The following is a 72,089-nucleotide window of genomic DNA, read 5'->3' on the forward strand; positions in this document are numbered from 1 at the left end:
CCATTACAGGTTTAAACCTGTTTCTGATCACTTAAACCAGTTTATGTGTAACTTCTGTCCCTAGCCTTTAGCATAATGAGGTGTTAATTTTTTTTTGCAACGAAGAATCCTCAGTACTTGAGGAATCCTCGGCATCCTCTATTTGAATACATATCATGGGCGACTGGTGCCTCCAGGGCTGGGGGGGGACATGTGCCCCCTCCCCAGTGGCCAGTCAATGACCAGGGTGGGGAGTCCCCCCTGTGGCCAATCACGCTGACCGGAAAATGCCAACAGCATGACTAGAAGTGCCGGGGCGCTCCTGGAAGTGCCAGTGGCACATCTCCTGGTGCCCCCACTCCCCAGCTGGTGCTTTCAGGAGGGGCAACAGCACTCCCACCTGCCCCCCCTGCCCTTCATCTAAACGAGGAATACTGTCTGTTAGGGGGTGCACCAGCACTCTTGGGGGTGCAAGTACACCTCCGGGCACCCTTTACGCATCACCACTGGTCCATATTAATCTTTCTACACTTCTGGGTTCCCATATGAGTTGTTTAAAAGATTCTCACTACACTGAAGTTGTACTGCAAGAGAACAAAGTGAGGTACTGCATCTAGTTTAGTAGCTTGATTGCACTGTTTCTGCTTTACACCTAGTTTCAGTATGGCATTGTCGGCCACCATAGCTGCCCCAGATGTGAATTATTAAGTATCTGAGTAGTTACAACCAGTTAGGTGTCTGTGCTGTTAACCATGCCATTACCTGGGATTTGTAATCCAACCATACCCAAGGAGCACATGAGAATTTAGTGTTTTTCAGCCTTTCAGAAACAGCACCCAAAAATCTCACCCCTCTTCTTCTTTTTGATTTACATATTGACTTACCTATTGATTTACCCTTGTGGCTCATTCATATCTCATCCAAAAGCTCCAGGAATACTTGAGCCTTGTATATGGTTCAGGCATGAAGACTCTGCCATCCTGTTTAGTGCTATATTCTGCCATTTTTCTTCTTGCCCCAGCTATGTGGTGCTGCCATCACAAGGCAGCTTCATGGCCTGCTTATTGCACAAGCAGGCACAATTCTCAGAATCATGATCTGGAAGGAAAAAATAACCACATGGGTTTATTACCACCAGAGGGTAAAGAAGTGGCTTACCAACTTCTGCTGGCATCACCATTACAACACTGTTACAACCACTTTACTCATTTACTTCCTGAACTCTGTTCTTCTTTGGGCATTGTTCACTAAGCTGTCCAGCACCATTCAAATTCCTGCCATCCACAGGCACTAAAGAAAACCATAAGTGAGGCCTCAACCATTAAGAAAGCTGTTTTAAAAGATAATATATATGAGATTGTTTTCTTGGCTATCTGGTTTCATAGTTTCATAGTAGCTAGGGTCAGGACGGACCTGAACAGATCATCTAGCCTGACCCCCTGCCACAGGCAGGAATAAATGCTGGGTTCACAAGACCGCAGACAGGTGATCATCCTCTTGAATTTGCCCAAGGTAGGGGTGAAGACTACTGCCCTGGGAAGCTGGTTCCAGTTTTTGGCCACCCTAACTGTAAACAATTGCCTTCTGATCTCTAATCTAAATCTATTCTCCATCAGCTTATTACCATTGTTCCTCCTCACCCCAGGTGGTGCTGGGGAGAAAAGGGCTCTACCTACTTGCTGATGATCTCCTCTGATGAGTTTGTAGGCAGCCACCAGGTCCCCCCTCAGCCTCTTCTTGCTAAGGCTGAACAGGTTCAGGTCCCTCAGTCTCTCCTCATAGGGCCGTCCTGCTGCCCTCTCACCAAGCAGGTGGCCCTCCTCTGAACCCTCTCCAGGCTGGCCACATCCCTCTTGAAGTGCGGTGCCCGGTACTGGACGCAGTACTCCAACTGCAGCCTGAGCAAAGTCACATAGAGGGGAAGGATCACCTCTCTGGACCGGATTGAGATGCACCTTTGGATGCAAGACAAGGTATGGTTGGCTTTGCTGACTGTGGTCTGGCATTGGCGGTTCATGTTCATGTTGGAGTCAATAATGACTCCCAAGATCCCTTTCCACCTCTGTGCTTTCAAAAGGGGAACTCCCCAGCCTGTACGTATGCTGCGGATTCCTTCTCCCAAGGTGCAGCACCCTGCATTTGTCTACTTTAAACCACATCCTATTCTCGTCTGCCCACTTTTGTAGTTTGTCTAAATCTATTTGCAGCCTCTCTATCCCTTCAAGTGTGTCCACCTCTCCCCACATCTTAGTGTCATCAGCAAACTTGGACAGAGTGCTTTCCACCCCCTTGTTCAAGTCTCTGATGAAGATGTTAAACAGTGCAGGCCCAAGGACCAAGCCCTGGGGGACCCCACTGCCCACATCTCGCCAGGTTGAGTACAACCCATCCACCACTACTCTCTGGGTGCGCCCCATCAGCCAATTTTTTACCCATCCAACTGTGTAGGCATCAATGCCACAGTCGCTTAATTTATTGATGAGGATGGGGTGAGAGACAGTGTCAAAGGCCTTCGTAAAGTCTAGAAAGACTACGTGCACAGTGACACGATCATCCAAGGATTTAGTAAGTTGGTCATAAAAGGCAATCAGGTTAGTCAGGCAGAACCTGCCTTTGATGAACCCATGCTGGTTGCCCCTGAGCATGATCTCCCCTGCTGGCCCCCCGCAGCTGTGCTCCTTGATGATTCTCTCCAAGATCTTCCCGAGCACCGAGGTGAGGCTTACAGGCCTATAGTTACCTGGGTCCTCCCTCCTCCCTTTCTTGAAAATTGGGACCACGTTAGCCAGTTTCCAATCCCGTGGCACCTGGCCAGATGACCATGAATGATCATATAGCCAGGCCAAGGGCTGCACGATGACCCCTGCCAGCTCCTTCAACACCCTTGGGTGAAGGGCATCTGGACCTGCAGATTTAAAAATGTCTAGCCCTTCCAGAAGATCCCTAACTTCATCTGTGCTGACTGAAGGCCTGACAGACCTATCCCCGAAATTGTCCCTACTTCTGGTAGGTGGGATGTCCCGGTCCCTGTTCAAGAAAGCAGAGGCAAAGAAACTGTTAAAAATATCAGCTTTCTTGTCTGGCGTAGCCACAAGATTACTGTTTGCATCTTGCAGGGGCCCTACATTGTCTGGTGCCTTCTTCTTGCTCCCAATGTACTTGAAAAAGGACTTTTTGTTGTCCTTAATCCTGGACACTAGCCTGAGCTCCATCTCTGCTTTGGCCTTCCTAATAGCCCTCCTACACTTGCGGGCCGAGGAGGAGTACTCCTCCTTGGTGATAGCTCCTCCCTTTCACCGGTTGTACGCCCCCCCTTTTATTCCTCAGGCCATTTCTGAGGCCTGAGGGTGCACGCTGCAGTCCAAAGGAGTAGAAGCTGCTACTACTACTATTATGATTATTTTTAAGTGGAAGCTGAGATTTTAATATAATCACCTGACTCCAGGAGAAAGAAACTCGTGAAACTGGGATAAAACATTTGTGATAAAATTTGTGATAGAACTGCAAGACACTCCAACTTGTTTATGTGACTGCTGTAGCGTAAGGATGGGCAGACAAACTGAGGGGTGAGGGATGCCAGGATGGGATGTGCCTCACTCTCTCATCCCCTGTTCCCTCTATACTTTCTGCCTCCAGCCCCAGCAGCAAGCAAAAGCAGGTGGACATGTGTCAGTGAACGAAGGGCACCCTGGGAAAAGTCATGTGGAGTGGCAATGGCTGGTGTTTGCTGCTGCCATGGGACGTTACCCTATTTTTTTGCTGTCAAATATAAGAGTTTTTTGGGGTGCTTGACACGGGCATCTGCAGCAAAAAAAATAATATGTGAGCTATAGTTCAGCCCAACAATAGCCTTTGGATATATTATGGTAGAGATGCCTTTTCAGGCAGAATTACTTTCCTCCTTGCTTCTTGGCAATAGCAATTCACACCACGATCTTGTACCAGGGTTCCACCCATTCCTTGTCCTTCCTCATCCTCTTGCTCTACCTGGATTAAAAGTAGGTGGACACATGGTGCCTAGAGACCCTTATGCGTGCAAGCTGAAGGAGAATCACCTAGTTTTGCTTACCTCGCGTAGGCTTGTATGCTAGGTCACAAGCTAGCCACAAATAGCTATCACTCAGTGACTAATTCCAGTGCAAAGTAATGAAGAAACACCCCGCTGCTGCTCCAGCTGTCTGAATGTCCATCTCAATCTTTTTATTTAGGATTTTGTTTTTGTGAAAGGTGTTGGACTGATCTGTCTTTTTTTTCTGTCTTTGTGTGAGTTTACTCCACATTCCTTCACTGGTATCTTTCAATGAACACCTTGAAATATCACATCTAGGTGACAGAGAATATCTGTCTCAATATCCTCCTTTCCTGAGACAGCAGATACAGATGCCAAGGTACAGTACATTAATTATATTAATATGCAATTTAGCCAATCTAAATGAATGTATTTACCAGTGATGACTCTTTGCAGGACTTGCTACCTCTGAAGACATTTTAAAATAGAAATTGAATGTATGCTTAGCAGTTTTTCAGTGCTGAGTTACACTGCTCTTACTTTAAAAATGGCATTGTACTGCTGTAAGTGTTTTAACATCCTGTAAATCAAGTTAGTGTTTCTCAAACTGCGGTCTGTGTAGCACTCATGACTTGTGTGGCTAACTATCCTCATTTCCAAAGATAAAATCAAATTAAAGGACAATTAACATGCCATAAATACCTTGCTAAAGTCAAGACAGTTGTTCAGTTAAGATGCAGTCTGTCCTTTGAAATCTACTGTTCTCTACTTTGTATTATAAAGGACAAGTGAAAAAAAATAAGTAGATGACGTGGGGGTTCGCTGAGGGTGCCATGGGCAGGGAGATGCCACCCTGGCTGATCTCTACCCCCATGCCCTGCCCCCAGCTGCTGCTCAGAAGGAGCTTGGCATGGGCTAGTGGTTGGAAAGGAACCAGCCATGAAGCTGGAAGCCCCTGCACCGACCAAATCCTTACAGCAGTGCTATGGGTGGGGGCAGCAATGTTGCTCATTTGCTCAGCCCAGACAGAGAAATGAGCCATGCTCTAGGCTCCAGGCCAGCCACCCCACTTGTTAGTGCAGCACCCCCATCTCCTTTACCTGGCCACCCACCTAGGCTGAGGAGTGGGGCTCTGGGTACAGCTGTCAAGTCCACCCTACCTTGCCTGGCTTCAGCTCCCGCTCACCATGAGGCAGTGGCCAGGAGGCTGGTGCTGGTGCTGGTGCTGGTAGGTGTAGCAGGTTAGGGCTGGGGTGTGTTGCCAGCAGCTCCTGCCTTGCCCACCTTGGGCTACCTGTGCCATTGCTACCCAGAGCTGCAGCAACAGGGGGCAACAGTGGCAACCACACATGCCCTGCAGCCCTGGGACCCCCCCACATTGTTTCCTTTTCAGGCGCATCTATCTGCAGCTCAGGCTACAGGTCACCTGTCTCCATCTCTGGGTCATGGGGGCAGGAAGCAGCAGGGGGAGCATGGCATCGCCACTGCCCAACTGGGCTGTGAGAAGTGGTAGGGGGAGGATAGGGGACATAATGACCCAGGCAAAGCTGGAGTGATCCTTGGGGTGGGGTGGGGTGGGGCAGAGGCCAAAACACAAGTTTGCCCAGGACACCATTTTCCCTAAATCCTGCTCTGCTGGCATAAAAGAAGGTTTATGTAGCAAAGTTTGAAATCTTTTTCTCTTTCCCAACCATGCCTCTATCTAATTAATGTTTTCCCCTCCCTTGTATTTACACCAGCTGTGTAAGTAGTGTACCATGAGGGGCTGTCAATTCCCTTGGAAAGAGAATTGTTTGCTCTGCTGGATAGTTCATCTTTGAAGTTTTCTACTAATTCTCCATCAGGCATACCATTCTAATATCTTTTAGGGAGAAAATAAATTAACAAAGCAAAATTCTAAAGTTGATTCGGAATCAAGTTGCTATGAATATTAAAATATTTTTTAAAAAAGGATTGGTACAAATTAGACCTTCAGGCTCAATTCTGACTTCATGTTACCAGTGAACTGAGAGTGCTTTCTACTCACAGATCTTGATTAGCATAACTAAGGTTAGAATCTGGCTCTCCACATCCTATGAAAAGTCATCTGTTTTATGCATTTGAGGGAGACATGGTTAGTCCTGGACTTTGCTAGCTAACAGTATTTGAGAGAGGGAAAACCTATATTAATTTCTAAAGGCTTGAATGCCAGAATGAGCACAGTATAAATACACAATAATGTTTGTATATACAACTATATCTTTTTTTATCTTTTCTTCCCAGGTTCTAAATATTTTTTGGTAAAAATCTAAATATTTTAATAAGGCAATATTGCAGCCATGAAACTGTGGCACATGGGCTCAACACATTCTTATTCTTTCAGTGTACTTACTAATGCTTAGTAAATCCCCAGAAGAGATCAGAGATGCAGCCTTTTCATTGCATCCACTGAGGTTCAATTGGAAGCTGTCAGTCTCACCTGCAGGAGGTCCTTTGGGCCCATTCCCCGGCTGTTGAACTGGTGTTTCTCCAAGTCTTTGTTGGAAGGGGATCCAGCTAAGTATACTTTACCTATGCAGAAGAGGCTCACAATTGCATCTTATATTTCAGAGTTGTTTCAAAACCTTATATTGCATGGCAAAACCTTATATCTCATGGACGTTTATAAAACAGTGAAGGGAGATAACTAGAAAATTCAGATAACTTCTTGAAGACAGCTTGTGGAAATTTATTTAGCCTAATTTGTAGTAAAGACATATGTTGGTTCTGCAACATTTAGAAAAATTAAAGATTAAGGCTGTGGACAGATGAATTTATAGTGCTGCAAGTGCTACAGCACCTTGTAAATCTACTAAAACATAGCACTATGAGGGACGTCCATAAGTTCACAGGCCCCTAGCTGGAATGTCACAAAGGCATGCTCTCCAGGAAGGGGGTGATAAGGGTCTGTTTCTTTGCTCCCCCTGTTCCCAGGGGAGTCCGTCACAGAGCTCAATCACTGGGCAAGCTGTCAGACTCAAGTAGACCATGGTGAGCTATCAAAGAGTCCCTGGGGATGGGAGATAGGGAAAGCAGCACCCTGGTATGATGGGGGAGGGAATAGATCTCTGTAATGCTACGTGTTATGCACATTGCATTACATAACATAGAGCTACAGAGAAGTCTTGTTTCAAACAGGAACTTTTCTGTATCACTTTGCCCTTTTAGTAGCATTACAAGCCTGGTGCAAGTCTTTATGCCCACTTATGTTAGTGCTACTAACATAACATCTGTCTACAAGCCTTATTTTATCTGAGTTGTCCAAACCTGTAATCTCCACCTCTCCTAGCTAACCGCTTCACTTAATTAGTAAGTAGCAGAACCTGTTTTTCCATTTTTGTAATCAGCTCTCTTGCTATCAGATTTTCCTGCTTGACCAGAGCAGTCTTCTGCAGCGTTTCTGGGCAGTCACCAACACTGCAAGTGATTAGGCCCATGGGCCATATCGCAGAATGGAGTAGTCACATTTAAAATATGGGTCACAGTGCATCTATACCCAAGGTACGTACAGATCACAATTTGAAATGCTGAGGCTGTTTGCATGTAGCATACAATGAAACAAAAATAAATAGGGGCTAAGAAAGAGGCAGACTGAAATGCCATTTGGGAAAAGAAAAGAAAAAAGAGTCTTGATGTTAAAATATGTTAATGCTGGAGGTAGATGTATAGATTTACAGTATCAACAGCAGCCAGGAACACACACAACCTTTTGTTTTCTAAATTATGCATCACAGCTTAAGATTGTTCACCAAGGCTAGTATGCTTTTAAGTTGGAGGTGGTGTATTCAACGTACACAACTTTCCTCTGAAGGATCTGTACATTAAATCTTTTCTTCTGTCTCAGTAAGCAAGTCTGTCCGAGTATATGATATTTTATGTAGTTCCAGGTAGTACTTTAACCCTTTCTTATATAATTCAGCTTCCCAACTGAACTGTTGTATTCCTTTTGCATAAGCTTGGTCACTTTCCTTATTTCAGTAACAAAAGGATAGCTGGAAAAGCTAATATTTCTTTGCTCTTACTAATTATTCCAGTATTTACCATTACATTCCTTCTGTTGCTGTCATTGCTGATGTCAGTTATTAATGATTAGTTATTGCTCTCAACATGACTTATGGCTGCATATTTTTCAAGGGGTAACAGTATTCAGAATTAACAAACTAGGCTTACATTCAAATTTACCTATTGCTGATTTCTTATTGGCTGAATGCCAAAAAAAATCATAGCAGAAAAACAACTGACTTTGTATAATCTTAAAAAAAGAATGGTCAAATTATTTACTTACTAATATTAATTATCCAGGTGACAACCAGTAGCTGGGTCCAAAGCCTTATAGGTATTTGGGTACCTAGCTTGCATTGAAGAAAATTTCAGTGTGACATAGGTGCCTAAATAAAAGGTAGGCACCTGAACATCCTAGTGAATCTGGGCCCAGGTTATTTTTAGAAATTGAAAGGCCAAACATTGAAGTCCTGCTTCCATTGGCTCAAGATTTGCTGCTGTGAGTGTTTAGGAATATAGGGTCTGAATGGAAATGCAGTGCAGCTTTAGCTCTCAGTTGTGTGCCTATTGAAATTAGTAAAAATCTCTACATTTACTTATACCTACTAACAGGGGTTGGATTGGATGTCTGGTCAAATAAGAATGTTAATATTATAGCATAGTGGCCTGTGTGGTACATACAGACACAAAATACTGCTATTCAAAAATCATAAATTTGATGGAAATGGGCAGATATTTTTGTGGGGGGAAAATTGTGAAGAAGGCATTGTTTGATCAGCCATAACTCGGCACAGTGTGGGGCTTTTGCTCTTTGAGGTAGCTGGAGGCAGAAATGATAAAGCATAAAGAAAGAGGAGTTGTCACTTTTATTATTTGATGAGGAAGGACGATCCAGTAATTACGGTGTTGCCCTCAGACTTGCGGGACCTGAGTTCATTTCCCTGCTTTGCCGCAGGCTTCCTGTGTGACCTTGGGCCATGCCATGTCATGTGTTGTGCCTTGCTTCCGTATCTGTACAATACAAAGTGCTGAGACACTAAGGTGATGGACTACATAAATGTGTAAAATGGGCAGTACCTAGATTTCGGTGACATCCAGAGTATAGCTACACAGTGCCACGCAGGGCTTTTCTTACCTACCTGTGAATATTTTGGCTTGTGTGTTAGACTCTACACAGAGCAAGAGGGAGTTGTCCAGAGAGAGCCAAGCTAGTTCTGCACGTACTAGTTCTGGAACCAGAAGCAGAAGCAGAAGTGCCATGTTAGTTTAGCTCTGCAGAGAAGCGAGGCTTATTAGCTCAGCCACAGTGCTGTCCTAATGCAACTATACTGCTTCTGATTCTGAGCTTGCACATACAGGTGTAGCTCAGGTATCACTGCACCTTTAGTGGCTCCCAATGAGATTGTTACACGCACACAGGGTAAGACAGTCTTGATACTAAAAGAACTGATGATCCAAATAGATAAGACCAGCCAAGAATGTGAGGAAGCAGGGACTGTTATCCTCCTTTGCAGACAGGGAACTCAGCATGGAGGGATTAAGTCTTCCCATAGGAAGTCTGTGCCAAAGCCAGAAGAAGCATAGTTGGGCTTCATATTCCTCAACCCCTGCACAAGTGAGTCAGCTGCGGTTTTGGAGAATGCTGTTTGCCCTCAGACACCCTGAGTCTAGGCCTGTAGACTCAAAACAGTAGCAGCTGTTATATATACGTGTGTTGCTCAACTGCCTTGTTCACAGGTTGTGGATTTCATCATCCACATTCTCCCAGCTGAATTACTGAATTCTAAATTCATGATTGCTAAATTTCTATGTAGCTGCAGTAGCTTTTACCCAGACTGAATCCTTGGGGTTGCTTCTGTGTTCAGTCACTTCTGGGCAACTTTCATGGACTTCAGAATAATGCAGGGATGTGATTGTAGTGGAATGAGATATATACCAATGAATAATGCCATATGCAGTGGGGCTTGTCTCTAATGGTCTTTTGTATACAGCCCAATGGTGTCCTGTTGGTGCCGATAGGTGCTGCTGTAATACTGTTTGTTGTTTGTTGCCTCTGGAATTCTTTCCTTTGTTGATTGTTTTGATGCCTGTGTATTTTTCTTTTTAAACAATGGAAGTTTACTTTGCTGTTTCTTTTAACTCTCCATAAGAATGTTGTGTATGTGTAGGGAATGTTGTCTTTTGGAGAAGATAATGTTTTATTTAATATTTTCATCCCAAGTATTGCATGAGGACATACTCATTCCAAGACAGCACAGTTCCATTGACGTGGATAACGTTATGTAAGCTTACACCATCTGAAACACTAGTCCTGCTGGAGTTGCTCCATGTCGCAAAATGACACGTCCCTTTTTCTATTTAAATGCTTGTTTAAACAACTTTTTTGATCACTCAACTTCTGAGCTACACGCTAAAAAACTGAAATGCTTTACGTATCTCATTTAGGGTTTAGTTTAACATTAGTGATTAACTCCCTCAGGTTCAGATCAAATTTCTAGAGTATCATTATACTACTAAAATGTCTCAGCATGCCAGGCTGTATTTGATTGCTAGCAAACCACCTTAATATGGGTTATAGTGGGCACATCTACAGTTGCCATTTATGCACAGCAATAAGCTGCAAAGTTTATTGCTCTGCAATTTATTGCTCCTAGGAGGCTCCCAGATGTGTGGTTTACACATGCACCTGGACCACAGCACATTGAACAAGGTCACAGCAGCCCTGGCTGGCAGCGGCCCTTGGGGATCAGCCTGCAAATCTGGGGCTGCTCCAACCAGGCTGAATGTGCTGCAGAAGGGTTGGCTGGGGTATGAGGGTGCATGGGACTAGCTAACAGGCAGCCCCGGCACTGAAGCAACATCTACACGGGCGCTGTTGCACATGAAAAAACTCTGCAGCAATTTAATAAACTAATAAACCCTGCTATGAGGTTTATTCATTTTGGGTACCCTAATAGGGGTGCATATGTGGACCCTGGCATTTACTGTGCAGTTAATTAGTCAACTGCACAGTAAACATCTTGTGTAGTCACGCCCAGTGAGTTATAATCACATTCCCATCAACAGCTAAAAAAATTAATAGAAAACTAATCTTAAGGACATGTTAAACAAGCAGTTTTGTAGGACACAAAGATGGGAGTGGAACTCACAAGAATGTAGTGGGTTCATTGTCTTCCACTGAAAGTTTTTCTTTTAGAGTGCATTCATTGCGGTGAAAGGAGCCAGACTGATAGCCATGGAAGCTAAAATCCTGTACTTAATCACAGAACAGATACAAGTCAGGGAGCAGCAAATCAAGTTTCCTTGTGTTACTTGACCTAGCCCATAAAGTGTAGTTCTCATACCCGTGCTGTCCTTTGTCCCTTTGTTGAAATTTTTGCAGTCGTTACAGTAGTATTTCTTTTGATTTGGTGTAGGGGTATGATGTGCAGAAGCCTCTATACTAGGAAGTGGACTGACACCATTGATTTCATTCCGGCCATTTTAAAAAGTTTTTGGGGATTTAAAAAACACTTAGTAATTTCTATTCCTTTGTGCCCTGATGATAATCCAGCCTTAAATATCCACAGTCTTTGGACCTGGGGAATCCTTGGAAGGTCGAAGAACCTGACTCCATAGCATGCTGCTCTTTTCTGAGGAAAGGTCAGCCTGCCACACACAGACCTGCCAAATCTACTGTTTGTCCAAGTAGACTAATGCTTTTTGGCCTTCCCTACTGATCTATGAAGAAGCTTAACCAATCTGTTCCTTTTGTGGTTCCAGGCACAATGTGTGTGTGTAGAAGAAAAATTTCATACTAAATCAGAGTGATCTTTTTGTGCTGGATATAGCTTTGACATTGAAAATGCTTAAAATGCGTCCTCTAACTTTTGGAATTTCCTCATAATTTCATTTATAATTCTTCAGACTCCTTCAAAAGGCTCTTCTGTCTCAGCCTCTCTTACAGTTTCATCTCTATAATCTTGTTCCATCCGCTTAGAGCCTGAAATTTAAAACAGCCTTATAATCATTTAAATTAATCTGGAATCAGAAGGTGAACTTTCTGGCAAGGGAGAAATTATTTTGCAAGGGTTTTCCTATTTTTTATGGCACCTAGACTTTCCAATGCAAAATCTAAACCAGTCACAACCAGTATAAATGTACTGAAAATGGTGTGACATTTTCTGGTGTTAATTGGTCATTCATTTGGAAGATAGTCCTTACAGGTATATTTTCTTGTCATCTTTCAAATTCTTGGAACTTGTCAACATGAAATAATAAAAATAAAACTCAGAATATCCAGAACCTGAATAACAACATGATCCTGTTTTTATAAACCTTTTCCTTTCTTACCACACTATACTGATATTTCATTGAGTTTAATTTTGCTCCAAAGAGTTTGCAGTCTAAAGACAATATCTGTATTGTGCTTTGGATACACTCATATAATAATGTTACATAGTAATGTAGTAACTAACATAATATTACTACTATCCTAGTATGCATGCACTATTAACATACTGATATCTATAAGGACATTGTTGCTTGTTATCCTCAGTTGCTGTAAGTTATTATAGCTGCACTGAAGTCAGCATCTCCACTGGCTCACACCAGCTGAAAACCTGTGTTTTTGTTAGCATGTCACTTTGAAGTAGGAAGGTTCATACTGCAAATACTTTACACTTTAATTTATATCATGAAAATGTGTGCAATTTTTCAAACCACTCCTTTTTTGTTATCTGGTGTTGTGCCACCATGGAAGCCCCCCAAAACAACAGTAATTTTAAAAAGTCCTGTGGTAGCACATTATGGATTTTCTCACCAAATTTTCAGATGACATCTACTACATTTCACAGTGGGGGTCCTTCTTTTTCCCCCAGAGGTAAATGGAGCCATGGTCACTCCATCATTCTGCTATAGGACATATAAGAAAGCCATATTCAGTTGTCAGAGGGCTGGGAGTGGTATATTCCTGCTGGTTGCCTATTTCATTTTATTTTCATAAAATTGTGGTAGCCTAATAATTTGGGATTTCTTTTTAATTTCTTCCTCGGTTCTTTCCTACTGACCTTTTAAAGCATGTAGGGGGAAGATATTAAACAATAACATTAAACTTTAAAACTATTGTAGCATTTCTGTTGAGAAACCACTCAACTCTTAGGAAACTCCTTAAGTTAAGGTTCCCTGTATGATTTCCACTAGGCACTGTTGCATGTATGTAATTTCTCCATTGTAAGTTATGATTCTTATGGGCTTGTATGTGTACCTATAAAAATAAATTGTAGGTAACAGTATGGAGGTGATCACAATGCATCTATCCCAACTTGTATTAATCAAACCATTGCACAACCCTAGCACTGTACTTTTCTTTCCTACTTCTCCCTTAGTGTATTGTGCCCATAGACATGATCTTCAACTGTGGCTTCAATTTAGGCTTGAAGGTTCAAGGCAAAATTAGGAATAAAAAGGATCATCAAGGTGTATCCACACATGCAGCAGTTGGAGTATGTTTTCATTATCACTGTCATTGAGTATTGAGAACAAGAAATCCAAGACCATTTTAAAACTAATATTCGTATTTTCAGTTTCCCCTAGCACAATGCATTATTAGTAAGTACTGGAAGGGGCTTCACTATCTAAACATGAACTACAAGTATGTGTAGTTCATCTTCTTTGATGACTGAGGACACATTTTGTTGCCCAAAACATATTAGAAATAGTTGCATGAGGAAAAGTAATCCTACCCTTTTCCAGCCCATTCTTTGGGCAACACATAAGGTTGTAAGACACTACATCTAACCAGGAAGTAAATAAACCATGGTCTGACATATCTGTGATCTCTTTCAGTGTTTCTTTTGTGGTGACTAAGGGGTCACTGGAGTTGGGTGCAGGGGGTTGTAAGCTTTGGAAATTTTCCTCCCCAACAGTCTTCCCTACATTATCAAATAGTCCTTGTCAACGTCTCAAAACACATGGGTCTACATGCTATTCACTTATCACTGTTGATAGGTATTTGCACTTTCACTGTGAGGGGTACTCCCATTAAAGGGTCACCTATGTGAAAATGGTAAGACACACCTACCTATACCAGGGCTTTTATTATATCTCTATTGCTCACTCCCTTGTGAGTCTGTGCCTTCTTACACTGCATTATTTATGTCCTGTGGCACTGTGTTCCAGTCAGAACTATTCTGTAATTTAGAAAAACAAATGGGCAAAACAAGGAGTCAGCATGTGGATGTAGACTGTAAATTCTTTATGGAGAAGTCTGTCTGTATCCCATGCATTATATAGGGATGATCACATTGTCAGTGATTAACTAGCAATAGCAAATTGCCAATTCATTTGTTAGCTTTCTTGTTTAAAAATGTATGATCTCAGTGTGCTTTGATTCTTGAGCCGAGTCATGCAATACATTCAGAAAGAGAGCAATCACAAAGCAATTTATGTGACCACATAATCATTTAACAAACAAGGCTCACCATATTAATATAGTAAATACAGTTAAATGAAGAAGCTAAGCAAAACATGGACAGTAAGGATTTTACTACATTTCTAGAAGTCCTTTGATTCCTGAAGGTAATGGCTTCATGTTTGCATACAAGTAGAAGTTATTTGTATGAAGTATGCCTTGCAAATTTGTTTCCTCCTTTCCAGTTTATCTCATTTGGAAGATGGACAGTAGTCCAGCAGCTGCAAGAGAACTGTGACAAGCTGGTGACTCTTTGGTTTAGGCATTAAGAGATGCTGCTAGAGAGAGAAATGAGCTCCTGACATATCTACTGAAGGTACAATATTTTCCACTGCCGTTTCATTTGGCCGTGTCCATGTCTTGTTTACTCTTTTTTTTTTTTTTGGATGTCTTCACATACAGTGTCGTCATTTTCCTTTAAATCCCTAATTATTTCAGACTGTGTTTCTAATAACACATAAGGCATAAGGAGCTGTGTAGTATTCTGTTGAGCTTTCTGATGGTCTTCCTAAACAGTGCAGTATCTTGAGTGTCCAAGAGATAACTATTGTTGCAGATAACTATGGACTCTTGTAGTTACATTCTGACTCAGATTAGCACAAATGTATCCACATTTACATCTTTCCTAGGTGATATAACAACCTCTTTATGATCAAGGCTGCATATTTGTAATATATGTTAATCTGGTAGACACACAGATAAATTATTCCTGTCAAGGTTAGTGGGGAAAAAGCAGGGGGACAGATTTAAATCAGATCTTTCACTGTCTGATTTATGATATTAATTCAATTTCCTTTTAAGTTCCATCTGTTTCAGAAGGGTGACAGATCTGAGTTTGTGGGAGTCCTGTCCTTTGGCACTGTTAGAAGGACAGAGGGGCATATTTGACTCTGGCAGTGCTGTTGGTTATCTGGACAAGTATCATAAGGGATAAACTGTGATTAGCCAGTACCCACGCTGTGTGTGTGTTTAGTAGCAAACATTTGGTTGTCTCCATGGGTGGTATCCCTAGACAAAACATCTTTGGTAAGTCACAAGCCCAAAAAAGGTGAGGGCTTTGAGGGCAAAAATACACAACGCCATATTTAAATTAATGTTATTGTAGTGTTGCAATATTTCAAGGTAAGTTGGCTTTTCATTATGCTTTTCCAGTTTCAGGGTTTTGAAAGTCTGAGATACAGAATAAGCAGATATTAAAACTTTCTCGCAACCTTGCGGCCTATAAGTGAACTGAAATAATCATCTCTGCCAAAATAACTAGTTTCTGGCGACTTCCTGCTTGATTTTTTTTTTTTACCAACAAAAGAAAATACTTTATTAAAGAATGAGTCCCTAATATTGTTTGACACTATACAGTAATGTTCATAACAAAATTAACCCTTAAAATAGTAACATTTTTCAAATTACCAATCATACTACTTATTTTTGTTTGCACTGCCCTTAAGATGGCGGACATAGCATAGTTAATTTTGAAACCTCAAAAATCTATTCCACTAGTCAGATAACGTTGTTTCATGTTACAATGCCCTGTAGGAGTTACCTGGTGATTTCATCCCCTACATTTCAGAGTTTCTTTATTTATCCATACACAAACATATTCATTTAATAGTGAATGAGAGATCACACTGAAACTGTTGTGTATATACTGTATAATATGGGATTTGATTATATGCATAGAATAAAGCTCTATATTAAACTCTCAATATTGTTAAAGGTAATAGGAATTATTGTGCATGGAAAAGATGTTTTATATACATAATGGAACACATAACACTTATAAATTAATCGATGTGAGATTATTAAATCCATATATACAACAAATATACACATATTGTTGTATTAATATATATACCTAAGTAAAACAATGCATTTGTATATTTTAAGGGTAGGTTTCATATAGTTTTATAGCTTATATTTTTATATTTTTTGATGCACAGGATTCTTGTGAAAAAGGGATAATTTAACATTTTATTATAGACTCTTTAAAAAAAAATCAGCCAGCTCTATTAAATACTGTTCCATATACATATCTTTCAAACTGATAATTATTATTCTGAAACTTAACAAAATAATGATGTTGCTTAACAATAAATTCCCAATCTACAGGATAGTTGTGTTTTTTTACTGAAAATCTGTGCAACCTATTTTTAGCTGATAGTTCTTAAGTTAAAAGACAAACACTGGCTGTATTAAATAAAATAAAGCAGAGCTTCAGAAAGGCAGTCCAGCTTTTAGTAAGGTGGATGAGGCTAAAAATAAGAATCTCCATTAACTACAAGTGCTGCATTGGATTAAGAACGTTTAAAGCTTCTCAGTGTTTATCCAATAGACTGAAGTCTGGTCCAGTAAAATCCAGTACCCAAAGGGAGAGCTCTGTTTCTGTTATAAGGGGACACACAAATACCCTATGTTCCCAAATATGAATTTTGTCCTGTTCCTGTTATTTCAATTGGTGTGCCCCTGGATAACCAAAATGACTCCGGGTAGCTGCACTGACTATGTTGAACACACAGTCACGCTCCCATTTCTCACTGTCAAAGATATCTGGTGATCTAATGTGGAAAGTTCAGAGTGCTGTGTCACAGTGAACGTATTTGGTTTCTTTGGAACTAGGCCATCCCTAGCTTAGTCTTTTCCAAATAACAACATTTCTTATTAATAGGGTTCTTCACATGGCCATGGATTATTGATAGTTCTTGAGAGTTATGTAGAAAGCTGCATGCTATCCTACACTATGTGGCAGCTGAACTATTTATTTAGCAATACAGTTTAACTCTGCTACAGGCCCTCGAGCTAAAGCCCAAACACCAACTTTTCTCAGATTGTTGTCAGAGAAGAATTTTGGAGTAAAGCTGGGTCTTGAAAACCTGATCTGGGGAACGACATGTGGATTCTGGTATTTAGCTCAAGGGATGATCACATGCATTGCAAAAACCCCAGTGTTGCTTGTGATGTTGTAATTAGCCACCCTGCCTTCATCTGCACTAAGCAGAATTGGAAAACACATTGATCAACATGTTAGCTGGCACATCCAAATAGCACACTTAGTCTAAACTGGGCCTTAAGACCTGATACAAAGCCCAGGGAAAGTAATGGGAGACTTTCCATTGATTTCACTGGCTCTGGGTCAGGTCATTAAAATCTGTGGTAGGTCTCTACAGTACTTAAGTGATCTTGAAAAAGTGAGAATTTATTACTCTCTCCTGATCTCTCCCTGCCTTCTGCCCAAAAATTAAGCCTCACTCACAATCCCCCCTGCCCCCCATCAATTCTACATTCACTTCTGTGCTGAGATCATAGCACTTTGACCCCACAGTTTCATCTTTGCTTCTGCTTGTGATTTTCATTTCCCTTTCCCAGGGCTAGAGGTGCAAGTACAACAGGGTGCACTTTCTTGGCAGGAGGGGGAAACTCTAGAGATCCTTTAGACCCTCCCCAGGCCCAGTGTTGCAGAGAGGGAAAGCAAAGGGGTGGGTAGGAAAGGATCTATCTTGTCCCTCATACCAGGGACAAGAGAAAAGACAGGAATGCGGGGACACTTCCTGGTCCCTCTTCTTATCTCCCCTCCTGTGAGAATGAGAGGTGGGGTGAGTTCTACCCTGCCTCTGAATGAGGGTGGGGGATGAGGGGGGTAGATTGTATGAAAACACATGCCACTCAGTGGCCTGGCTTGCTCTTTAGAAAATGATTTTCTGAGTCTGTGACCCATTGCACTTTAAGCACTGGGCAATGGATCTCCTTGCTCACGTAACGTGAACAGCACTGTTCCTGGGGGAGATCAGTCATCCAGTACTCTCTAGCTGGCGTGGGGGGGATCAAGGTGGTCCAAATTTATCCAGGATAAAATAGTTGTGTTAGAATGAAATAGTGCAGTTATAGAGAGCGAGGCAAAAATTCAATCTTTACAATCTTTCAGGGATGCTTTATCCACACTGCATTTTTCCCAGGGACTTTTTTTTAGAGGCCTAGCTAAATTTTCATGCCTCTCCTGCACAGCCCCAAATTCATAAATATTGCTAGAGGTCTCCAGCCAAAATTGTGGAAGATGGTCATAGTAAATTTTGTAGAACTGGCATTGGAAATATACTTCTGCTGTTAATATAAAGAGTAATTCAAGAAACAAATGTTTTCTGTAATCACAAAGATTTGGGGTAAAAATGTAAAAAGTATCTAGGTTCTACTGGGTTTTGAACATTTTACTTGTTTCTTAAAATACAAAAGAATGTATGAGGACTACCAGTAAATCTGTGCATAGAATACAACTGCATAAGGGAGGATCCTTATTTAGTTGAATCTGCATTTGCATGGATGGATTCTTTCCTGGCCAAGGAAGTTGAGGGCTCTGTACCCAAAATAACAATTTAAGAAGTAGGATCTTGGTGTGTCAGTCACAGTGATTGCATTGGACATATAAGAGAAGACTCATGAACTTGATTGCCTACTAGAATTGTAATATGGAATTTCTTTCCACATTGTGGTATTTACATACCCTAAAAACAAGATTCTAGATAGTACATTGTGAAACAGAGAAATGATATATGAGGTCCATCAGGAGTTAAGATACAATCATTCTAATGCAAAGAGAAAGGCTGTGTAGTCATGCCTTTGAAAATTTAGCACCATGAGCTTGCTTGTTCTCACTCAGCTCCCCAGCTTTGTTTCTAAGCTATAAGACCTCAGAGGCTGATTTGTGACAACTCTAAAGAGGCTTGGGTGAAACGCCAATTAGTAGATTTTTATATGGCAAGAAAATTTTCAGATTTTGGAAAACTGTCATCATTAAAAATTAACCCACAATAACATTTTAAAATGTCATATTCTGCAAGAAAAAAAATGAAAAATGTGTGGCAGGTCAAATGTGACAGCTGAAAGAGATAAAAAAAATATATGCAGATGGAGTAGGCAAGAAATGCTATGAGGGGTAAGAGAGGCAGCTGGGAGATTTAAAAGAGATCGCCAAAGAGCAGCTGAAAGACGCCAGGAGTCTGTTGGAGAGCGTGTCTGGGAGTTAAGTGGCTCTGTGTGTGATGAGAAATGTGCCAAAATGATAAAAAAAAAAAACAGCTGTAGAAAAACAAAAGACTCCCCCAAAAAACAGAATTTCAAAGCTTTTAAAGTACTAGTGGATGGTCACATTTTATTAACAATATGAAATGAGTCAGTAGGTTAATTATCCCTCTGTCCGTGCTCTCCTTTCTTGTCTTGAAATCAATCTAACCTTCTCTCTTTGTTTTCACAAAGAAACCCCCCTCTTCTAAGAACATGTCTAGACCAGATTGGCAGTGGGTCTTGTGGCGGAGAGGGCTGAGCATACCCTGTCCTCCAAAGTTTGCTGATCCACTCCAGAGCTGGAAGTTTGCCTAGGAGGCTGCTCCTGATTCATTCCCCATGGCTTCTCTCAAACCAGAGACAGGGCAAGTGGGGCACCAGCCTCAGGCACTTACTAAGTGGGGTCTCCAGAATCACCCCTGGGAGTCTTTGCCACAGCATGGGCAGTGCCACAGCAGGTAGTGCATCTCGGGGGGTAGGGGAAGGGGAAATTAATGGAATGGTACTCCTGCCACCCTTCCCAGGGAGCTTTGGTCAGAGCAGGCACAGCCCTGCTCCCAAGATGTATGCATCAGGAAGGAGTGGGGGGGGGGGGAAGGGAGTGAATGGGACACCACGGTCAGCTCCCAGGGAGCCAAGCCACAGAGCTGCTGCCACCTGAGTGGAGGTGATGCTGCTATGGCAGCAGTGGTGGCACCCCTCTCCCACAAGTCTACAGTGGTCAGCATACCTCCACACACATTCCCTCTCCCTGCTCTGGGCACTCAAGCTGCTTGCTACACCTTTGGCCCGAGGGCTTGAAAGCATACACTAGGGTTGAAGCTGGAGTAGGCTTGTGGGCAAAATTCTGGCTCAAGGCAGCTGACTCAGGTAAGTAGGAGGTACTCAGTCCTACTTTCTCCAGGACTGATCACTGCCACAGTACAGAAAAGCCCTGAGACACCTCTTTTTCTCTGCTGGTCCATCCTCTGGTTACCCAATGTGCTTCTTCACACTTCTAGTGGTGATGTCATGTTCCTAGATACCTTCTCCAAAGGCCAATTGAGTCCTTGGAGACCAATATTCAGTTTTATACCCAGCCCTTTTACAGCTTCCTGGGGTTCATCTCTCATTTCCTGACCAGCTCCCATCTGTCATTTTCAGCACATCAGTTGTTATAGTAAAGCATCTTTCTTTTAGAATAGCATGATAGCTACTTTTTGTAGCTCCTATCCATAGTAAGTTTTTATGATTTTGTGTAGAAGGCTTACAGGCTTACACTCCAACAAGCTAATTGGAAGAGGAGAAGAAATTAACACACAGACCACAGTTTGAGATCCTCTGATATCGAGTATTGCTGGTGACTCTTAGACTGATTCAGGCTTCCAAGGGGAGAGAATCTGGGCAACAGCAAAGCCAAGTGAGTAACCCTTTGTCCATTCCAGATCATTTTCTGCAACTCTTTCTTGTAATGTTTCATCCAGCTTGTTTACAAAAATCCTGCCTGATGGGGCTTCTGCCACATCTCATGAGGCTTGGTTTTATAACCTTATATATTTCACCACTGGCAAATTTTTGTATACTGAGAATACACCAGGTGTATGTGCAGCAAACCACACGCCACAGGTCATCAGTAGTAGCAGAAGTGGAAGCTTCAGTATTAAAACTACAAGTCTCTACCACTCTTTTCCTTTGCTTCACATTGCAATGAGCAGCAGAGCAGAACAATAAAAATCACAAACAAAACCCATAGACAATTAACACAATGCAATTCCACATTGTAACTGATGCAATGCAAGCTCAAAAAAATCCCAACAGCAGCAAAGCCTCTCAGGGTCAGTCTGTGCTGAGCATGACAGAAGTGCTGATCAGCTGCTGGTTTGCCCACTGTTGAGCTCACTTTTGGACCTTCCTGATCTACTACACAGTGCAGCAACTAGACACTATTGCAGCTGTCTTGTAGAGAATGGATCAAATGAATAATGGGGTTGATGAGCCAAGCACTAGGGTTTTTGTATGAGATGATGTCTGTTTTATGAAAATCAAACTTATTTTGTAATTTGAAATCTCCCACCTGTACCTGTGACAGAGGTTTATGGAGTGATTTGACTCAGTCTGGGTCCCATATCTCATTACTATCTCCTGCATTCCCCTTTACACTAGTCTATTATTTTGTCTGTGAGAGTTATCAAGCTGGAATAAGTCAATTGATTTTTAATTGATAAACAACTGGAAATTCTGTTTGAGGTCATTGACAGGTGTTAAAAAGAAGGCACGAAGGGATCTAATGCACAATCGCAAAAATCATGCTTCCTACCACATCACAGCTGACGAAGCTCCCAGCTGCAAGAGCACCTGATGCTGCTCCGTGGCTGGAAGCTCCAAGCACTGATAGGCCTGCAGCGGGTACCATGCACTGTCCCGGCTGGGAGTCCTGATCAGCTGATCAGTGTTCCCAGCTTCTGGAGCATGGAGCACAGGGGAGTGTGCTCTGGGACTGGGAGCACTGGCCACATGGTTCAGTTAAGATGTAAGAACCAACCACAGGGGAAGAGCTCGACCAGGAATTCTTAGGTCAGCTCATGGAGGTAGTGAAGTCAAAGGATGTGGTTGTCGTGGGGGACCTGAACTTTCCTGACATCTGTTGGGAAGAGCAGTCAGCCAGGTCTGACCTCTTACGTAGGTTCCTAGCCAGAATGCAGGACCTCCAACTAACCCAGGAGGTGCACAGCCCCGCCAGGGGAGACGCCTTGTTGGACCTGGTGCTGGCCATGGGAGATGACTCGGTGAGGGGGCTGCTGGTGCTCGACCACCTGGGTGACAGCGATCATTGCCTGCTGGAATTCACCATCCAGTGCAAGGTGGCAAAGGCCTGCAGCAAGGCAACAGCCCTAGATTTCAATGAGCTAAGGAGAATAGTCGGGGAAGCACTGAGCTCCAAGAGCGGGGGGAGCCAGGTGTCCAGGACAGTGGTCGCTACTTAAGGAGACAATCCTCCAAGCCCAAAGGGAGGTAATCCCAACACGGATCAAAGGGAGCAGGAGAGCACATAAGCCCCCATGGCTCACCAAAAGCATCCGGGAATGTCTCCTACCTAAAAGGAGGCGTACACCCAGTGGAAGGGAGGGGCCATCACCAGGGAGGACTATACTGCAGTTGCTTGGGGCTGCAGGGGGGCAGTCAGGAAGGCCAAGGCGGAGATGGAACTGGGACTAGCTACCCGGATCAAGGACAACAAGAAGTCCTTTTTTAAATACATAGGGGGTAAAAAGGTTCCGGGTAATGTGGGGCCTCTGCAGGACACGTTAGGAAATTTGGTCGTCACACCAGACAACAAAGCCAACATATCTAACAATTCTTTGCCTCCATTTTCCTAAGCACGGACCGGAACAGTCACCCCCTCTGCTGAGCCTCCCTCAGGGCCCAGGGGAGGTGCACCTAGGCCAAGGGTTAGTGAGGAACTAGTTAGGGAACTTCTGGAGGGACTGGATGTATTCAAGTTGGCTGGTCTGGACGATCTCCACCCTAGAGTACTGAGGTAATTAGCTGAGATCATTGCAGGACCCCTGGCACGGCTTTACAAGCACTCATGGTGCTCTGTTGTGGTGCCAGAGGACTGGAAGAGGGCCAATATGCTTCCCATCTTCAAAAAGGGGAGGAAGGAGGACCCAGGAAACTATAGGCCAGTTAGTCTTACCTCAATCCTGGGCAAGCTTTTTGAGAAAATTATTCTGGCGCATATCCACAAGGGACAAGCAGGGGAGATTATGCTTCAGGGCAAACGACACGGGTTCATTAGCGGCGGGTCCTGTCAGACCAACCTGGTGGCCTTTTATGATCAGATCACCAAATCCTTAGATGCAGGGGTAGCAGTGGACGTAGTCTTCTTGGACTTTCAGAAGGCCTTTGACATTGTCTCTCACCCCGTTCTCATTAAGAAACTGGGGGACTGTGGTGTCGACACCCACACAGTCAATTGGGTCGCCAACTGGCTGGAGGGCCGCACCCAGAGAGTGGTAGCGGATGGGTCATTTTTGACTTGGAGGGATGTGGGCAGTGGGGTTCCCCAGGGCTCGGTCCTTGGGCCCGCACTGTTCAACATCTTCATCAGTGACTTGGACGAGGGGGTAAAAAGCACCCTGTTCAAATTTGCTGATGACACTAAGATGTGGGGGGATGTGGGCACACTAGAAGGGAGGAATAGGTTGCAATCGGACCTAGACAAGTTACAGGGATGGGATTCAACACAGACAAGTGCAAAGTGATGCACGTGGGGAGGAAGAACCGGCAGCATACCTACAGGCTGGGGAACTCCCTTCTCATCAGTACAGAGGCGGAAAAGGATCTTGGAGTCATCACTGATGCCAAGATGAACATGGATCGGCAGTGTGGGGATGCAGTCAGGAAGGCCAACCACACCTTGTCATGCATCCATAGATGCATCGCAAGCAGGTCCAAGGAGGTGATCCTCCCCCTCTATGCGGCACTGGTCAGGCCACAGATGGAGTACTGTGTCCAGTTCTGGGCGCCGCACTTCAAGAGGGATGTGGACAGCATGGAGAGCGTCCAGAGGAGGGCCACTCACATGATCGGGGGCAGCAGGGCAGGCCCTATGAGGAGAGGCTAAGGGACCTGAACCTATTCAGCCTCCACAAGACAAGGCTGAGGGGGGATCTAGTGGCCATTTACAAACTAGTTAGAGGGGACCAGCAGGCCCTGGGGAAGTCCCTGTTCCCCCGAGCACTACCAAGAGTGACCAGGAATAACGGTCACAAGCTGGCAGAGGGTAGATTTAAGCTAGACATCAGGAGGCGCTACTTCACAGTCAGGGCAGCTAGGATCTGGAACCAACTTCCAAGAGAAGTGGTGCAGGCTCCTACCCTGGGGGTCTTTAAGAGGAGGTTGGATGAACACCTTGCTGGGGTTGTTTGACTCCAGTACTATTTCCTGCCATGGCAGGGGGTCGGACTAGATGATCTACTCAGGTCCCTTCCGACCCTAGAAACTATGAAACTATTACATGTATTTTGTGGAATAACTTTGTCACTTATTCCTAGTTTTATCATGGCATTAATTTAATGAATGTGTGGCCAGGTCACTACTTGATCAACCACTACTTAAGATACGATTAACCAGTTAATCACATCTGAAGTATAACATGTGTCAGGGACCTTATGTAGCACTCTGTTACAGATCCCTAAGTTTCGGTTCAGATTTTAATTTTTCCTGGCAAGTTCTCCAGTGTTGTTATACTAGAAAGGAAAATTGCTGTTCTTGCTAAGGTCACAGGAAAGCCAGCTCTAAGATGCAGTAGTTTAAGCGGATCTGGTGACATTTAAAGGGCAGCAAAGGCTAGAGATCCTTGTAAATTACCTATATTTTTACAGCTGAACCTTTTTGCATTTCTAGCAGTTTATAGCATTATTGCAGTCATATTACTTAACGTGAATTTCATCAAATATATCTATTTTTCATTCATTATGAAGTAATCCAACAATGGGAAAAGCCCCAACAGATAAAAAATAGACAGAACAATACATAGATTTGCAAACTACAGTGTACAAATACATACATTTTTACAAGGATTTTATTTTTCCTTGACTAGTGGTTCAAATGGTGGCTCACCCTTCATTGTTCCTTCCATAATTGTTTTTGCTGCTATGAGCATTTTGTGTAGGGCAGGATTCAAATCTGACAGAGAGAGAGTGAGAGACCATGAGCATGAAAACATACCTACTGCTACAAATTGTCACTTCACTGTTTTATTGTATGAAGAAAGAAGTATGGGCATCACCTGTGGCATTAGCACACTAAATACTCTCAGAATCTTCTAGGATTAATTTATTAGGCTGAGAGTGTGCCACATAGGTTATGTGATCAACAGATGCATTTGGTTATGTTTAGGGCAATATTCACTAAATTATGACCATCATTGCAAGCCATTTCTGAAAATTCATGGTGATCAGGAGAGGTCCTGGATGACTGGAAAAGGGCAAACATGGTGCCCATATTTGAAAAAGGGAAAAAGGAGGATCCAGGGAACTACAGACCAGTCAGCCTCACCTCAGTCCCTGGAAAAATCATGGAGCAGATCCTCAAGGAATCCATTTCTAAGCACTTGGAGGAGAAAAAGGTGATTAGAATCCATCGGCATGGATTCACCAGGGGCAAGTCATGCCTGACCAACCTGATGGCCTTCTGTGATGAGGTGACTGTGGATGCAGGGAGACCAGTGGACATGATATACTTTGACTTTTGCAAGGCTTCTGATACGGTCTCTCACTGTATTCTCTCAGGCAAGCTAAGGAAGTATGGGCTGAATGAATGGACTGTAAGGTGGATAGAAAACTGGCTGAAGCATCAGGCTCGGAGAGTAGTAATCAATGTCTCCATGTCTAGTTGGCAGCCAGTATCAAGTGGAGTGCCTCAGGGGTTTGTCCTGGGGTCGGTTTTGTTCAATGTTTTAATCAATTGCCTGGACGATGGCATAGAGGGCACCCTCAGCAAGTTTGCAGATGACACCAAACTGGAGGTAGCAGTAGATATGCTAGAGAAAGGGCTAGCACTGACGACATGTAGGGGGTGCACACGCACCCCCTGAGCTTGGTGGTGCACCCCCTGCAAAAGGGTGCTGTTGACATTGCTGGCAGCGCCTGCAGGTAGTTGCCGCTCACCACCCTCTCGCTGCTGACACTGCCAGTGGCACCTGTGGGTGGTTGCTGACCACTGGTTGGTGTTTGCCACCCCTCATCTCCCGCCACTGACGGCGCCACAGCCACCTCCGGGAGTTCATCACTTGCTACTGCCACGCTCCCACCGCCGACAGCACTACCACCACGTGTGGGAGCTCACTGTGCCCCACCCTGCCTCTGGGGTCACATGGTGTTCATGATTCCAAGTTACCTAGACAAATTGTAGGATTGGGCCAAAAGAAATCTCATGAGGTTCAACAAGGACAAGTGCAAAGTCCTGCACTTAGGACAGAACAATCCCATGCACCCCATACTGGTGAACAAGTTAAGGGGCTGTGACTTGGATGACTGCACAGTCTGGTGGGTGGAGAATTGGCTGGAGGGTCGCACCCAGAGAGTCGTGGTGGATGGGGCGGTTTCGACCTGGAAGGGTGTGGGCAGTGGGGTCCCGCAGGGCTCGGTCCTTGGACCGATACTCTTTAATGTCTTCATCAGCGACTTGGATGAGGGAGTGAAATGTACTCTGTCCAAGTTTGCAGATGACACTAAGCTATGGGGCGAAGTGGACACGCCGGAGGGCAGGGAGCAGCTGCAAGCAGACCTGGGCAGATTAGACAAGTGGGCAGAAAACAACAGAATGCAGTTCAACAAGGAGAAATGCAAAGTGCTGCATCTAGGGAGGAAAAATGTCCAGCACACCTACAGCCTAGGAAATGACCTGCTGGGTGGCACGGAAGTGGAAAGTGATCTTGGAGTCCTAGTGGACTCCAAGATGAACATGAGTCGGCAGTGTGACGAAACCATCAGAAAAGCCAATGGCACTTTATCGTGCATCAGCAGATGCATGACAAATAGGTCCAAGGAGGTGATACTTCCCCTCTATCGGGCGCTGGTCAGACCACAGCTGGAGTACTGCGTGCAATTCTGGGCGCCGCACTTCACGAAGGATGCGGATAATCTGGAGAGGGTCCAGAGAAGGGCCACTCGTATGGTTAAGGGCCTGCAGGCCAAGCCCTACGAGGAGAGACTAGAGAAACTGGACCTTTTCAGCCTCCGCAAGAGAAGGTTGAGAGGCGACCTGGTGGCTGCCTATAAGTTCATCAGGGGGGCACAGAAGGGAATTGGTGAGTATTTATTCACCAAGGCCCCCCCGGGGGTTACAAGAAATAATGGCCACAAGCTAGAAGAGAGCAGATTTAGATTGGATATTAGGAGGAACTTCTTCACAGTTCGAGTGGCCAAGGTCTGGAACGGGCTCCCAAGGGAGGTGGTGCTCTCCCCTACCCTGGGGGTCTTCAAGCGAAGGCTGGATGAGTATCTAGCTGGGGTAACGTAGGCCCAGCACTCTTTCCTGCTTATGCAGGGGGTCGGACTCGATGATCTGTTGAGGTCCCTTCCGACCCTAGCATCTATGAATCTATGAAACCTGCACAGGCTGAAGGCTAACTGGCTGGGCAGCAGCTCTGCTGAAAAGGACCTGGAGGTTACAGTGGACAATAAGCTGAATATGAGCCAGCAGTGTGCTGTTGTTGCTAAGAAGGTTAAAGGCATACTGAACTGTGTCAATAGATGTGTTGCCATTAGGTCAAGGGAAGTGATTACTCCCCTCTATTCAGCACTGTTGAGGCCACATCTGGAGTAGTGTGTCCAGGTTTAGGTCCCCCACTACAGAAAGGATGGACAAATTGGAGAGAGTCCAGCAGCAACAAAAATGGTGAGGGGGCTGGGGGACATGACTTCTGAGGGAAGACTAAGGGAACTGGGCTTATTTAGTGTAGACAGGACTTAATAGCAGGATTCAACTACCTGAAATGGGGTTCAACAGCAGATGGAGCTAGACTGTTCTCAGTGGTGGCAGATGACAGAACAAGGAGCAAGGGAAGTTTAGGTTAGATATTAGGAAGAATGTTCTCACCAGGGGGGTAGTAAAACACTGGAACAGGTTACCCAGAGGGGTGGTGGAAGCTTCATCCTTGGGGGTTTTCAAAACCTGACTAGACAAAGCCTTGGCTGGGATGATTTAGTTGGGGCTGGTCCTGCTTTGAGCAGGGGTTGGACTAGATGTGACCTCCTGAGGTCCCTTCCAACCCTCATTTTCTATGATTCTAAACTTTTGAAAGGGCCAGAGTTTCAGTTCAGTTAAGCTTGTCCTGTGTCCCCTGTAATTTCATCCTTATTTGAATTTTATTCAAATTATCCAAACATCCTGAGTTTTCATAACTGGGTTTGAAAACATGTTAGAACAAACTTTGGCTCCAAACTTTCAGCACTTTCTATATCTATTTGGAAATGTTACTAATCACCATTTCAAGAGAAGTATATTCTAACAGTTTGAGCAAGTGACCAGGGAGTTGTGAATCTTCATTTAGGTCCCTGTGTCTTTTACCTGTTCCCTCAATACCATGCCTATGGTGGGGCAAGCAGGGCAGCAGTCCTGGGTGCTGACATCGGGGTGGGGAGGAAGGGGAAAGAGGAGGGAAAAAAAAAAAGGTGGGGGGGCTGCCAGAACCACCCCAGGTGCCCAGCTGCCATCATGCCTCTATGTTGCCTCAAGCAAGTCACTGAATTTCCCTGCTTTTAGAGCTGGTCACAACATTTGCTAAAAAATGCTTCTTTACAAAATGCCTCTTTTTACAGTTTTGAGTGGCAAATTTCAGTTTCACAAATCTTGGGAAACAGGCTTTTCAAAAAAGTCCAAACTTCCTATTTTGTCCTTTTTCTGAATGACAACTTCTTGTTCTGAAACATTGGCTATGAAATTCTACAGATTTAAAAAAACCCAGGTGAAATAGAAACAAAACCTTTCAAAACAACCTAGAACACATTTTTTTGAAAAAAATTTGAAATGTCAGCTTTCCATCCTGATTAGGGATAAAAATTTAAGTCTTGATTTTTCATGGGAGGAGAAAAAAACTATCTATCACTGACCAGTTCTGTCTGGCTCAGCTCCTTTTCTGCAAAACAGAGATGAAACTTTTCTACCCGTTTTACAGACATGTTATGAAGACTAATCAATGCCCTCTTGATTCTGCAGTTATAAGGACTATGAACAAAAATAGTGTTAATAAAATCGCTTTAAAGTTAAACACCTACCTCAGTGTAAAGTTTTATTGCAAATTTGTCTTGTCTGGCACCAGCTCTGCATGGAACATAGGAAAGGGAGGATGGGGAAGGCATTGTTATGAAGGTTTTCCAGACTTCACAAGGTTGTGTTTAGCTTCGGAGAAAAGGATCAGGATTTTTCTTATTTTGAAAAACTGTTTCGTTCATTCTGAAGGGGAACGAAATGACCAGCTGCAGGGCTCATTTCGCACTGTGCTGCAAAGAAAAGCAACATATCTTATGGGTACCCACATTTACAAAGAGAAATGGGGGGAAAAATCCTTACAGTTCTAAGGTAAAACCACAGAGGGCTGAACTAGTTGGGTAACATTGAACATAGCCATCATCTTGGCAATTTATTCAGATTTCTTTACCTTTCACTTTGATATTCTGCAGGGGGAATTCAGCTTTGTTCTTCACTCCACAGGAAAAAAGAAAGAAAAACAGAGGATCGGATTCAACTCTGTCATAATCTGGCCTAGCTCCATCCATTTTCCTGGAGAACATGATCTAGAGAACAAAGGAAAAAAGAAAAAAAATTCCAGAATTGAGTTCCTACTGCAGAAAAAAGGTGATATTCAAACAGAATAGGAATAAGGCTCCATTCATTTTTGTTTTTCTTACCATTTGACACTAGCTCCTCTCGGCTTCAGACTGAGCCTTGAAAAAAAGAAACATAATATGTAAGCATTTCAGTTTACCTCACATTTATCTAAAAACACAAACAGACACCTTTAAAAAAAAATCAGGCTAGCTGCTTACTACCAGATTCCTAGTTCTACTTAAAGTGGTTTGTACCAATAAAGCACCTTGGATTCCTTATTCCCAACTGAGATATTGATTTAAAAGCGAGCCTCCTACTAGTACTTGCAGAAGATCATGGTAGTTTCACTGCCATGACTGAAAACCAAATTCCCACCTATATATAGTCCTCCTCATGTTTTCAGTGATACAGCTGAATGCAAACTTTTCAAGCTCCTATTTCGTAATATAACCGTGTTGCTATTCAAACTATCAAATTATTATATATTGCACAATATTCATTCTAATTTAATGTACATGAACAACAATTATTTCCTCCCATTTTTACTATCCCATCTTCCCCATTATTTCCCATCCACAGTAACACTATTTAAAATGGCAACTCAGTTTGCATCAAAATGACCAGCATTCACTTTCTTATTGCTTTATTTTTTTTAAAAATCCCCTGCAAGCTACAGCTGCATCTTCCTTAGACTTTGCCCAGAGGTTGAAATTTCCCTAAACTTGCAATAAAACACAAACCTGTTCCTCTCTTACTAAACTCTAAAACAAAACTATGTTCTTTCTGCTTAGAAAGCCTTTATACCTGTATACAAAACTGAAAGAAAAAGTTGAACTTCAACATTTCAGAGACCATTCAAAATTATCAGGAAACTATTTCCATAAACTATGATACGTGTTTTATGCAGGAGAAAATGCATCTCTTCTAATTGTAGAGTTTTATAATCAAGTTGTTCTGAATTGTATGCAACTCCTGGGAAGAGAAGTGTAAGCTTCCATTCCTAGCAATGTTTAGACATTGATATAGTACATCAAAGCTTTGCAATTTTTAAATTTTGTCTGCTCTCAAGGAAAGATCTTTCAGTGTAAAAATCACTGACAGGATTGGTGGAAAAGTAAGGCTCCAGATTTGTGCTGCACACAACTTCTTGTTACCCATACTTATACACTGAAAAACCCTTAATTAAAATACATGTTTATGCACTGTTTAGATGCACAGTTAGAAAAAATCCTTTATATACCAATGCGTGTGCCTTAACAACATTAATTAGTCATATTGAATAGATATTAAGGGTTATCAAATATCTATTTAAAATTATAACTATATATTAAACTATGTATTTAAGAAGGAGAGGTACTTTGAATGGTTTAACTTTGCTATTGACATGCTAATGTTTGCATTTTTGATGAGGTGATTTAAGCTGTGTAGGGCCAGTATGCAGTTTACTTTTACAAGCATATGGAGCAATGATATTTAAACTCCACCCTCACATAACCTAAGCAATCACCTAATGCCCAGAAGTCCCTGGAGTGGTGAGTGTTGTCTCATTGTACTTCCAAGGGCTCACATCACTTCAAGAGCAGTGGAAGGAAAGAGAAGGACAGAGGTGGGGCTCTGACTATGCAACCCTGCCTTACAGATACACTTATTTCATAATAGCCCAAGGAATAGACCCAGTAAAGCACAGGATTATTGTTCTGTCCTGCTCAAGAAAGTTATCTAGTATCTTCATTTTCCTTTCTGGGAGGAACTGATGGTTCTAATCCTAACTGATGCCACATGTCAACTTAGGCTCTCAGTAAGGCTCTCCCCCCACCCCATAGGCTTAACTCACGTAAGGGAGAGAAAACAGAGGTTAAATGAGAAGTTTCCTACTCATTCTTCTGCTGGCAGGATATACATCCCACAGAAAAAGCAAAGGACATTTTTTTCTTCCCCTGTGCCCATGAACCTCAAATGAAACCACAGTTAATAATTCAGCAACACTTTCCTGCCACGAATGGGTGATGAGCATTTCATTATTCTGTTCTGTTTTTTTAAATAATGGAATGCAATGCTTGCAATAATTGTATCTGTCCTGGTAAACAGCTCTAAATTCACTGGAGCTGGGAGCCAGTACAAGAACTGTGCATCACTTAAATGCCACTTGTCCTGACAAAACAAGGCTCTAAAAAGTGCATGTTGTTCTGCACCAGAACGAGTTGTACACAAACAGAATGAATGTGCCAGATGCTGCCAGGGAGCTTCCCCATGCCACCTGACCCAACTCAAAGATCAAAAGAGACCACTTCTAGAAGGAAGAGATGGTCAGCCTCAGTGTTCAAGTTGCTATGCTAGTACCATCTGTAGCAGAAACAATTTTCAGGACATGGATAGTAGGCCTGTGCGAAGTGGCAAGTATTCGATTCAGATTCAGCTTCGGCCAATTCGGAGGGGCAGCAGTTTGATTTGGTGATTCGAATCACTGTCCCAATTTAATCTGGCCAATTCAGATTTGAAGATACAGCATTGATTCAGAGATTCGGCCATAGTCTAAACAGGGCACTGCCTGCAAGGACGTTGGACACAGCTGTCTCCAGCTGGTAAGTCAGTTGTGGTGGGCAGAGGCAGGGAGGGAAAGGACACAGGGGGCAGATCAACACCCCCATAGTGAGGGAAGGATTAGAGCTGGGGCAAGCTGCTGAATCGGGGGAGGGGGACTTCCATCACTGCGCACCACTGGTCTGGGAGGGCAGGGGAGCAGGTGTGTCTCCAGCTCTGCAGAGGGCAGGTTGGGCCAGGCTGTGCTCTAGATAGGTGGCAGAAGGCACTGGGAATGGGGGCAATGCCCTCCCACCAATCGCTCAGGCTCCCTATGCCTCCCAGACAAGCCACAGGTTTGCCCCGACTGGGTGAGCAGCTGCAGGTCCTGGGGGGCGGGCACATGCACCTGGACTAGAGTGGCTCTGTAGCAGGGCCTATGGGGAATTTTAGGGTGGCTGCAGCCCCACCACAGCCCCTGCTCCACTACACTTCATGGGGCGGGCAGCCTGGAGCACAGCCCTGGCTCTATGGCTGGGGCCAGCCACATGGAGCGCAGCCCTAGCTCTACCTACCCTGTGGACTGCTGCCTGGCAGCAGAGGCTAGCTTCCCAGAGCACAGCCTGGCCCAGCCTGCCCAGTGCAGATCCCACTGTATGGGAGCAGGCATGGTGGTGGGAGCCCCTGCTCCCCGCATCCCATGCCTCCCCACCCCAGCTGGGCAACTTGTCCCAGCCCTGATCCCTCCCTCACTGTGGGGCATTGATCTGCCCCCCACCTCCCCTAACATTTACCAGCTAGAGGCAGCTGTGCCCAGCGTCCTCAAGGACTGCTGCCTGTTTAGTCCATGGCTGAAGCTCTGAATTGGTGCCTAATTGATTCAGAGGCTTGAGTCAATTCACAGCTTTTAATGCATCTCCCGATTCAATTCAGATTTGGAGATTTGGCCGCCGAATCAAATCAGCTACCAAAGCATCACACAGCCCTAAGAGCTGGTCTACCAAGAATAGGCAGCAACTACCAGTCATTTAACACAAGGGCCTTTTACTTGTCAGATAGCCAAAACCAACTCTGGCTGGTAGCAACTTCAGCTGATCTTGAGCTGATAAGAGTCCAAGGACACCCACTCTCATCACTGAACTCCTATTTAAATAAGTCTGTTTTGTTTCATCATTTCTCAGCAATTTCCCTCCAAAAGCCGCATACAAAAGGGTCCCCTCCTCACACTAAAGTGCTTAATAACAACTTTACAGGCTAAGAGTTCTCTGTATTGCACGACTTGCTCTATTTAACACACTACTCAGTCCTTAGCTTTGAAATTATAGCATGCATCATGGCTTTCCCCACAATTCAAGCATTTTGCAAATGAGCTACGGTGTCTGATTAGTTATAAGAAATCCATCACTGTTTGAGCAAAAATAAGTAGACTTGATGAAACAATATTTTTATTATATTTAATACAAGTGAATAGATTAGGAGATCTGAAATGTTATAAAGCAATATACATACTGAATAAATAATATGCACAGGAGAGTCTTGTCTACATTATATAACACTGGCTAGTATTCAGAATACTTAAAATAAATCCAGTGACATTGGATCAAGTCCATAAAAATGCTATCCTGTCTTCCCTTGTATGAAATTGTTCAAGTATAAAAAAATCCAATACAGTGTAAAATATTAAATTCCATTTAGATCAAGAATAAAAATTGCAAGTATTGCAGTTTCACAGGACAATGTAAAGCAGCATTTTCTAGCAAAGAATAAAATATAGTCAGTCTATGTAAAGATGAGTGAAAAGAACTGTACTAATGTATTTGAGAGGTCTAAGAAAAAAAAAACTACTTAAGAGGGAAAAGGATGAATTCGCAATATTTTAATGTAAAAATCTAAAAGGTGTTAATTTAAGAGTACCCTCATACAGTGCACATACTGAATTTAAATAAATCTGAGTCAATGTCCTTAGTTGATTAGGTTAATATTTAATATGCTACATCTAAACTACTAAATAATTTATGCCATGAGATGAATACATAATTTTACAGTGTCACATCTAAAGTTGCTTTCTTTAGAGTGCAGCATAGTAAAACTTTCAAAATAAATATTTTCTTAAATAGCATTACAATTAAGGCACAGTATAAATCACATACCATTTACCCTTGAAGAACTGTATCTCAGTAACGAAAGTTGTGTCATGTACTGTAGGTTTGCTAATAAATATTTTAAATATTATTCTGAAATATACTAAAATTGTACAAATTTTCAAAAAAAGAGAAATTCCCTTAAAACAGTTCTTAAAGGTTTAAATTCATCAAGCTTCTTCCTGCCTTTATTCACAAGTCATGAATAGATGCAATAAATAGAAAGAGAAGGCTGTTGCAGTAAATGGCTGATCCTATTTCAGAATCAGAATAGCTGACACCAGCAATTAAAGTTTCCCAAAAGTGAAACAGGATGGGGAGAGGGATTAGAATGTGACAAGCTCATCAAACGAGCACAAGTGATGTGTTCTTTCCAGAACTGTCTGTGTTATTGATTGTCTCTACAGCTGTTGCACCCATTAATTTCACATCACTTGCTCCACAGTTCCACTCATCCAGAGGACAAATAAGAAAATAACTTTGGTGCCTGTCCGCCATTTTACCAGCAGGCCATGTTCCTCAGATTGTTCGATGCCCATTCATGAAATGGTAAGAAAATACTCTCTCACTAAAACTGGCTCTGTAGGCCACAAAAGCAAGAAAGGACAATCAGTGCTTTAAACTTTCTTTTTTAAGTTAAACTTCATATAAAGGCTACATTTTGCTCGCTATTTTTTCCTCTTGTTCTACTTTTTCTAAATACCATTTTCTCACTTGTAAAAGGCAGTTTGCTTCCCTGATACTGTAAAAAATACACATTTCCTTTTATTTTATTCCCCCTTCCCCCAACCCCTCCCCCCCACGAAGTCCCATTGCTACTCTTGCCATCTTTTCAGAACAGTACAGTACGTTTTCAGTTTTTTCTGGACTGATACTGAAACTGATACACCCTACCCTACTCCCTTCCTATAACAACATGAATTGGATGCATACTGTATGGAGACAGTGGAATAATAATAATAAACTCTTTAACATTGCAGTAACATTGCTTTTCTTAAAGCTTCTTATTGTTAATAGTCTCTTATTAACTATGTGTATTGGAAGGCTGGAAAAGAAAGAAAGAAAACTTTCTTCAAAAGTCCATCTGCTATTGCATGCGGTCTGTTTGCAGCTGTTGTGGCTGGTACTGGCCAAAGGCTGCAGCTGCTGCAGCAGCTGTCCCAGGTGCTGCAGCAGTGATTGGTTGCTGGACTGCATAGCCATAACCCCCAGCGGTGACATATCCTGCAGCAGCCGGGGATGCTGCATATGGGTACTGGTCATAGGCGGCAGCAGCTGCTGCTGCTGCTGAATACTGGGCATATGCAGCTCCAGTGTAATCAATATAAGGTGTGGTGGAGGCAGCAGCGGCTGTGGGTTGGACATGTGGAATTACAACTCCTGGCTGCACAAAAGCCTGTGGATAGACATAATGAGCAGGTATCCTGTTGAAAGATGGAAGACAAAGTTAGAATTCATATATCAGGTCACCTCCAAATGCTCCTTCCGTATTCAGAACTAAAACAAACTCAATTTTAGTTGTTGTTATGTGCATAGGGTTGCCACAATAACTAGCTCAAATAGACCCATGTATCATCTCAGTAGCCCAAAAGAGATGCATTGCTCCAAAGCACAGTGCTTCAGCTGGCTTTAATTAAAACACCACAGCATCAAGCAACATAAAACACTTTCATTTTAGAAGGGCCAGCATCTGTGATGGCAGCTTAAGCAGTTTTAACAAAGGAAAGTTTGATGCATCCCAGCTGTAAGACTAAAGTATTAACATTAAGAAAAAAAGAAAGAAAGAAAAGAAAAGGGGAAAAAATAATTAAATCACATTCAAGTGATTTTTATTACCCTAATTCAGACCAAACAAATAGACAATTAGTATATTTCATTATAGCTAAACTTTAAAATAAACAAACAAACAAACAAACAAATAAATAGATTTATACATTTCCCCCCGCCCTCAGAAGTTTTTTTGTATCATGGCAACCCTACTTAGATTGCTATGCAGACTCAGCACACATTAATTTCTCTGCAACCTCAGTCATCCTTATTAAAAAAAAAAAAAATTAAAAAAAATAAATAAATAAAATCACAGGCGACAAAGGAGTTTAAATGAAGTTCACAAGTGTGGTAAACACAGCAAGAATCACACTTTCCAAACGAACTATAGTGCAGCTCACTCTGTCACAAAAGGCCATTGAAGGGAAGCTACATAGATGCTATTAAAACTTGTAACAGTGATTCCTAAGTACATGTGCATCACACTTTTGTAAAGGTCATAAGGACACGATGTTCAAACCTGTTTGATTATCAGGCCACTGATGTCCTGTTTTGTGCCAGCTTGTTTATTTCTATGCAAGACATAGCACAGAGTTTTTTGGGAGATGGGGTAGGATTAAGTCTGAATGGATCTGGTGCTTAACAAAAGCAAAAAACAGGTTTATGACTCATGAAATAACTGTTTCGAACAAGTCAATACACACACACTTCCCTTCCACCCTTACCTTGACCAAATCAGAGAATTTGCCTCCTTAGTTTGTAAACTAGCCTTTGACTGGATTGGTTTTGATGTCTGTAGTAACCCCGTCACATCACACAAATCTACATACAGATTACTCTAATCCTTCCATGCTATCTTCTAATAGTAAATACATTGTTTTGAACAGAAATAATAGCGCCATTTTTAATGACGCATCTAAGCCTCCATCTTGCATCTGGACTGATGTGTACATTCATTCATGCACAGTCAGCAGGGCTCAACATAGCTACAAAGGTCTGCTCATGCAGCTCCAAATGCAGGATCAAGGCCATATACTCTGCACACAAGTCAGAAACTTCCCTTTCCAGCTGAGTCTAAATACAGCTCCAAACTTTTAGCACAATATTTGCATTGTAACCATAGATGGAACATCACGCAACACTACATTCTGTAAGAGGAAAAAGTTTAAAGAAAAAAAAAAAAAAAGAGCTTCTAGTTTTATTTTAAAACATTAATGCTAACTGTTATGAGGTAGACAGGACATTGTCAGTTAAATTATTTCCAGAATACAAATTTTATTCCCCCCACCCTTTCCCCCCCACACATGCACTAACTGTAAAGCTGGTTTTTCCTATTTTGGTTTTTTAATTAAAGAGAAGAAGTGAACTATTAAGTACCCTCTTCTGCTGTGTTTGTAACTTAAACACTGTGATTGTAGAAACCCAACAGTGCAATGGAGATAATTTATTTTTCATTGTCTGAGAGGAGATCGGTAAAAAGTTTGACACAGACGGGGGGGGGGGGGGGAAGTAGAAGCAGTGAGAAAACTGGATTCTTAAAAAAGCAGCTTAAAATTTATACATTGAGGGGGGAAAAAAGATACACTTGCTGCATACTTTAAAGCTGACGCATCGGCAATTACAGTATTATCTTAGCCCTCCACTCAAACAGAATAAACACTGCACACAAATAGCTTGTATTAGATACTGACATGAGTGTGAATATAATTCTTTTATAGTGTTGGAATTGGTCTTAAATAGGAAAAGAAAGATTGAATTCATGTCTTATTCTAAGTTACGTGACAATTTGCCTGCTTTATTACTTTGGAGTCTTCCCTCAAGGCTTCTCCTAAACTTTGTGATAGTGACAGTCAACTTAGTATCCATGTAAGAGTCAGTTTTACATACAACTACCATGGCTACTTCAAACAGGAAGGGCATAGAAAGGTAGACTAAAATTTTGAGATTTCTCTGTACCAATAGAAGATGGCATTACAAAGGATCCCCTGGGTTATTGGGACTTTTGTATGTATACTTTAAATCCTTGTTAAATACTAGACAAAGATGCATGTGCTTCCACTTAAAACTTTGTGACTTGTTCTCTTTAAACCAAGAAACTTAGCTAACAGGTGGTGAATTATGAAACCTTATCTCTTTACAACTTCTTAGTCCACATTATACGTGAACCCCGTGGAAGATCCTTACCATCATGCCATTTCACACATGGTGATTGACGGCATAAGCTGCAACAGAGCTATTTTTGATTGTCTGTCATGCGACAAGGTTTTCAAGCAGAGTAAAATGACTTTATAAGGCCAAAGTAATCTTCTATGCGTGCTTGCCTTTGTGGTAGATAGATCTCAATCATATTGAAACATTAACCCCTTTTATACTCTGTGAGGCCAAAAGGTTAAAGAGCAGTTTCCCATTATGCTGGGGCACCTTTAATCATCAGGGTTTTTATACCCAAGATGACCGGATTTCTGTGGGCAGGGAATTATTTGAAACATACATAGTCTCAACTAGCTTCACTGCTTTTCATTTATTGTTTTTCCATTGTGGAATATACAAGTTCACTGATGGAAAAAAGGCAATGTTTAGTTTGGCACCAAGGATAATTTTGGAGCGTACAACTTGATGTGACAATTGGTCTTGCTCTGGACTTTCCTTATTCTAAACTGCAAGGAGAAAGCATTTTTTTATTGTTTTTTTAAAACAAAGTTAGCAGCTTGGTAAAACTGACTGCCACGGTAACTGGCTGAGCAACATTAAACTGCTAGCCATGTTGTTTTAAGTGTTATGCAGACAACTGAAATGAAACAAAGATAACACAGTCTTGTCTTTCTATATCTTACAATTATATAGTAATTCATTATTAATGCATAGAACAATGATAATACGACTGCTACAACAGAATCATTATTAGACTCTGAAGAAAATGTATTCTTTCTGGATCTTGCACTGCATCATGTTTTTAAAATTATTATTAACTAGTATTTTATTCAAGATTAAGTAGTAAGCCTTCTAATAACATAAGTAGGGTTACACATACACAAAATCCTGCAGTGCCGAAATATGCTTGCTTTAAAGTTTGTGTCTAACAGTTCAGAAGGCAGTGCACAGTCTCAGTGTTCCCTTTTCTTGCTTCAGCAATTTAATATTATACAAGTCTTCTAATCAAAGTCAGGACAGGACTTTTCCCTCCAGCATTTATAATCATGCAGCCCAGACAGATTATTTATCAAATTGGTAATATCAGCTAACCCATTGGTAGCTGGTTTGTCATCTTTCTGCTCCATTGAAGGAGCATTAGTTTTCCAGTTACTTTGGAATCAGGATTTGGACAAATGGGGAACAGATCTCTGGTAAAGAGCTACAAATATATCTTACCTCTATCTTTCCCTACATGCCTTTAAATTTCTCACCAGTGTAGCCTGAATATTGCATATGCAAAAAAGAAAAAAGGACCAACCTTAGTGGAAAGAAAAGTCTTACAAAAAAAACCCAATCAGCTCAACAGCAGCAACTGGCATTCTAATAATATAAACTAAATTTTCACAGATCATAGCGGGATCAGTCACCAACCCCGATCAGACTCCACTTTCAACCTCCCACTCACAGTAAAGTAGAAGTCAGAAAGTATTACTTGGTGAGCGAGTCAACATCAACATCAGAATGAGAAAAGTAACTCAGTTATGTGGTTTAGGAACTGAAATTTGTCTAGCTTGTTGGTCTCATCTATAGTAAGTATAATGCTCAGAATTCAAGTACACCTTCCCATTAAGACTGAGGTACTGTAATCCATTTATTTTCAGAGTCTTTGCTAAAAGCTAGAACCATGACAGAGCATTTCTGACCACACTGGATTTTCACCAATTCACACATTTTTAGCATGTTGATTAGCATTCTTTTCCATTTCATTCACAGCACTGCCATGAATGTCCACATTACTTACTTTTACATAGCATACTAAAGTACACTCGTTCAGTATTCATAGAAAAAGAACTTAAACTATCTTTCAGTGTTGTCCAGCTAACATTCAAAACATTACTCTTTACAGAAAAAAAGTTTACCCAGTTAAAAATAGCCAAACATTTAAATGTCTATAGATGATCAGTCAAACAACACAGCCTTTTCACCATCACCTCATGTTATCATAATTCATTATCTCCTTACTGTATTTATACTTCTCTCCTCAATCTTAGTTTCCTCCATTCACATATACAGAAATCAAAACAGCAGTTTACTGGGAAACTATTAGAAGTGGATGTTTTCAATAGGAGGTGGGATTAAGAGTAAAATTAAAATTATGTGCATTAGAAAAGCTGGTAGGAACACAGATTTAAAAAAAACAAAACAAACCAAAAAACACACTACCACCATATTCTGACAAGCATGCACACCTGTGTGCGCAAAAAAAATCTCTCTTCAAGACTAATACTATACTACATTGGAACCACAACTTGAAGAAATATCCCCAAACCAATGAGCAACATTTTAAAATATAGGTTGTCTTGGGACAAAGGCTAGGGCCGTGTGAAGAGAGACAGAAAGTATCCTTAATTTACAAAGGTTCTTCAAGTAGCATATAGTGCCTCCTTTTCTTCTGTGCTAGATAAGTACTTTCTGGTTTCCCGCTGCTCCCTCAGCATTCCCCTGGCATCTCTTTGTAACTATATTTTAATGGTTCTAGGTAGCCCTTCCTTGCCTACATTATTGTGCATAGTAAACCTATCAGCTATGCTTCATAATTTCTCACTGACTCTTCAGAACACTAATAGATAATTCCTTGCAACAAGGCCAACAATAGAAATTATGAGGAAGGGGGGCGGGGAAAGAAATTTTATAAGCCAATGAATTAAATATACATTTCCAAAACTAGTTTTCTGATATACATCAAACTCCCTAGGAAAAAGAAAAAAGTACCAACACACAATCCACTATGATAGGAGGTGCTATATGCAACCTTTCTAGAAGACCCTCTTCCTTTTGAATAAGTTTTTAGGACAGGTGATAGAGTGGCCACTATGGAGTAGCTACTGCCATTTCACCATACCATGCTACAGTATCTTAAAACTAGACTTGTCAAAAAATTAACAGAGTACATTTTGTGATGCATTCTCCTTATGTTGTTAGCCTACTCATCAATTAGCAAAATGCATTATTTTGCAACAAATCTCCCAGTCAGTATGAAGTACAGAAGTAGTAGTCTACAGAAAATTCAAGGGGACTTTACCTCCTAATTTTGTTTTTAAAAAGTAAGAGTTAGAACTACTTAGGAATAGGGGAATTTTCTTTTTAAAGGAAGGCACTAAATATTGTCAGATGTAGAAATTAAAGTCTCAAATTAGAAAGCCCAAGTGGACACACATTGTTAATAAGAGAGCTCCACACCCTTCCAAAACCCTCCCAAGAGACAAAACCAAGAAAAATGAACATGCAAGCAATACGCTGATTTTCTTTAAAACAAAACAAAACAAAAAACAAAAATAATAAATAAATATCAAGAAATCACACAATTTAGCACTCACTACAAAATATGGTTAAAAAAAAAAAAAAAAAAAAAAGTCACAGGCTACAGCTTGAAAGCAAGTAAAAAAAATCCCTTTGCTCCCCATGGCAAAGTCAAAGTCACCACTCCTCAACAACAAAAACAAAATTAAAGAGACCCCCAAAAAACTTCCACTACAGCTCTTTCAATTAAATAAAAGCACACAGTTTAGCTATCAACACCACTTCATTACTGTAATAATGAAATAAATAAAATAAAGCACACGGAGGTCTATCGACTATTAAAAAACAAAACAAAAATAAAACAAAAAATAAAAAACATACATGCATCGTTAATCACCATTTTAGCTTGTTTGGGTTTGAGTCTACTGGTTACAGAGTTTAATTCCAAACAGAACTATTCCACCTCTTATCATCATATCCTTCTGATCAGTTATCTTAACTGTAAACGATCCCTGTCAGATTAGAAAGAGATAAATAACATTGAGTCAAGCTGAAAAAAATAAATAAATAAATGGGAGGGGGCACAGTGATCTTGCATAAGTCATACCTTCTTTTTTTTCTTTTTTTAAAGAATAAAAAAAAAAAAAATCATAGGACTATATGGTACTTGTTTGCTTGGGTGGGAGAACAGCATATTTCTTATACAACTTGACTCAGCTATACTACTCGGAGCATCACTTGCAAAGTGAGCATAAATTTACAGGGCACATATTTTTAAGTCTCGAAAATTTCAACAGTACCATTATCAAATTCAGCGGCAATACTACACGCGAGTAAAAGATTATACTTTTTTTCCCCATTCTTTAAAGACCTGTTAACAGACTTACCCAAAAGGTCTCTGTATGAGAGCTGGATGAAGCTGCTGAACACCAAAGGCAAAACCTACCAAACAAAAACACATCACAAACAAGGGTTCTTTCAGCTGCTTGTTTAAACTATGAACACAACAACAAGCTCAACTAACAAGCAGTAGTAAAGATGTGTGAAACAGAGCCTCTTGTTTTACTGTCTAACCTGGATGTTTGTAATCTTGAAATTTACCAAAGGACAGTTTATGTAAAGACAGCTAGGAAACCTCCACTGCATCACTGTGCATTAGACCATGTTTTCTAGCAGTTAATGCCAGTCTCTACCTATAGCTTCAGAATTCCATTCAGAAGACCATCTGCTAATTTTTAACCATTGGTGCGTATGTGCAGTTTCTGTGAACTGCAGTGGGAGCCAATTTATATGCCAATATGAAGGTAGAATTTAACCCATACTGCAATATAAACTGACTTTCTTCTTGTGATGAACTATTTATAGACCATTGGCCGTATCATTATTCATTATGTGAACTCCTCCCTCACACTGGTGGGGTCTTGGTCACACAAGCAAACACGTTAACAAGTATTCAGGGTTCAGAGTCAGCTCCTTCCATCAGGATATGAACATGTCACTATAGACTTCTCCTTTATCTTGCGGTAAAGCAGTGGTATTGAAAGGAATGTGGACAAACCAATATCTAACTTCTGGAGCAAAACCCATTCTGTACAATGCAGCCCCTCTGTTTTAGAAGCCCACATTGAGATACTGTTTGTGTAAAACTGCACTTACCAAGATATGCCTCCTACCTAGACCTAATCTTTCCCCTCAGTAATACTATAATGTTGACTGTCGTTCCATTTATCACAAAGGTCCGACCCAAAGAGAAGTCTGTACTGGAAAAATTCCTCAAAGGAGATGCACATATTTCTCTTTATGCACGGCATACATGCCCACTTTATGTGAGCATTCATACAGAATTGCCAAAGAGTTATTTATTACATGGCATATTAAAATATTCAGTAATGGAAACGGTGGAGATCTGGGGTGCTTTCCCTGGGGTAGAGTTCATGCTGGTTTGTTTTTAATTCTCTTCAGAAATTGTGCACCAAGAGGAAAGAGATAGGAGGGTGAGAGAGACAGAACACATGAGCAAGCACATGTCTTTTCTCACCTGGTTGCATTATCCTCGGCTTGGCTCCCAGGTATGCCAGGTTCACATTGGCCTTCCTGCCATCAATGATAGGATTGGGATCTTTGCAAGCCCTCTCAGCAGCAGCTCTGTCAGCCATGGTGACCTTAACAATATACAAGGCTAGGAATTAAACCATGATCTCTAGTAAAAAGTACCACACACCCTGTCCCTTCTGAAGCAGCCTGCTCCCCCACAGAGAGAAAGCTGAAACCTCACTTCACTTAGCAACTCTTTTTGCTACAAAATGAATGGCTTAGCTCACACACTCTGGATAAACCGTGGGTGCCTCTAGGGAGCGGGGAGGGAATGCAGGAAAGCAAAAGCAAACCTACTAATGCAGCAATTCTCTGCCAGGGTGCTGTGGCACCCTGGAGCGCCACAAGATCCCTTCAAGGGTGCATGCAACATTAGGACTGTTATGTACACAAGGATGACTCCCAAATTCAAACAGAAACCTGATGCATTAAAAACTCTAAGTATAACAGAACTCTTCCTCATAGAAAAACTGCTCTCTTATTTTTCCCCCAGTCAAGAAACAAGTGGAAACTAAAAGCAAGCATTTTCTGAGGGGGCCTTGAGTCTAACAGGGTTGGAAACCAGCAAGCTAAAAGGCTTGAGGCCTGGACAAGTTCAACCCCAGCCTGGAAGCTCCCTGTGCCATGGAAACAAGGTGCCCCCCCCCCCACTGGGAGCCTCAGTTCCCCTTTGCTCCCCACTCCCTCCTGGGCCAGCAGCCACCAGTAATGGGGTGGTTCTTATGTGTTGTTTCTCAGCTGGTTTTTCAGCTGAGAATCAGGCAGGGATCTGAGGCAGCGCAGGAGAGGCAGCCCCTGTGCTACCTCAGATAGGACAAACTTGGGGCTTTATCAGTGCACAGCACACTGGCCAGCAAGCACCCACTGCCAGCAACTTGCCGGCGTCTGCACCAGGATGAACTCTCATGTTGGATACTTGGTGTGCCACCCTCCCAGCCCCACACAGGGCCCATCCCTGGAAATCCACCCCCCACCCACTCCCCATACACCCTCTATGCCCCCAGCAGGGGTGATCCCTGGCAATACAACCCCCTGGGGAACTACCTGGGACTGATCCCTAGAAATCCACCCCCCAGTCATGCTCCTGGCAGGGGCAATCCACGCCCCACCCACCCTCCATGCCCCCCAGCAAAAGGTGATCCCTGACAACCCAACACCACCCACTCCCCCATGGCCTGACCTGAGACTGATCCCTGGAAATCTACCCTGCCAGCCATGCTCCCAGCAAGGGTGGCCCCTGGAAATCCACCACCCCACATGGGACTGATCTCTGGTAATCCACCCCCTCAAGAACACTCCCTGCCCCCAGCAGGAGCAATCCATGACTCCCCTCACCCTCCCAACCCCAGGCAGGCCAGATCCCTGCCAATCCACCCCACCAGCAAGTGATCCCTGGAAACCTGCCCCCCCTTACAGTGGGTCAGACCCTTACAATCTACCCCCCAGTGGGAGTGATCCCTTGAAATCCCCCACCTTACACACACAGTGGGCCAGATCCCTGCCAATGCTCCCCCCCAGCAGGAGTGATCCCTGCAAACCTGCCCCCTTTACATATAGTGGGCCAAACCCTGACAATCTACCCACCAGCAGGAGTGATCCCTTGAAATCTGCCCCCCTTACACACAGTGGGCCAGATCCCTGCCAATGCAGCCCCCAGCAGGAGTATTCCCTGCAAAACTGCTCCCCTTACACACAGTGGGCCAAACTCTCCCAACCCCACACAGGCCAGATCTAACCCGCCCCCCCCCCCCCGGCCGGAGTGATCCCTTGAAATCCCACCCCCCTTGCACACAGTGGGCCAAATCCCTGCCACTGCACCCCCAGGAGTGATCCCTGCAAGTTCCCTCTGCACACAGCGGGCCCAATCCCTGACATTGTACCCCTCAACAGGAGTGATCCCTGGAAATCCCTCCCCCTGCACACAGCCGGCCCGATCCCTACCCATGCAGCCCCCAGCAGGAGTGATCTTTGGAAGTCCCCCCTGCACGCGGCGGGCCCGATCCCTGCCAATGCACCCCGCCCCCAGCAGGAGTGATCCCTGGGGACCCCCCCGCACACGGCGGACGCGATCCCCGGCAGTGCCCCCAGCCCTACCCCAGGCGGACGCGGGCAGAGCCGCCCGCTTCCCCCCGCCCCAGCCCGGGCGGGACTCACAAATCCGTATCCGCGGGACTTGCCCGTCTGCCGGTCCGTGATGACCACGGCTTCCTCGATCTCGCCGAAGACCTCGAAGTACTTGCGCAGGCTGGCGTCCGTGGTGTGGTAGGGCAGCCCGCCCACGAAGATCTTGGTGTAGGTGGTGTCCTTCTGCGTCGTGTGCATGGTGGGGCCCGCCGGCAGCCCGCGCCCGGGGAGGGAGGGAGGGAGGGAAGGAAGGACGGGGGAGGTGTTCACACGCGGGGGGAGTCACTCCGGAGCAGCTCCCTCGGGCGAGCACCTCCTCACTGCCTCTCGCCGCTACAGGGCTTTCCCCTCCCTAAAAAAGAAGCCGGCGGGCCGGGCAGCTGCCGGCTCAGGGGCGGGGGCGGGGACGGGGCGGGCCCCGCTCGGGCCATTGGAGGGGACCCGGGCGCAGCTGCCAACAGCTGGACGGGGGGGTCCACTGCCGAGCCCCGGCCTGCGCCGCTTCCCCTGCAGAGGGCCGCCGGGCCGGGCTGGCAGCGTCCCGCAGCGCCTCCCCGCCCCTCGCCGCCGCCCTCAGACCCGCAGGCTGGGAGCCGACCGCCGCTCAGGGTCTTCGTCCGCGCCCGTGGGTGGCAAGGGTATACGAAAGGGCGGGCGATGCGCTGCCAACGCGGAGCAACAAACTTTACAAAAGGGATTCTCCTCTAAAAGAGAAAAGAAGGGGGGAAGCTGTGGCTTTCCTCTTGCGGGCTGGCAGAGGCCCCAGGCTGCGTGCCCCCGCCATGCCCTACACCATTGGTGATGCGTAGCTGGTGCACATGCACCCCCTGAGGAAAAGGCGCTGCCTACGCGGCCAGCAGTGCCTGTGGGTGGTTGCCCCTCACCACTGACACCGCCAGGGGCGTCTGTGGGCAGTCCGCAATCACTGCTGGTGGCGTCTGCGGGTGGTCAACAACCACTGGTCAGCGCTTGCCACCCTTACCCCCCAGCTGTCGACAGTGCCACAGCCGCCTGTGGGAGCTCCCCGCTTGCCGCCGCCACGCTCCCACCACCAACAGCGCCACTGCCTGCGAGAGCTCGCTGTGTCCCCCCAGCCACCAGCAGCATGTGGCATTCATGCCCTACACACCAGGCCAGACACAGGCATGGGCAAACCAGGCGGCTGTTCAGGGCCCAGACAGAAAAGGGGGCCCCAAAAATGGTGAAAATAATGATTATTATTATCGTCTCTGGTGAAGGGGGCCCAATACTAAGTTTGCCCAGGGCCGCCAGGAATCTAGGTACGGTACTGCCCACCCCCCCACCCCCTGGCCCATATACTGCAGGGGTGGGGGAAGTGGGTTGGGAGTGAGGGGCACTGGGTTGGGACTGGCCATTGAGTGAGGGGCACTGGGTTGGGTCCTGGTACAAAAAAGGCTGAGAAACTGGTTTACATGATGGTTGGCATAGGGCTAGTCCTGCCTCAGGATGAGGTGACCTCTGGAGGTCCCGGCTACTAGCTTGCCCTGCTCCTGGGCCTCCTGGACTTCTTCCGCTCCTCCATAGGAGCAGAAGTTGCCTCTCAGTGTGTAAGGGGTGGGGGGTTTGTCACCCTCACTTTCCTCGCCAAGAGTGCCAGCAGGTCCTTAAAGACTGAATAAAGTGTGCCACCTGCCCAGGCAGCAGGGATTCTCAACCGTGTTCTCAGACGGGAATGCGGCATGGGTAGGTGTGCCAACACCAGCACAGTTCACAGGAGAAATCCCAGAGATTTCAAATGGGAACCCCTAGTACCAAAACCGGCCTGACTTGCCATGGTCTAAGTTTTTTGTCACAGAAGAACAGTTCTATTGCTTTTCTGTAGTAAAAAAACTGAGCGAAAGCTAAGCTGGCATTTTTTGAGGGGTGCCTTGAGCCTGCAGAGCTTCAAAACCACTGCCCCTCATACCCCTGCTAATAGCTATTAGCCTTCCTGTACTTCCTGGGCTGCTGCTTTTTCTCCTTAGAAGCTGCCTCGGCATGTGAGGGGGACTATTACATTAATTTATCTCACTTTCCTTGCCAGGAATGCCTGCCAGTCCTTGAAGAGTGAAGTTTGCCATCTACCTATAAAGCAGTGATTCTCAGCCAGGGTGTTGTAAGGTCCTATTAAGGGTGACACATGTGATTGGCAGTGTTAGGTGTGCAAGCACCAATGCACAAGTCACAAGATAAACCTGAGATTTCAAATGGGAATCTATAGTGTCAAAGCTGACCCATCACAGGCTTTCTGAGTTCTTTGCAGCAGAAGAACGGCTGTATCATTTTTCTGTAGTCAAAAAAACTGAAAAAAAGCTAAAAGCTGGCATTTTCTGACAGGTGCCTTGAGTCTGCAGAGCTTGAGAACCACTGCCATGAAGTACAGATTTGTCAGCTTTCATTCTGTACGGCACTTGGCAAAAAAGTCCCTGTGGGCTAATTCCACTCCCAAACTTTCTAATACACTGTTACACAATGTGGTTCTCTCCAGGAAAGACTCTGTAGACTACTTGTTGTTTAAAATCTCTCTCCAGTAATCAGGCAGAGCAGACTGACACTTTTTAGTGTAACTGGTTCAGCAAACCCTAAGCTTTCATAAGAAACAGGCTACTTTGTCAGATGCTAAGTAGATGGTCACCTACAAAGGTCAGGCCTCTCTGAACTAGTTACCACCTTGCCTTCTGCCTAATCTAAGACTAACACAGCTAACTACCTCTTTTCAGTAATCAGGTGCACAACATTTAGCCAGTCTGCAAAAAAAACACCTGCTTACAAACCATCTATTTCCTGATTCCCAGCAGTCAAGAATTTTTCCATTAAAGCAGCCAGTTGTCCCTAAGGTGTTGCTTTTATCATGACTACATACAGTACCTATGGTAACTTAAGGGCAGGTTTGGGACCTTCCAGCCATCCTTATGAATAACATGCACAAAGTTACTCTAGGTTGTTTGAATTTGAGTTTGAAATAAAAATGGTTTTTACGAAGGAAAACACAGGATAGATAAATACATAGAAATAACATAGAACTGAAATGTGAAAATTCATTGAAAAGTATGGAAAAAATACTTCAGTGTCAGAAGCACCACTCATAGTACCATTTCTGTAGTCAAAATGGGGTGTCTACATAATTATGCACTAACAATTTGGGCATAATATTACTTTTGGGCTGAACTTAAATATTTGGTACAAGTTCTTCCCACCAGAAGCACATTTTCAGCAAAAAGTCATTTTCAGCAGCTTTTCAGGTATTGGCTTTAGGTACCTATCTTTTTTCCCCTCTTATGGTTCTTTTATGAATTGGGAAATAATATGATGCTTGTGATTCATACCCAAACTTTTCAAATTGTACATTTTGAGTTGTTTAGACTTTTGGATATGCTGATTTCTTTCCTCCATGCTTTGCAAGCCAAAGCTGCTGAAGGCATTTTTCAATCATAGTGACTTATCATACTACCTTGCTTTTTTTTTTTCTTTAAATCAACACTTCTTATTGAAGGTAATGAGGATTTCTGTCTAATAATTGATAGTGATCTGGCCCAAAGTGCTTTGCAAATCAAGATTCTTATATCTGTTGTCATGTTCCATTGATTTCAATGTATCTTTACACAGGAGGAATCTGTGCATAAAGATCCCCTGGGAGGATTGGAGTGTCTACTAATCTGAAGACATAATGATTTGATGCAGGAGTAATTTGTAACATGATATTATCAAAGTTGGTCTTTTCAAGAAAAATCTTGAATGTGACTGGAAACTGTAGTTTGCAGCAAATACTGGTTACTGATACATGAATAGTTTGCTTTCTTCAGACATTTTCATCATTGTTTTGGTCCCTGATGCTTGAAACATTTAGGATCATAGTTAACTTTATAGACGTGGGCAGTTTAATCAGGATTATTTTCCTGTTTTAGCATTATACTGGATCAGGATCAAGGTGTGCAGCACTTTGTACAATTGAGCTCTGTATCTCAACCAACATTTTATTGGTCAAGTCATTTCCTTTGCCAGTCCCATTTGTAGCACTCAGATATCAAGGTGTTTGGGGTCGCGGGGGGGGCAATGGTAGATTTTGACTTCAGGGGAGCTATGCCATACATAGATTAAAATAATGGAAGGTACTACATAGTACAAAGAAAACAAACTTTCAGCTGATAAGTACTCCTAAAAATACAGTTTAAGCATTATTTTTTTCAGGATTATAAATTAAGATTAATGTTACTAGAAGTAGTTACCATTTAATATAAGAAATATTACAACAGTGCCTATTGTTCTTTACTGTTGTAGATGTCAGCATTTATACAAGTACAGATCATAGGATCATAAGAAAGTTGGTCCTTTAAAGGCTGGAAAGGACCTCATGAGGTGTTCTACTTCAGCTCCCTGCTCACGGCAGGACCAACCCTAACTAAACCATCTTGGTTAAGTGTCTGTCTAAACTGGTCTCGAAACTTTTTAGGGATGGAGATTCCACATTTTTTCTAGGTAACCTGTTCCAAGGTTTAACCAATCTCATAAACAAGTTCTTTCTAATCTTCAACCTACATTTCCTCTGCTATAGGTTGTGCCATCGCTCTTAGCCCTGTCCCCTATAAATATAAATAAAGATATAGATGATATTGCAAAACAAGTCCACCATAGCAAATAATTTAAGATTCAGGATGAAAGATTGATCAACTGCAATTTTCAGAGGGCATAGTGCCTTTGAAAATCAGACCACTTATACCACCTAGTTATGTGGGACTTAATTAATAGACTGTTAAGGCAGTGCCCCCTAGTGTACAATACTGAAGATTGAAAGGTTTCCTCCCCTCATCTTTGATACACATGAATTGTATGAGCACACAGAGGGAAATGCTGCACTGAGAAGCACTACCCCTTCCTTGTTTTTAGTATTTTACTTTTCTTCCCATATTTTTGGTGTTTCTATATGAATTTATAAGAAACATATTAGCTTTTAAAAATGGTTTATGTATAACATTATAGACACTATATGCTAAAAAATTATGAGTCAGCCCTTCCTCCCCAAATCATTACATTTGCCTAAAAGTCAGATTCTGATCAGAACAAAAAAAAATCTGTTTTTGATGCTTTCTTTGTCTTTTGAGCCTTTAGGGGACACTTGGGTCATGTTTTTAAAAAAATTTTTCTGTAACCATGAGGGCCTAGAACGCTTTTTCAATGGAAAGCAGAGATTCTCATTTAGTCATGGATTCCAGGAGCTGGGTCTCTAAATATATTACAAAATATTTCAATATGAGAACACAAGAGTGTTCCTTGAGGGATACCCACATCTTGAATCCTGCTCATGAAGCTTTTTGGCAACAGTTTCTGACTGGTGACTGAACCTGTCATGGGCATGCTCTCTGTACAGAAAGTTAAGTACACAAATACATACATAAATCTTGATTGGATTGGGGCCTTAGAGACCACATTAGGCACACCCTAGACAAGAGCAGTAGAGAATCTTGTTGCCTCTTCTTTATGAACCTGATCACATTTCTGTGTGTCAAGTAAACTTGTTATATGTGGTCTTTTTCTCCCAGCTGACACTGTAGCAAGCTATTCAAATTAGTACCAGGTTTACTGGCAAGTTCTACTACTGTAAATGCAGCTGACATGGGAAAAAGTCCTTTCACTAAAAAAGTTTTTACTAGTCCTATGAGAAAAAGGATTCCACATCTAGGACTTTTGCTGGGAAAAAATAAACAATCAAACCTCCTAACCAAAACTACAGAAAGCCCATAACTGTTCACATCCCTCCCACTCATTGGGGAGCTGTAATAGTCAAGACATAACGCACACGAGGGTAAAGAATACATATAGTACGTAACTGCAGCTAACATGCCTAATTTTGTAACTAGTGCCCCAATCCTGCAAGTATTCATGCACACCTTTAGCTTTAAGCATGTGAGTTTAATTCCATTAAAGTCATAACAAAGATGTAAATTGTTATCAGTGTGGCTACTTGTTCACAGAGTCCAGCACATGTGTAAGCATTTGCTTCCTCCTCCAAGTCCAAATACCAAGCAGAGAGAAAAACACCATGGTCTAGGCTTAACCAGGGAACAAACTATATCAAAACTGTTAAGTGAATTTACAAAGTACAGTCACAGTAAAAGGTTGGTTGATACAGTTGTGTAACAGGAGTTGGAGAAAATATCTGCTTATGTATATGTTCCATAGCATCATAGTTTATTTAAAAAAAAAAAAAAAGCTTTCCAAGGGGGAAAAACAGTGGAGTTGCATATTTCCCAGAGAGCTTCCTCCTGGATTCCACACTTGCTTGCATTTCTCTTTTAATAGATCACAGTTAGTTTTAGTGGAGAAGTTTTGTCCTGGAACAAGTAACCCTATTAGGGAGAATTATTCTGAGTTGTGATGAGGAAAGATCTGAATCAGATACAGCTTCACAAAGACTGTCCTCTTTACAGTAAGCATTTTTCTCTTGTTGTTGAGCCAGTGAATTTACAGTTGAAAAGCTCATTTGCTTGTGTCTTTTTTTTTTTTAAGGTATAACTTAGTTTTCCATCCATCTCTGATCAGAAATGACTGACCTGCACACCCTAACCATTCACAACAATTAAGACATAAACCTGCTGTGGGAAAACAGGTTCTCTTTCATGCCCATATCACAAAAGGTGTACGTGGATTTGGGGGTGGGGAGAGGGTTTTGGTCTGTGTTAATCCTGACTAGGTAATGGTTAAAGAGAGTTTGAACTTTGTCACTATTTTACTTTCTAACATTTGCTAAATGCATCTGTTACTTTTATACCTCTAGAAAGATAAGAGAGCTATATTATTAATAAATTTAAATACATATACTTATAAATCAACTGGGCTCTTTCCTGTGCTGTTCTAACTTCTAGTACTGTTCCCTCCTTTTTGAGAGACAGTCATTTCCCGCTGAGACATCTTACTTATTTGTTTGCTCTTTTTTGGTCTTTGCCAAGACAGTACACTTCTGTTGTCTCTCTTCACTTGGGTATTGAATTCTAACTTTTTCTTACCAGTGAGCAGATCAGGCCAATACATTGCATCCCAGCTTCAAATAGAAAGATCTGTACCTTTGACAGGTAGTTGTCATGGTGTAGATTGTCTTTTTTATCCACAACAGCTGAAAGTTTATGTATGCTAAATTATTTATGAATTCACATTGGGGTGCAAAGGTGTTAATGAAAACAAAAAAAAACAAAAACAAAATATCAAATATCAAAAAACCCTCAGACAAACTACTTACAAACATGAAATGCTAAAATTTGGTCCCCTGGTTACTTTAAAGGACCAAATGTGCAGCTTTTTTAGAAGGGGCTGTCTTTGTATTACATTCTGAGAAGCACAGACATATTTTTTTCCATTGTTTTAATACTGAGTAGTGCTTGTATGCATTATGGCTGCAGTGTATAATCTAGTAATCGCCTGCATGTGGCATAGAGACTTCAGCCAGTTAATTTTGCTGTTTCTCCTTCTTCTGAAACTAAATCTTTAGTTTTTATTTCTGTGGAGAAGTCTGCTTAATGACAGAATATTAATAGATTTCAAGGCCCAAAGGCCTATTTATCCAGTTTGTTCTCCTGTATGATACATGCTATTAAATTTCATTGAGTGGTTCCTCATGTAAGTGTACCTTAATTTTTTGTATCTGCCATAATGGGCTTCTTTTGCAGTTCTGAAGCCAGTTCCTTTGGTATACTAGCAAAAATACTCTCCCTAGATGATTAAGCCAGAGATTTCCAGTGATGCTATTTCCTTTAGAAATCTCACCTGACTTTAGAATTTTCTTTAGCAGGACGTACATTTGCAAGCTCTGCTCCACATTCACCAAAAGCACTTTTCCTCTGCACCGAATTGCAGGGAATGTCTGACTATGTCTCAGGTCAGAATTGAACCTCGTGAGTCTTAAAATCTGGACTCCATTTGATACATTTTGTTGGCTTTCCCACAGTGTAGTTATAGCCTCACTTTTGCTATCAAGCCTTTTGATTAAAGTCCATGATTTTATCATTCTTTTCCCCACAGGCATCTGTATCTTTCATTTTCAAAACTGTCACTGTTAAAAGGCACACCTGAAGTTTAAACACAACTGTCTAATTGTGAATACTGATAATGACCTTGCAGATTGATGGTTAGGGTACTTGTGTGGGAGAGATGGGTTTCCAGTCCCCTCAGGCAGAGAGACATGAACCTCACTTACCCATATCATTGATGAGTTCCCTAACCCCAAGATGGGGGCCCACCACTGGATATTGTATAGAGCCCAACACACGCCTGAGAGTGTCTAGCAAAGCTAAGCAGAGGAATGCTTAGTTTTCGGATCTGATTGGGCATAGGCATAAGTTAAATGCTGAGCCAAGGTGCTTCTGGGCATGTGCCTAAGAAGAAATTTAGGAACCTGGGGATCTTTAAATAAAAAAAAAATTATGGCATTTCTAGAGTATAAGCGCCTCAAGGGTTTGGTGGCAGGTGGACAGGGGGTTCAGGATCCCAATTCTGGACCTGTGTGGCATTTGGGCATTTAAGTCCCATTTCATAAATCTATGTCTTCTTTTGGATCTGATCCTTAGTTTCTGCTGATGTTTCTGAGCCCTTAATATTAAAAGCACATCTCTATGGCTCTTAACTCCCTCCTACTATAATTTTAAATAATTGATAAACATGCACCTGAAGATATAAAATAGAAAGATTCCTAATATTTCTTTTGGGATCCTACTAACATGAGTTAACAGAAAAAACCCTAAAAGCTATCACTTGAAAGTAATTGTTTTTACCAAGACATTTTATTTTATTCTTGCTGTCAGGATAACTAGGAGTAGACAGCTCACCAGTTAACCAAATGCTACTAGCTACTGAATTCAGTGGTATCAAAGTAACTGCATTGTCAGGCTTTTTATTTATTTATAAACACCATATGCCTGTCATGTCAGAGACCCAGTGGACATCATGTATGCATTCATTAGCCTGCTGGAAAAAAAAACAAAGACCCCCTTGATTATATTGCACACCAGTCATTCTTGCCAGGGCTTTCTTTCAATATTTGCTCACAGTGTTAAATTAGTAGATATTTCTGATGTTTGAAAAAGGAACACAATTGATAAAATACTTGTTGCTTAAAGATCTCCATTTTATACAGGGCTGAAAATTAAACATTAAATATTTCCTCTTTTGTCTGTCAAGTAAAAAATATCATTTTGGTTACTGGAATATCTATTTCTGCTGAAGTTCCATAAGGCCTTAAGCTGTGAAAGCACTCATCTCATAATGTGAGACTCTGCTTTGTCTTGTAATCACTGCATTTCTGAACAACAGTCCCGTTAAAAAAAGAACAAAATATCTAACCAATGTGCTGTTCCATATGCATAAATGAGAGATAATCTGACTGCATGATATGGAATCTTAAATTCTCTGGTAGGCTAAAAAGGTGTCTGTAAAGTACACTTGCGTTGTTATATTTACCGCTGTGTGGCAGATGTAGAACCATCATTATTTAATTTCCAGTTCCTGACCAATGTACAATTGTTATCTGTAGCATATTCTTGGGGGCATGGCCAGTTCCTGTTGTAATTTCTGTTGTTAAAAAAACTTTTACTACTTCTCTTAGAAGATTATTACTCTGTCTTTTCAGACTTCACTGTAGAATATATTTTCCCCTGATATCTGTTTATCTTGTTATTTTTCATAGTGCATATCCATGTGACATTCAGGCAATGATTAACCAGATTTTTCCTTCAACAAGCCTTAGAGTTATGTGACCATTGTGATCCCATGTTCCTCTAAACATCGATTGACAGCCCAGTTTGGCAGTCTAATGGGAATTTTGCCTCAGTAGGGACTGCAGAAATAGGTTTAAAAGGTTCCAGTCCCTCAGTAAGCAAGAGTCAAAGCTTGTGAAACGAGGGGTGTAAGCCATACAGGAAATTATGAGGTAATAGGTATAGCTGAGATGTAAGATATGCATGTAGTGGGGCTCAGAACAGAAGTAATGAGTGTAATTGGAGTAAGCTGGGGTAAGGGAACATGTGGACTGGCCTGCAGGAAAAGGTGAAAGGAGATGCATCAGCCAAACAACAGGGGACATGTTAAGTGAGACAATATATGCAAGCAAGAACATAAAGTGAGGACTAAGCTGTCCCAGGCTGGTGAAACTGAGCAAGGGATCAGAGCACATGCTGATCTGGGCAGAAATTCAGAGCTCCCACACGTTCCCCCCCACAAGACATGTCGGGCGGTAGGGAAATGTTCAACCCTTAAAAGAGAAATCAAGCAACGTGGAGGCATGAGCAGCCTCAGACACCTGTGGATTTGCAAACCCACTGAGATGCTAGCTGGAGTGGGAAAAGCAGAATCTGAGGCCCGTCTCAGTACACACTGACCTACCTGTTCTCATCAAGGCAGATCCAGAACAGTCATTTGCTAGCACTGTAGCTGGATGGCTGAAGGTAAAAACATAACTCTCTCTGTCCCACTCCCACACCTATCCAGAGGACTGTTTGTGCTTACTCCTATTTTGGTACTTGATAGGGCCATAAATGCTCAGAGCTGCCTGCTGTGTCAGTTCCCCATAGACCACACTACCCACGCAACTCACTTCATGGCTGTACAGCAAATTGTGGAAGCGGTGAGGAAAAGTGTTGTGGGCAAAATTCTCAGTGAACAAAACCTGGCATAGTGCTGATGAATTACATGAAATCATGCCAATTTATATTGGCTCAGGATCTGGCCACGTATCAAGACAACACCTGAAGGCTAGCAACCAGAAATGCACTGAAGCCTAGTAGTAGGGTGCATCCTGACTTAAAGCAAAGCAGGCATTTTAGGTGTGAAATCAGAAGGTAAATGCATATGTAGGGTAAACGCTCATGCAGGGAAAAACTTGTTAACACATGCAGAGGATCAGGTAGTGGTCATGCTAATGGTTCACTACTGGGGAATCTCCTCTGTGAGCCATTAGATGCCTGACACATGAATACCACCACCACCACCACACCATTGGATTCAGAAATTGACTTTCACACTCTTGCATCCTGTTATTTAATCCAGGCTGAACAGCCTCCAGAGAACTCGCTTCCACATTGACCTTAGGAATTTGACAAGCTCTACTTTACAGCCAAGGGATGCCATACTCTCACTTCCTGAATTGAACTGAATGCTGGGTTTTGGTTTATTTGTTAACAGGAGGAGTCAAAACTTGTATTTTTGTACTAAGCTGCTGTAATAAATGGAGTTTACAGGCCACTGAACTGTCACTCAGCTTGCCAGGCTGTGCAAATAAGGGACAGAATTTGCCCTTGTCCTACAGTTACTGTGGTCCTGTGAGCTGCTGCATAGGAAGTGTCTGGTGCGTCCCAGTGTGAACAAGGGAAACTATGTCCACAGACCTGTTATATCTCTTCCCATACAGGATACGAAATAAATGAAGCCCTGGCTCTGTCTCCTCCCAACCTTGGCCTAAGCATACTGGTCAGTGCATGCTAAGTGACTGATACTGCCTCTTGCCTGATGTGGAGGGAGGCTGGAGGAGGGAATTTTGACCATGCGTCAGCTCATGGATCACCACCGCTATGTGCTACCCCATCCTTTAGGCTGACTGTAGCCTAGCCCATAATAAGGGCTAGACTCATTGCAGTTTAGCCCATAATGAGGTGGGGAGTTGTGAGATAGGAGTAAGTAGTAAGGAGATCATAATAGAGGTGATGTTGCAACAAATTGTTTACGTGTTCACTCACATTTTCTGTTTCAAAGTATGTTGGCACTCAGATATTTTCAGTCTAAGCCTAGTCATTTCCTATTTACTTTGTAGATACTTGTTGATTCAAGTGAAACTACTGTTAAAACCACCTTTTCCTAGGTTACAACAAAAAACATATAAAGGTTGCACAAAAATAGTAATAGTAACGTGGTGTCTTCGTTTCAGAAGGATCCTGAATAGCTTTTCAGTCTCTTGTTTACCACCTCAGTATTGCCACATCCACATGAGTGAATATACTATATTTTCTTGCATACAACATGCCTGGAATGTAATACTTAACTTGTTTTTGAAAAGCAGAGTGAAGAAAAGAGGTCTTCCTTTGCACTAAGTAACTGAGTGGCAGCAGTTAGGGAACAGAGCCTGCTCGTTGTTCTGCTCCTTGTGGATCACTGCAGATTTTACTTCTGGTGTGAGCCAGTCAGTGGCAGGGCTTTCTTTTACTGTATTTCTCACGTATAATGCACACTCCAATTTCCAGTGGCTAGCTTTTGGGTGAATGGTACATGTGTGAGAAAATATGGTAATACATCTTTTAAAGGAGGGTAGAGAAAAATAACTTCAACTGATTTTTATTTGTATTTATTTGTAGGTAAAATGCTCAGAATTAGAATTTGGTCAGGGCATTAAGGTTAACTTTCTTATTCTTGGGGAAAACATCAATAGGCACTTCTTCATGCTCTCATCCTAAATGTCAGGAACTCTACAATTTTCTTGCTATTTTCCAGCTGGTATAATAAAAGGTATAATTTTGGAACCAAGAGTTCTAGTTTTTTGTAGGAACTCTGCAGTACATTTATCTTCAGCAACATGGTGCTCTCTCTTCAGAAACAACACCTACTGAATCACTACTAGCTTGTGCCACAGCCTAGAGAGAAGCTCAGAACCGGATTGTGGCAAGACCCTAGCCTGGTGTGCAAGCTCAGATGAGTTTATACCCCATGAGTGTGTCTAGAACACAGTGATGAGTTTGATGAAAGGTCAGTATCATCAACATTCTCAGATTCTTTATTGTTCTGGCTTGGAAAGGCCACATAATTTTTTCCTTTTAAAAATCTTATGGCCTTATAATATTGAATTAAAATAATACTGGGAACATCTATATGAGATACTGCTGAGTTGCCTAATTAGCTCTGCAGTAAAGCATCACTGTCTACACATGCAGTGCTAATAGGCTGGAGTAAACTAATTAACTCCACCATAAAATAGTACTGCCAACACAAGTACTATTCTACAGCAGAGTTATTTACTCTACTGCAACACACGTGTAGACAGTGACCAAGGCTGGCTGGGGCACAAAGGTGCTACGGTGCAGGGCTGCCTGCCTGCCACCCTCATGCCTCAGCTAGCCCCTTTGCAGCACACTGAACTGGGATGGAGCAACTCCAGGCTGGTAGGCTGACCCCTTGAACCCCCTGCCAGTTGGTGTTGCTCTACTCTGGCTTAATGTGCTATGGTCCTAGGTGCATATGTAAACTCTGCTCTTGGAAGCAATAAATTCTGGTGTGAACTGTGCTAGAGTTTATTGCACTGCACTAATTTCACATGTAGATGGACCCACTGTTTTCCTGATTGATGGCCTTCAGTCTGAAGGTTTATTGTGCATCCGCGGTATGTGCTTATCCAGAAAGAAGCACACAACTTGCCATGCTTCAATGCCTCTTTCTTCTCTATTTTGGATGATCTTTGCCAGGATGCTACAGCTGTATGACAAGAGGTAGCTTTTCAAAAAAGGCCCTGATAGCTATTGGCTTTCCCTTTGTGATTACCAAGTTGGGTTTCATTCTGAGAGAGATTTTTCTGTTCCAAGAAAAATGGACTCCATCAGCGTAACTCAGTCAGATTAAAGATTATTAGTTGATATAGCATAAAGTGCTCAGCTTCGTACATGCCACAAAATGTCCCTGGCCTACTGAGCTAATAGTCTAAACTGTATAGCATCATAGCAAGGCACAGCAGGAATCATGAAGGATGGAACTCATTTAACAATGTTATTAATTCTAATTAACATAATAAATTGGAATCCTAGTGCCCTAGAACAGTAGTTTGTTTAAAGCCCCCTAGAACTCATCATACATGGAGTACTATACAGCCCATGCTGGAGGTAGGCTATATTGAATAGAACCAAACTGGAAAAGTAAGAAAAGTTTGTATTCATACACATTTTTTGTTGTTTTCCCCACCCCCACTAGGTAGAAGATTGGTAGCTTTAGTCTGTTAACTGTTGTCTGGCTATTTATTTGTCTTTACTTCATCTTTGAAATTGAATACAGAAATAAGATACAAGCATAAATAAATCAGCAAGAAGGTTTCTCAGCACCAATAAACTAAACAAAAGAAACAGAACACCAGACAGTGTTCACTTATTAATGGTATCTTCATGAATGTTAAACCTTTGAAAGGAAGGGAACATTTGTTCTTGTTTAATTCTCAAGTCTGTTAATTGGGTTTTGTTAATGTTGAGAAAAAATGTGCTAGAGTTGAACTGAATTTGCTTTTCAATTTAATTTAGAGATATATGTGAAGCACTAGGAAGATAATTTTTAAGGAGGTATATAACGCAGTGGGCACAAGAACTACATCTTACTGCTTCTACTTAAGTAGAGGAAAAGTTAGATGATAGGGAGGTTGGTTGTGTGGCTGTGTTGATTGGGGTCCTGAGAAATATAACCTTGGCAATTCATTTAGACCCTGTTCCTGCCAAATACTTAACCGTAAGTAGATGAAAAAACCCCCTGAAAGCAGTGAGATTCCTCACGTACTTAAAGCTAACCATCTGCATAGATGTTTTCAGAAGTGGAGGACAGTCTCTTATAATGCCTATGTAATTCTTAGTTGGGACTTCTAGGTATGCCTGTGATATTACTACTGCTAAATATTAGGGAACACATTCTTAGCGTGAGATTTAGTAGGCGATGCAATAATACGCCAATTTAAGAATACCATTTGAGACATTCAAAATTAGACTGCACAAAATATTTGAAGGTACAATGTAGGCTAGGCCAGAAATACTGTATTTTCTCAGATACAACATTCTGCAAAAATGCACATTTGTTTTTGAAAGGCAGAATGAAGGAAAAAAGATCTTTGCTTGTTGTAGTAAGTAACTGAGCAGCAGCAGTTAGGGAGCCAAGCCTGCTCAATGTTCTGCTCCCTGAGAGCCCCATGCAAATTTTACTTTCATTTTTGGCCTCTAAGTAGGGATCTCCGTAAATTGTGCCAGAAGTCCCCGCTACAACAGACCCTTTAAAGTTTTTCCTTTTGCTGCTTGTCCACTCCCCCTCCCCTCCTGCTCGATTGGTGGAGGTTTTAAACATGCTGTGGTTTTTGCTTTCCCAGTAATCTGCAGCAAATGGCCCAGCTGGCAGGGCATCAGGGTTGGGGGGTGGGGGCGGCAAGTGGCAAAATGAAAAACATTAAAGGAGTCACTGGAGGGGGGCACTTCTGGCACAATTTATGGAGATCCCTACCTATAAGACAGAAACTGCTCTTACAATATTTCTTACATATAAAGTGCACTTGAATTTCCAGGAACTGGTTTTTGGAAAAAGATACATGCTATATGTGAGAAAACACAGTAATACTGCAATGGCAAGAGAATATATTAAAGGGTCTTAAGTCTTCTCCATCACCAGTTTCTGAGACCCACCCTGCAAAGGCTGTATACTTTCTCTTACCGTAGAATCATATCTTTTCTGTGCACAGCTAAGAGTTTCATAGTTAATGTGAGCTAATCAACACCCTTGGGATGAGGCCGAGGGACAAAGTCCCTAAAATCTACTTGCTGCTTATGAGTAAAGTTTACTGGTGTTTGGAAGCAGCTCCTAGAAAGTTGTCAGTTTCTATACTATTAACCACATGTTGGCTTAGAAGAATTAACATCCATATGATCAGTAAAACAGCACAAAAATGGATTTATGTGTGGATCTGTTCAAAAAACTTGCTGATCTGGTTCATCATTGACCTTCCTATTCTCTGAAAAGAACCTCTTTGCATTTGATAATCTTTACATATTTTTAAATAACACGTACATTTGGAAATAGGTCTATGTGGTAGGATTCCTCATCAGGATTGAATGTTACAAAGACACTTACTGCATGGTCTTCCAGTCACCAATAGTCTCTATTTTAATTAACTCTTGCAAATATTTGTTAATATAAAGGATTCAGAGTTTTCATTCTCCCCTAACCTTCCCTAAAGGTTTTACTGGGTGAGAAGGTGATGTGATCGTGAAATACCATGAAGAAATCTGTAACAAATTCTTTTCTAGATTAATTTATTTTTTCCTGTTAAAACAAAATGAGAAACCCAAGCTAGTTTTGACTAACCCTGCTGCCTCCCAAATCTGAGCTGCTCCTAGTTATGAGCACTCAAAAATAGCCTCAGTGAATTTGCTGCTACGTCTGGTGCCAATGTAGGTGCAAGGTCATTAGTTTCTTTTGCTGTCTCTGATATTCCAAAAAGGTAATTTATGTCACAAGGAGCTTGGAAGCTGGAGATGAGGAAAAGGGTAGTAATGTTACCTCCACTACTTTATTACTGAGCTACATTTCTAAATGCTTCATTTCCATGTCAGTGTCTTTTCTGGCTATTTTCCCCCCCTAGCAATAGAAAGAAACAGTTTTATTACCTTTAAATTACAGGCAGTGAGTTTGCAGTTTTTGCTCTGATCCTTGCATTTCTTGTGTACCTGAAACACTCTTTGACATGCTGGCAAGTATATAGAATCTGATTCCCCTTTAACTTAGAAGGGCCTCTGTTCTGTGTTCCAGAATCTTATTAAAAAATAAATAAAAACAAAGTTAAGTCTTTGGCTGCTGTGGTTGCAAAGGGAAACCATAAAAATTCTGACCTCAGTGGGCGCATCTACACGAAACACTAAATGTACTGTAGACTAATTCTACTGAGCATTAGCGCATCACAACAAAAGCTACTTTAATGCACAGTAGAATTAGTCTACTGTGCATTAGCATTACAAAAAAGGTGTTAGCCTGCACATTGCGTTAACACCTGTTTTTACAGGTACTAAACTTAATACTCAGTAACTACAGTATATTAATGCGCATGTAGACATGCTCAGTGTAGACATGATTTCATGTCAGAAAATAAGGGGAACTACAGACCTGCATATTCTACTAAAAGTACCTGCGTCCACTATGAAAGTACCTATGTCGCTATGGTCACTATGAATGAGCCTGGGTCTGGGAGACACCATCACTGTGGTGTTTTTTTAAAAAACTGCTTGACAGGAAAAGAAAGATGCCTAGCAGAACCCAGTGGTACATAAGAGCTCTACCAATGGTTATGCAGATCCAGTTGATCATTTCTGCCCCACCAAACAAGTTAAAGAGATCCTCAGAGCCTATGGCTCTACTGAAACCACACCTAAGAGGCATCACACTCAAATTCAGTGGAGCCTGCACTATCAGAGCTTGAATATTTTCACAGTGTCCCATGAATGGTGCTGCATTTGGTGACTGATGCAGGTGGGAGCATGTTTTGTGGAGGGAGCCTGGAAAATGCCATCTTTTATTTTCTAATCATGCCTTGAACCTACAACAATATAAAATCAGAATAACCATTGAAAACAATTGTGCGTATTGTGTCATAGTTCTTAAACAGGTCTTTTAGTTGGTCTCAGTGCAGGGAGGGCTGCTTGAAAACTGATGGCAGGATCAGACCTTGTGCAATTACAATGGTGTAACTGCAAACAGAATCAGGCTCACAAAATTCTAACTTTGCAGTAGCATGTGGGGGGAGAATCGAGTAACCAGTTACAAAAAAAACTGTAATGAGTTTATTATAATTTTTTGGTCAAGCATTCTTAAGAGAGACCCTTGTTTGGCCAAGTAGCTCAACTTTCAGCATCTCTTCTTTAGATAGTTCAGGAAACCATTAAAAACAAAGCCAAAACAAAACCAAACAAAAAAAGCCAAAAACCTTTGGCCATTGTTTGGAATGAGGGCTGTTGCTGATTAGAAGCAAAATACATTCAGGAAATATTTGTTGCCATAGCTACTGCACTAAGATGATTCCTCTTTCTGTTTTACAGATTGTATTTCATTAATTCAAATATTTATAAATAAGTCCCTATAGGGCCAAAAATAAATGAAGCAAAGTGAAGTTGCAGTGAAGTCTTTGGATGTGTAGCTCTTTGTGTACAGATGAGGGCCCTTATTCAGCAAGGTGCTCAAAGTGCATGACTTTGAACATTTGAATAATCCCATTGACCTCTTTGGGACTGCTGACATGCATAAAGGTATTCACATGGTTTGCAGGCACAGAGCCCAAGAAAAGAAGTGAACATTTCCATTCTGAAAAGAATTTACACCGTCAGAACTGTCATCAGCTGTAGTGTGCACAAGCCTTTAAAACAGTTAAGCCAACAGCAAGGAAAGCCAACAAAATAATATGTTGGCAGCCAATAACAGAAGGCTTGATTCAGTTTAACTCCTACCACCAAGCACACAATAGAAGCCAGCATACTGAAGCCACAAGTCAATATTTTGTGGCTTCAGTAGTACATCTGGTACATTGGATTGTCAATTCCAGAATCCTCTTGATTACTAATGATGTGCTCTAAAGTAAGATGATCCATGCATTATTGTGTATGAAAAAGATATACAAATTCATTGTTTTTCATAACCAAGGCTGTGCTTTGACTTTCAGATGCAAAAAACAATACAAGAATGCAGCCCTCTAATTAGCTGTCTGTAATCATCACATGTAGGATATTGTCTGATACACAATTTGGGCCAATGCATTTTGTTTCCCTTCATGGTAAAAGGTTGTAACAATGAAAACAGTTAACCCTTCCTTTTTCACCCAACCCTCAATATCATAAGGGCCTAAAAACCTGGCCTTCTTGCCTTGAAGTTAATAGCATAGCTCACAGTGACTTAAAAAGGAGCAATAGAGCAAGTTTCTTGATAGCAGAGCCCCTCTTGTAGATTAGCTCACTGCCCTAAAAGGGTTGTGACTGAACCCTCACCCCTATCCCCTAGATCCATCCCTGCACACAAATCTAATTTTTTTCACTATTTCTCTTACCTGTCTTCTTTTGTTTCACTTCTATTCTCATTTCCACAGCTTTTTCCTTTGTTCTTTATAATTCTCTCTCTTTTGCTCCCTTTCTCCCCACTTGCTAGAAGTCTACACGTTGCTTAGAGTGGGATCCTACATTTACAGTTCTTGGAATCAGGCCACATAATGTCTTGTGGTATTTGGGCCTAAGCTGTGTAGCAGGACGAAAAGGGGTATGTATTGCTTGAGCCTATAATCCCCAACATATAACTTGTAGCTTCCCAGGAGTGGTCAGGTTGTTTTGCTATAGCCATAGCAGTACATTTGCTGTGGAAATTGGGGTATATTCAGACTTAGGTGCCTTCTCATACTTCCACTGTTTTTATTACTTGTCTCAAGTTCTTCTAGGATTAGTATCTGGCCCCCACATTCTCCATTCTTGGCGTACAGTGGCAGAATACTGCACCTCTGAAGAGAGGCATATAGCATTTTTCAAGAAGTTTTTCCAAGCCTGCTGAAGATAGATCTAAAATGTACACATCTTCATGATTCACAGGTCATGTAAGCATCTATGGAGGTGAAGGATTTTTGTGGATTATATCTTTTATTGGACCAACTGTATGGTTGGGATAGATTTAGATAAACATTCTTGGCATGAATTCTTCTTTAGCTGATGAACAGACAGATTTTCACAGCATAGTGAAAATCACTTTTGCCAGGAGTAAGTTCCTATTACTAACAATATCATTTCCTTAGAAACAACATTTTGTATTAATTTATTTTGTATTACCAATTTGGCACATGTAATGCTTTGTTCTTCCTCTTCCATATTTTTCCAGACTGCACCTTCTGCTGGACTTGAAAACTTAGAAAATCTTTCCTAACCATCTGCTTTGGAAGGGGTTTTTCAGTAAGACTGTCATCATCTGGAAGAGGGAATCCAGGTACCTGCTTTCAAAAGTGTTTAGTTTTTGGTTAAAAAACCCCTTTGCTACAGTGTTTTGTATAGCATGCTCTCAGTGGGGAAAAAGGCAAGATAATTAATCACCCAATATAAAAATGAAAAAAACGGAAGTGTGGATCTTGTCCATGAACATACAGCAGTCGCAACCTTCTCTTAAATTTTCCTAGATTTCTGGAAAACCTGACTCAAGGAGTCTCACCATCCAGCGCAAGGTGGCAAAGGCCTACAGCAAGGCAGCACCCCTGCACTGCAGGAGGACGGACTTCAATGAGGTAAGGAGAACAGTCGGGGAAGCACTGAGCTCCCAGAGGAGAGGGGAGCCAGGTGTCCAAGGAGAGTGGTCGCTCCTTAAGGAGATGATCCTCCAAGCCCAAAGGGAGGTAATCCCAACACAGATCAAAGGGAGCAGGAGAGCACATAAGCCCCCATGGCTCACCAAAAGCATCCGGGAATGTCTCCTAGCAAAAAGGGAGGCGTACACCCAATGGAAGGGAGGGGCCATCACCAGGGAGGACTATACTGCAGTTGCTTGGGGCTGCAGGGGGGAAGTCAGGAAGGCCAAGGTGGAGATGGAACTGGGACTGGCTTCCCATATCAAGGACAACAAGAAGTCCTTCTTTAAATACATAGGGGGTAAAAAGAAGGTTCCGGGTAATGTGGGGCCTCTGCAGGACAGGTTAGGAAATTTGGTTGTCACACCAGACGACAAAGCCAACATCTTTAATGATTTCTTTGCCTCCATTTTCCTAAGCACGGACCGGAACAGTCACCCCCCGCTAGGCCTCCCTCAGGGCCCAGGGGAGGTGCACCTAGGCCAAAGGTTAGTGAGGAACTAGTCAGGGAACTTCTGGAGGGACTGGACATATTCAAGTTGGCTGGTCAGATGATCTCCACCCCAGAGTACTGAGGGAATTGGCTGAGATCATTGCAGGACCCCTGACACGGCTTTACGAGCACTCATGCTGCTCTGGTGTGGTGCCAGAGGACTGGAAGAGGGCCAACGTGGTTCCCATCTTCAAAAAAGGGAGGAAAGAGGACCTGGGAAACTATAGGCCAGTTAGTCTTACCTCGATCTTGGGCAAGCTTTTTGAGAAAATTATTCTGGCACATATCCACAAGGGACCAGCAGGGGAGATTATGCTTCAGGGCGAACCACACGGGTTCATTAGCGGCGGGTCCTGTCAGACCAACCTGGTGGCCTTCTATGACCATGTCACAAAATCCTTAGATGCAGGGGTAGCAGTGGCCATAGTCTTCCTGGACTTTCGGAAGGCCTTCGACGCTGTCTCTCACCCCATTCTCATTAAAAAACTAGGGGATTGTGGTGTCGACACCTACATTGTCAAATGGGTCACTAACTGGCTGGAGGACCGCACCCAGAGAGTGGTAGTGGATGGGTCATTTTCGACCTGGAGGGATGTTGGCAGAGGATCCGGGTCTCCATCCAGATGGACTTGAGTCTCGGCAGTGGTCCCTCAATCCCCCAGGGCTCGGTCCTCGGGCCCGCACTGTTCAACATCTTCATCAGTGACTTGGACGAGGGAGTAAAAAACACCCTGTTCAAATTTGCTGATGGCACTATGATGTGGGGGGATGTGGGCACACTAGAAGGAAGCAACAGGCTTCAATAGGTTACAGGTTACGGGGGTGGACAGGTTACAGGGGTGGGCGGATGAGAATAAGATGGGATTCAACACTGACAAGTACGAAGTGATGCACCTGGGGAGGAAGAACCGGCACCATAACTACATGCTGGGGAACTCCCTTCTCGTCAGTACAGAGGCAGAAAAGGATCTTGGAGTCATCACTGATGCCAAGATGAACATGGGCCGGCAGTGTGGGGATGTAGTCAGGAAGGCAAACCGCACCTTGTCATGAATCCACAGATGCATCTTGAGCAGGTCCAAGGAGGTGATCCTCCCCCTGTATGCGGCACTGATCAGGCCACAGCTGGAGTACTGCGTCCAGTTCTGGGCGCCGCACTTTAGGAGGGATGTGGACAACATGGAGAGGGTCCAGAGGAGGGCCACTCGCATGATGAGGGGTCAGCAGGGCAGGCCCTACGAGGAGAGGCTACAGGACCTGAACCTGTTCAGCCACCACAAGAGAAGGCTGAGGGGGGATCTAGTGGCCTGTTACAAACTAGTCAGAGGGGACCAGCAGGCACTGGGGGAGTCCCTGTTCCCCCAAGCGCTACCAGGAGTGACCAGGAATAACGGTCACAAACTGGCAGAGGGTAGGTTTAGGTTAGATATCAGGAGGCGGCTAGGATCTGGAACCAACTTCCAAGAGAAGTGGTGCAGGCTCCTACCCTGGGGGTCTTTAAGAGGAGGCTGGATGTACACCTTGCTGGGGTGGTTTGACCCCAGTACTCTTTCCTGCCATGGCAGGGGGTTGGACTAGATTATCTACTCAGGTCCCTTCTGACCCTAGAAACTATGAAAATATGAGTCTTGGGATCCATGAGAGAGAAGAAACTGTGTGGGAGAGGGGTCATTCATCATCCCCATCCCTATCCTCACTGGGAATCCACAGAAGTGTTTATAGTTCTTGAGGCTGCATTACACCTTCCATGGCGAAATCTGAGCTGTGTGACTTCCCACTTCCTTTCACACCCTGCTACAGCAGCAATGTGGGGAAGCAGTTATAGAATCTCTTCCTTGAAATTGTGCCACCAGGGACGGGGGCCACAGAGCTAATGGAGAGGATCCAGGTCTTCATCCAGATGGACTTGAGTCTCGGCAGTGGTCCCTCAATTTGAGGGAGTGCCAGGGAGGTGGAACCCTCTTCCTTCAATTCTCTCCTTGCGTAGGAGTAACATCTCGCCCTCCTTTCCCTGCCAGCATGCTGTATGAAGAACCCTACAGGGAACCTCATGGTTTTTTTCTACCACAGCAATGCCTTTCTGTGAATGAGAGCAATCTGGCCTCCGGACATCAACATTTACTTGGGATCTCTTAGGTTTTGTGGAGCCAGATCCTGAGATCTGTATCAGGTTTTATTTAGTCCTCGCTCAAGCAAGGTTTCAGTGAAGTCAGAGAAAATTTGCCTGAGCAAATAGTAAGAGCCTGCAGATTTTGCCGGGTATATTTAAATCTCGATATATGTTGCCATGACAACTAGATGCATTTGTTCTTGATGCCATTTTTGCAGAAGTTCAGGACTCTTAAGTCTCTTAATAATTTGCTTAGTTCAACAAAGTGACCTCCTGCATTTGATTTTTGTTCACATCTCTGCAACAGCTTAGAAAATAAAGGTATGACAACTAAAATAAGATAAGAATAGACAGGCTTCTGCCTTGGCAAAACTCAGAAAAGGACATGTTTGTCAGGTCCCGCATGCAAGGATTCAGAGTCAAAGAAGGTTTTGCCTTTGATAGCCTGTGCACAGTAGCCTGCGCTGGAGCTGGAAACTTGTGCTCCTGGGAAGCTGATGCCCCAGCAGTCCGTGTGCAAGAGGCAGTTGTCCATCAATTCCAAAATGGCTGTGTGCACACTGTTGTGACAGCTGTTGGAAAGTGTTATGTCAGCGTACCCTTTCCCTCTCTTCAGGAATAGAAGATCCCATGCTCTTTTGGATATTTTTAATACTGCGCTTCATCTGGATCACAAGTTAGTAGTGAGACACTGATAATTTTAACCAACCATCGTGCAAATCTGTTTGTCCGTATTGCTGGAACATGCTATTTTATTCTGACAAATGTCTCTAAGCAGGAACTAGGGAGGAAGATTACTGAGATAACTTCTGTTCCTCCCTATCTTCTTTCTCCCTCTTTCTTCTGTTCACCTGCAAAAACTGCTACTTTATTTCCTGACTCTGAGGCATTTCCTTCCAAACAAAGCTTCTCTATCTGACAACTCTCTTTGACAGCTTGTTGTCACTTCCCTAGGGAGGCTGTCAATTTGATATCGTTCATGACAACAAGGAATTAAAACTACTTGCAGTTTGTATACCAATCCACATCCTCCCGCAATGCTGTTTTGCTGGGGGGGGTTTCAGTCATATGGTCTGTTTTTCTCTCCCCAGTTGCTGTTTGATTTTCAGAAGCAAAGGGAGAAGCCATGTTGCTGTACATGGGAAAACAGTGGAACTACTATACAAATAAATAACCAGAAAAAGAGAAATAGTTTCTCTGTTTGATCTTTCAGTTACATTAACTTTTGATGTAAAACATTTTTGGGGAGAAACATTCCTTATGCCCTCCATTCCCCTCCTAATCGTGTACATCCTTTTAAATATACTTTTTCTTTTCTACTCATTAGCTCCAGATAAAAACTTGGTATGTCTTTGTTATTCAGCATGATAGGGAAACCTGATAGTTTTCTTTAAAAGAAGTCTTTTGGTCAGCCTTAGCACTGCAAGGAAATTTGATTATCACTTGTTGACAGGAATGTAGGCCATGTTAAATGTTCTTGCCACATCTATTTTAGGTTAGGCTAGAGGTTGCATTTTGGGCTCTGATAGAGTTAAAATGCATGGATTATCATTAAATACTTGTTGGTGAATGAAAACTGGAGTATGCAAGGTATGGGCAGACTTTTCTATGGAAGGGATGTGAGGCATTGGTTGAGTCAGTGCCCAGCTGTCCTATTTAAAAAATATATGCAAAAGAGCCAACAGGGTAGTTTTTCTTCCTGCAGTTATAAAGTATCCACCTCTTTTTGTTTAGCCCAGCAGATTATTATCACTAGTATATCACTTTGGGGTTTTCATGTTATTACATTGGCTTTATGTGTTAACTTCCTAGTGGATCCAGATTTCTTCTGTTTTACTGTAGTAGCTAAATCAACTGATGTTAACAAAGCACACCCATGTAAAGCTGGAGTAAGTATGGTCAAAATCAGTTAAAATTAACTTACTTCCTTTGGGTTTTTATAAAGAAGCAGCAGCATTATACAATCCTATCTAAATTCAACAAAAAGCATTTCTTTTTTCGCAATGCAAACCCACAAGACTTGGGTATGGAAATGGTTTTTTTTTTTTACATTCGGAGAAAATCTAGTACAGAAAGAGACAACCTAAAGCATGAGACCCTATGTTTTGAGAACAGTTACTTAATACAGGGATGTCAAATTTGTTTGGCACCCCAGATTGGATTCAGACTCCAGAGCTCCTTGCAGGCTGGTTTGGGACTTGCTGTTACCAATTGGTTGAGCAACTTAAACCCCTGAGACTGCCTGAGTCCTTGTGTTGGTTCAGGGAAGTGCAGGAGCTAATACTACCACAGCTTGCCCCAAAGCTCCTAAAACAAGACTCTAATGGGGCTCCATACATCAGCAATGGAGTAAGTGATGGCAGCATTTACTCCTGCGGCTCCTTGAGCTGCTGTGTCAGCTCAGAAAGTCTCAGGGGTTAACCTATCACTGCTGTGAATTCCCAGCCCCTCCAGAAATGCCATGGGCCAGATGATGTGGTTTCCTGGGCTGTACGCTGAAACTCTATCTTAATATAAAAACACTGAGAACGGCTGTGCTCCAGCTTGCCTTGTGCAATGGGGAAAACAGCATCTCATTTGCTACATTGGTATTTGTGTTTTGATGACCAACCTAGGAAGTACTGAACTTGTGCTGCTTGAAAGCAAATGGAGTTGTGGAAGGATGAAATTGTCAGAAGGCTCTAATATTTCTGAGGTGTGGGGAGGCAGACATGTTTATGGCTTCAGTGTCCATTCAGTCTTCATCTAGCTTTCAAAGCAAAGTTTGTGGTAACATGCTTTCTTTGCCGTAGAAACATAACAGGATCGGCAGCTGCTTTGACATTTCAGTTTGGGAAACCTGCCCTCTGCATATTCATCAGACACTAATACATAGTATTTTGGCTCATATACTTATGCCTCCCTTTGAGGCTGGCATTATGCCTGTTCCAAGGTGGCGTGCCAGCAATGCTGTGAGATAGGTGCCAAGTTAAGATGTTTGCTTTGGGAAGCCGGCATAGCACTGCAAATGCCACCTTTGCAGTAGGAAGCCTGTTCCCTGCATTAGCAATGGCATTTTACACTTGCTCACACCTGGTAACACTTGTGTGCTAAGAGGCCCAACAGTACAGGAAAATAAGACCTGGGGTTTGTGATCATTTGTGGTTGCCAACAAACACAAACTGCACTGCTACAGGAACAGGAAAAACCTTCTAAGTGTAAGAGTCCACAGCCTATACAAGCTACTCAGTCACCAAGCTCCTCATTTTTAGAATTGCAGCCCCCACCAGCTTTAGCTGGGGTCATGGATGCTTAGCAATTCTAAAAATCTGGCTTTAGGATTTGTAAATCTTTGACAGGTAATGCCCACATGATTGAGAGCTAGTGCTAGATCACCCAAGTAGCAAAGTGCATACAGTACAGTGATTGGACAAAAGGAGTTAGTTGTTGCAATGAAGATCATTAACAAATGTAATTATTTGTTACAATGAAGATCATTAACAAATGTAATTATTTATTACAAATGCAATTATTTGTTACAATTATTTGA

The 72,089-nt window shown here is 42.6% G+C and overlaps 1 protein-coding gene and 2 long non-coding RNA genes across 5 annotated transcripts; 1 reads left to right on the forward strand and 2 right to left on the reverse strand.

The window, feature by feature from the left end:
- Positions 1 to 7,387: 7,387 nt before the first annotated feature.
- LOC149868834 (uncharacterized) lies at positions 7,388 to 29,846 on the forward strand. Its single transcript, XR_016441344.1, has 3 exons — positions 7,388 to 7,507; positions 14,645 to 14,775; positions 29,709 to 29,846. It is a non-coding gene; the product is annotated as an uncharacterized LOC149868834 (long non-coding RNA).
- On the reverse strand, positions 14,410 to 32,803 carry LOC149868835 (uncharacterized). 2 transcript variants are annotated; one of them, XR_016441343.1, is made up of 5 exons: positions 30,091 to 32,803; positions 29,906 to 29,941; positions 29,656 to 29,791; positions 29,273 to 29,497; positions 14,410 to 25,178 (listed from the first exon to the last, which is right to left on the reverse strand). It is a non-coding gene; the product is annotated as an uncharacterized LOC149868835 (long non-coding RNA). The 2 variants fall into 2 exon arrangements; XR_016441342.1 differs by having other exon boundaries at positions 29,906 to 32,803.
- Positions 32,804 to 33,768: 965 nt separating this feature from the next.
- RBM24 (RNA binding motif protein 24) lies at positions 33,769 to 46,269 on the reverse strand. Of its 2 annotated transcripts, none has more exons than XM_090039238.1 (4): positions 45,935 to 46,269; positions 43,725 to 43,848; positions 42,574 to 42,628; positions 33,769 to 35,910 (listed from the first exon to the last, which is right to left on the reverse strand). In XM_090039238.1, the coding sequence occupies exons 1-4, from the start codon at positions 46,100 to 46,102 to the stop codon at positions 35,574 to 35,576; spliced, it is 684 nt and encodes a 227-aa protein (XP_089895364.1). In that variant the 5' UTR covers positions 46,103 to 46,269; the 3' UTR covers positions 33,769 to 35,573. The 2 variants fall into 2 exon arrangements, with proteins under 2 accessions (XP_089895364.1, XP_089895365.1); XM_090039239.1 differs by having other exon boundaries at positions 45,958 to 46,160.
- Between the last annotated feature and the right edge of the window lie 25,820 nt (positions 46,270 to 72,089).

Source organism: Crocodylus siamensis, chromosome 3, assembly GCF_052110815.1.
Source record: "Crocodylus siamensis isolate JL-2025a chromosome 3, ASM5211081v1, whole genome shotgun sequence".
In the NCBI taxonomy this organism is placed as follows: Eukaryota; Metazoa; Chordata; order Crocodylia; family Crocodylidae; genus Crocodylus; species Crocodylus siamensis.

Coding starts and splice junctions, on each gene's coding strand:
- RBM24 (XM_090039238.1), bottom strand. CDS start 46,102: ATGCACACGACGCAGAAGGACACCACCTACACCAAGATCTTCGTGGGC. Junction 42,629..43,724: donor GCCGAGGATAATGCAACCAG/GTGAGAAAAGAC, acceptor TTTGTTTGGTAG/GTTTTGCCTTTGGTGTTCAG. Junction 35,911..42,573: donor CTCATACAGAGACCTTTTGG/GTAAGTCTGTTA, acceptor ATCTTTCAACAG/GATACCTGCTCATTATGTCT.